General features: G+C 29.5%; 1 protein-coding gene and 1 non-coding gene across 3 annotated transcripts; one reads left to right on the top strand and one right to left on the bottom strand.

Annotated features, from left to right (window-relative positions):
- The first annotated feature begins 12,081 nt into the window (after positions 1–12,081).
- Trnaa-cgc (transfer RNA alanine (anticodon CGC)) lies at positions 12,082–12,153 on the top strand. The gene has a single exon. It is a non-coding gene; the product is annotated as a tRNA-Ala (tRNA).
- Positions 12,154–20,259: 8,106 nt separating this feature from the next.
- LOC133330598 (ras GTPase-activating protein 1-like) lies at positions 20,260–66,239 on the bottom strand. Of its 2 annotated transcripts, none has more exons than XM_061539037.1 (8): positions 65,970–66,239; positions 28,464–28,577; positions 26,146–26,218; positions 25,660–26,069; positions 24,745–25,594; positions 23,776–24,682; positions 20,489–20,639; positions 20,260–20,417 (listed from the first exon to the last, which is right to left on the bottom strand). In XM_061539037.1, the coding sequence occupies exons 1-8, from the start codon at positions 66,211–66,213 to the stop codon at positions 20,269–20,271; spliced, it is 2,898 nt and encodes a 965-aa protein (XP_061395021.1). In that variant the 5' UTR covers positions 66,214–66,239; the 3' UTR covers positions 20,260–20,268. The 2 variants fall into 2 exon arrangements, with proteins under 2 accessions (XP_061395021.1, XP_061395022.1); XM_061539038.1 differs by lacking the exon at positions 65,970–66,239 and adding an exon at positions 34,468–34,560.
- Positions 66,240–72,089: the final 5,850 nt, after the last annotated feature.

The following is a 72,089-nucleotide window of genomic DNA, read 5'->3' as shown; positions in this document are numbered from 1 at the left end:
TTAAAAAAAAAATGGTTTGCAAATTTTTATAAAAAAAATATTTTTTTTTTTAAATTTTTCATATTTTTTTTAATTTTTTTTTAATAAAAAATTTTTTGTTAATTTTTTTTTTTGGTCACCCATAAAAAAAAAAATTGGCTTAAAAAATTTTATAAAAAAATTATTTTTTATGTTTTTTTTAATAAAAAATTTATTGTTATTTTTTTTAAATAATTTATTTTAATAAATTTTTTTTTGTTCACCCATAGAAAAATGGCTTAACAATTTTTATAAGATAAATTATTTTTTTTTTTAATTTTTTATATTTTTTTAATTTTTTTTTTTTTTTTTTTTTGGAAATTTTTGTTAATTCTTTTTTTAATAAACAACTTTTTTGTTAACATTTTTTTTGGCCAGCCATAAAAAAGTACTAAAAATTGGTTCGAAATTTTTTTTAAAAGAATATTTAAAAAAAATTTTTGAATATATTTTTTATAAAAAAAAAATTATTAAAAAAATTCAAAAAAAATATAAAAAATTAAAAAAAAATTAATTTATTTTATAAACATTTTTAAGCCAATTTTTTATTTGTGTATTTTTTTGTTCAGCCATAAAAAAGTACAAAAAATTGGTTCGATAATTTTAATAAAAGAATATTTAAAATTTTTTTTTTTTTTTTTTTTTTTGATATATTTTTATAAAAAAAAAATCAAAAAAAAAGTTTTATTAAAAAAATAATTCAAAAAAATGTATGAAAAATTAAAAACAATTAATTTATTTTATAAAAATTTTTAAGCCAATTTTTTGTTTTTCTATGGGTGACCAAAAAATTTTTTTTATTAAAATAAAATATTAAAAAAAAAAAATTAAATTAAAAAAATTGTGAAATTTGAAAAAAAAATCGTATCCTCTTGTGTAGAAAATAAAATCTGCTTTCACAAAAAACATGTTCATACCAAAGGTATTTAAATGTTATATACTGATATTTTTTATTTAAATACGGGTATATTTTTAGAAATTATAAATTAAATTAAAAAAAACTTTTAAATTTTTTTCAAATTTTAATTTATAAAAAAAAAAATTAATTTAATTTTTTTCAATTAGTGAAATGGAAATATGTATGGTTTCTTTCGAAGCTTTACAATAGATGGCGTCAGCTGTTCAATATGAGGCACACTAGTGAAGGGTCCTATATTTTTTTTTAATTAATAAATATATTAAAAAATATATATTAATAAATTCCACATTTTATTATTTTAAATATGTTTTTTTCTGAATTTTTTAATGCATTTGTACATTTAAAATTTTTAAAAAAATTTTGCATTTTTTTTTTTTAATTGTGTATAATAAAAAAAATTACGAATTTTTCTGTTTTCTGTAAGGAAATATGTGATATAATATAAATATTATATATAATATTAAAGAAATAAAAATATAATATTATAGAAGAAAATAAAATAAAAATAAATAAATATTAATTATAATATATTATTACATATATTTTATATATGTTTTATTTTTTATTTTAATTAAAATACTATTTGTGACCTTTCAAATAGTGGTACAAAAAATAATAAAAATTATTTTAATGAATTTTTAATATTTTTATTTGTTTTTTTTTTCTTTATAAAAATAAAAATAATTTTTCAAAAAAAAGGAAATTTATTTTACCTTCTTAATTATTTTTTTATAAAAAATATAATTGTTTTAAACTTGCCCAAAAAAATTATTTGAAAATATTAACTGGAATATTTTCTTGAAATTAAAAAAAAAAATTGAAAAGATTTTTAAAAATTTTTTGAATCTGTGTAATTTTTTATACAGTTTAACAGAATTTTTCTTATAAAATATTTTGGAAATTTTCGAAAATTCAAAATTATTTCGCATTACAAAAAAAAAATTATACCAGAATTTTTATGACATTTTATTTTTTTAAAAATGTGAAGAAACAAATTTAAGTGGATTTTTTTTATAAAATATTAAGAATTTTCAAAAAAAAAAAAATTTAAAAAATTTACTTTTCTAATTTTTTTCAATTCAATACTATTTGCTAAATTTTTTTATAAAATATTTAAAAAAAAATTATTCAAAATTATTATTCTGAAAAATATATGATAATTTATTAAATATTTTAAGAAATGTCTATAGAAAATTTAAATAGATTTTCTAAAAAAATTAATTCTAATTTTTTTTTTCAATTTAAAAAAAATCTATTCTATATAATATTTTATAAAGTTAAATACAAAATTCTATATAAATTTTTTGAAAATGAAAAATATTTTTCTGAAGGAAAAAATATATGAAGTCTTTAGATATTTTAATAAAATTTCAAGAAAAAATTTTAATAGATCTTTTTACAAAAAATTTTTTAAAAAAATATTAAAAATTTAAAAAAATAATTATTTGAAATATTGAAATGAATTTCAATAGATTTTTTTTTTTGTAAAATTTTAAGAATTTTCAAAAAAAAAGAATTATTTAATTTTTTCAGTTTTTTTTTCAATTTAATTAATTATGGAATTTTCAATTCCATTTTTTATTTTTACACAATTTAATAAAAAAATTCTTAAAAAATACTTTAGAAATCTTCTAAAATTCTTTAGATATTTCAATACAATTAAAAAAAATTAAATAGATTTTTCGGAAAAAATTTTATAACTTTTCAAAAAAAAAAAATTATTATTCTGATTTTTTATTTAATTTTCTAATTATACCCTTCACCACACGGTGGTACAGGGTATTATGTCTTTGTGAATATGTTTGTAACAGGCAAAAGGAAACGAGATAGGCACATAGTTCCTTTTGAGAATATGCATCGAATCACTTTCTGAGTCGATTTATGCATGTCCGTCAGTCCGCCCGCCCGTCTGTAGATATTAAATTGTAAACAAAGTATAGGTCGCATTTATGATCCGATTTGGATGAAATTTGGAATTTGGATTTGGAAAGCTCCCATACATAGCTCCCATATATATTTTCGTCCGATTTAAGGTAAACGGGGCACCAAAGTCCCTATATATCTTTCGATTTGCACGAAATTTGGCATAGCCTACTGAATTAAGTCTAGAATGACTTGTGCCAAGTTTCGTGAAAATCGGTTCATTTTTAGATATAGCTCCCATATATATTTCCATCCGATCTAAGGTAAATGGTGCAGCAAAATCCTTATATGTCCTTCGATTTGCACGAAATTTGGCATAGCCTACTGAATTAGGTCCAGAATGACGTGTGCCAAGTTTCGAGAAAATCGGTTCAGATTTAGATATAGCTGCCATATATAGTTTCGTCCGATCTAAGGTATCCCTATATATCTTTCGAAATTTATCATATGGTACTGATTTAGTTCCAGAATTTTTTATATCAGCATTTTATATTTGATTATTTCAAATTTTTATTAAAAAAAATTGAGAATTTTATTAATATTTTTTATATTTGAAATGACCTGACTTTTCTTATAAGGATAACTAAAAACTCTTAACTCGTAATTCCATTTCACCACATTTTTTTTTTTTAAATTGTCTTTTTTTAAAAAAATTCTCCCTATTCTAAATTTGGTACGAACTGAAAATATGAAGCATTTTATTCACACAATTTTGAAATGAAAAAAATTTAATTTAAAAAATTTTTTTTTTCCAAAATTTTTTTTTTTTTTTTTTGTCCAAAAAATATTTTTTTTTCCAAAAAATATTTTCTTTTTCCAAAAAATATTTTCTTTTTCCAAAAAATATTTTTTTTTCCAAAAAATATTTTTTTTCCAAAAAATATTTTTTTTTTTAATTGAAAAAAAAAGATTGGATGTGTGTGCCAAATTTTAAGTAAGGAAAAAAACTTAGATTGGCAAATGTTTTGGATTCGATTATGAAAAGCAAAAAAAAAAAAATAAAACAACAACAAAAAGCCAGAGAGATGACAAACAACCCATAAACGTAATAATAAATGTTTTTTGAAAGTAGCGAAAAAAAGTAAACATTTCAGAATGTTAGAATTTTAAGCGGCATGAAAAAACCAAAAACCTTAAAAAATTATAGCGAATTTTTTTTACACACACACACAAGTAAAGCTGGGACTTGGTGCAATATTAAATGAGATTTCTTTTTAGAGAAAAACTGAAAATAAAATTTTTGAGATTTACACACATACATACAAACATAGAAATAAATGTACGTTGCTAATAATAAAAGAAAAAAAAAAAACAACAATGTACAAGAGGCTATAACTTGACCAGATATTTAAAAATAATGAAATTAAATAAAAAAAAATGAAATGAATTAAAAAAATGAATGAAAAAAACGATTTAAATAAAATTTACGAACTAAAATTTTTTTTCGAAAATTTTTACGAAATAAAAATTTTACAAAATGAAAAAAAAAATAAAATAAAAATGAAAGAGATACCTCTTGTTAAGAGATAAATAAAAATAATATTCATCAAAGAGCGAAGAAAATAAAAAAAAATTGTCGACATTTGTAGAAATAGTTTTTAATTATTCCATAAATAAAAAAAATATGAAAATAATATAAAAAAAATAAAAATAAAAACAAGCTTTTTTAGATAAAATGAATTATTATATATGTAATTAATAAAAGATAAATGAAAACCCATTAAAAAAATTAAAAATAAATTTATATGTATATAAACGCCCACAAGAATTTATAAAAAAAATATATATATATATTAAAATTTATTTTTAATTAACAAAATTACTTTCTTTGCTTTTTTAGCAACAAAACCCACAAAAAATTTATAAAAAAATTTTTTTTTTTTTTTTTTGCTTTTTTAGCATCAAAACCCAAAAAATTAAAAAAAAAAAAATATTTAAATAATTTTTTATTACAAAAAAATATTTTTTGTTGCTTTTTTAGCATCCATTATTTTTTTCTAAACTTTTTCCTTTGCGAAAATGTTTTTAAAGAGAGAAAAAATAATCAAATAAATTTAAATCCTCTAAAATAAATATTTACGAAATTAAAAAAAAAAAAACATAATTTTTTTGTTTTTTTTTTTATATAAAATACAACCCTGTGATATATATTTCATTTAATTTCGTTTCGTTTAAAAAAATTATTACAGAATTACTGAAAATTAAATAATAATAATTACTTTTATATAAAAATTGGAATTTATGTAAACATTTTTTTATTTCTTAATTATTATTATATTTTAACAAATTAATTTTTTATGTGTAAAAAACTAGTATAATTAATCATAATTATTGTATGCTAAGCCTTAATAAAATAAAACTATTTTTTTTTTCAGTGCGAAAATAATTACAATAAATAAAAAAAAATAATTAACAAATAAAATTGACTTATATAAATTTTTTGTTTTTTTTTTAATAAAAAGTATTAATATTTTTTTGAAATATTCATTTTTTTAATGTAGTAATTTTTATTGTATTTAGATTTTTAAAAAATTCCCCACTATTTTTTTTTCTTTAAAAAATCCCAATATTCTGAAAAAAATTTTGATAAAACAATAAAAACTTTCAAAAAATATCCCATTATTTTTGTCTTTCAAAAAAATCCCAGTTTTTTAAATTTGTTTAAGGAAACAATATAAAAACATCTTTTAAAAAAATTTCACTATTTTTTTCAAAAAAAAAAAATATTTTTTTTTTCAGAATTTTTCTAAAAACATAATATATTTTGGAAATTTTAAATTTTTTTTCTGCACTTTGAATTTAAAAAATTTCCCATTATTTTTTTCATTTTATAAAATTTCCAGAATTTTATAATTTTTGGAAAAAGAAATTAATATTAATTAATAATTAATATTAATTATTATTAATTAATATTAATAATAGAAACAATTAAAATGAAAAAACATAATTGTTTTTTAAATTTTTTTAATTAAAAATACTTAAAAAAATATTTTTTTTTTAATATTTGCTTATAAAAAAAATCTATTAGTATTCTTATAAATTATATATAAGTTTGAAATTTAATCATTTTCATTGCAAACAAAAAATCCATTATTTTTTCACTTTGGAAAATTTCCCAGTATTTTTACCAAGAATAAAATTAGGATTTTTTAAAGAAAAAAATTTGATATATTCATTTTTTTAATTTTAATAAAAAAGCATATAGGGAATATTTTTTTTAAACTTCCCACTATTTTTTTATTAAACTTTGAAAAAATTCGCCAGTATTTTTACTATGACTAACATTTGGGGATTTTTTCAAAAATATTTTTAAATCACAGTTTTATAATTTATATAGTTTTTTAATGTAATTAATATATTTAATAAATTTTTATAATTTTTGAAAAGGTTTTAATTTTATTCACAAATTTTTTGAATTTTTTTTTTTGAATTTTTTCTAATTAATTACAAAAATTAATTAAAATTCATGATTTTTAATTTTATTCTTATTTGTCTTATTATTTGTAGTAAGTATCCCAGTATTTTTTTTTAAATTTAAACATTTTCCCAGTATTTTTACTAAAAATAAAATTGGGTTTTCAAAAAAAAAATATTAATAAAAAAATTGCTGTGTTAAAATATTGTAAATCTGTAGAAAATTTCCCAGTATTTTTTTTTAATTTGAACATTTTTCCCAGTATTTTTACTAAGAATAAAATTGGGTTTTCAAAAAAAAAATATTAATAAAAAAAATTGGTATGTTAAAATATTGTAAATCTGTAGAAAATTTCCCAGTATTTTTTTTTTTAATTTGAACATTTTCCCAGTATTTTTACTAAGAATAAAATTGGGATTTTCTTAAAATACTTTTAAATTAGAAAATATAGTTTTTAATATTATTTTTATATTTTTTTGAAAATTTTCAAAATTATTAAATTTCAATTTCAATTCATTCAATTCCAAAAATTTTAAATATGCAAAAATTTGTATTTTATTAAAAAAATATATGAAAATGTTCCGTTTTGTTCTAATTAAAAAAAAAATCCCATTATTTTTTTTTTATTTTTTAAAAATGTCCCAGTATTTTGTTAAAGAATAAAAATTAAATTTTTTTATTTTTTTTTTTTAATATTTCCATTATTTAAAAACTATTTTGATTTTGTGTTTCAGTTTTTTTTCCATCCTTCCACTACTGAAAAATCTTTATCGTAATAAAGCTTGTCGTCATTAAAAAACCTATTTCTATATATCCAAAACCTATGTATGTAATCATAAAAAAACCCCTAAAATACAAACTGCTTCAATTATCTTCACAAAAAAAGTCCCCAAGTGAAATAAAAAAAAAATTGCATACCCACAAAATAAACTATAAAAAATAATATAAAAAAAATATTAAGTATATATGCAAGGACATGCATGCTGCATACATACATATTTCATATATAAGCCTTTAGTATAAAAACAAAAGTAATGAAAAGATAAACATAACCTCAATATCCAGTAGTCTGTAGTGTAAAAGAAGAATTACAAAAAAAAAATAAACAATAAATAAAAAAAGGTAAACATTAAAATCCTTCAGAGTATAGAGAGAAAAAAAATATATATTTCAAACATAAATCCATTAAAAAATTCCCAGTAAAAAAATACATACCTACAAACATACATATATGCAATATGAAAAAAAAAAAACAGATCAAGAAGAAGAAGAAGTACTGCTAGAAATTGAATTAAATGACAAAGAAACAAAAGGTAAAACAAAGATAATAAAAATAATAAAAACAAAAATTATGGAGACAAAAAAGTATTTGCAATAAAAAATAATGAAAATAAACCGGCAAGTGGTTTTATTTAGGGGGGATGGGTATTAGGAAGAGGCATGGGGTTGGGATGGGAGATTTGGGGATTTATAACCATTAGCTGTCATACCAAGCACTCTATTTCGCTAGTTTTAAATATTTGCTATAATTTTTATTTGCTTATTTATTATTTATTTACTTAAATTTACATTTTTTTCAAAACCGACCAAAATATTTTTTTTGGTAGAAAAAAAATATACCAAAAAATTATTTTTTTTAAATTCTTGAAATTTTTCTTTCGAAAAAATCATTTTAAAATAAAAAAAAATATTTTTTTGGTCGGAAAAAATACCCAAAAAATTTTGGTCGGAAAAAATTCCCCATTTTAGTCCAAAAATGTACCAAAAAATATTTCTTTTTTAAATTTTCGCAAATTTCCCTTCGTTAAAATCATTTTAAAAGAAAAAAAAAATATTTTTTTTTGGTCGGAAAAATACCCAAAAAAATTTTTTGGTCGGAAAAAATTCCCCATTTGAGTCTAAAAAAAAACTTTTTTTGGCTAAATGCATTTTTGGTTGCTAGGGTAAAATCGATAAAATCATTGTAATATAAAATCATTTCATTTGACCAATCTTTTCAAAACCGACAAAAAAAATTTTTTTTGGTAGAAAAAAAAATATACCAAAAAATAATTTTTTTTTTCAATTCTCAAAATTTTTGTTTGGATAAAATCATTTTAAAATAAAATAAAATAAAAATATTTTTTTGGTCGGAAAAAATACCCTATTTTAGTTCAAAAACTAATTTTTGGGCTAAATGCATTTTAAAACAAAAAAAATTTTTGGTCCAAAAAAAAAATACCCAAAAAAATTTGGTCGGAAATTTTTTATTCAATTTTAGTAATAAAAATATTTTATCTAAATTGCACTTGATTGTTAGTAAACCTCTAAGAATTCGCTAAAAACAACAACAAAAATTACCAACTTTTTCAAAATAGACCAAAAATTTTCTTTCTTGGAACAAAAAAAAAAATCTACCACATACATACCAAAAAAATTATTATTATTATTTTTTTTAAATTCTCGAAATTTTTCTTTCGATAAAATCATTTTAAAATAAAAAAAATTTTTTTTTTGTCGGAAAAAATACCCCAAAAAATTTTTGGTCTGAAAAAATTCCCAAATTTTAGTCCAAAAAACCTTTTTTTGCTAAATGCATTTTTGGTTGCTAGGGCAAAATCATTTTAAAATAAAAACAATTTCATTTGACCAATCTTTTCAGAACCGACCAAAAATTTTTTTGGTAGAAAAAATGTAGCAAAAAAATATTTCTTTTTTAAATTCTCGAAATTTTTCTTTCGATAAAATCATTTAAAAATAAAAAAATAATTTTTTTTTGGTCGGAAAAAAATACCCAAAAAATTTTTTTGGTCGGAAAAAATTCCCCATTTTAGTCCAAAAAAAAAACTTTTTTTGCTAAATGCATTATTGGTTGCTATAAAATCATTTTAAAATAAAAAAAATTTTCATTTGACCAATCTTTTCCAAACCGACCAAAAAATTTTGTTTGGTAGAAAAAATCTACAAAAAAATTAGAAATTTTTTAAAATTTTCGTAATTTTTCCCTCGTCAAAATCAATTTAAAATAAAAAAAAGGATTTTTTGGTCGGAAACAAAATACCCTAAAAATTTTTTTGGTCGAAAAAAATTCCCAATTTTAATAAAAAATTTCTTTATTTATACTGCACTTGATTGCTAGTAAACCTCTAAAAATTCACTAAAAAAACAACAAGAAACAATTACCAACTTTTTCAAAACCGACCAAAAATTTCCTTTTTTGGTAGAAAAATTTTCTACCACAAAAATTAAACATTTTTTATAAATCTCAAAATGTTTCTTTGCATAAAATCATTTTAAAATAAAACCATAAAAATTTGCAATACAAATTTTTGGTCCAAAAAAAAAAAATAACCAAAAATATTTTTTGGTCGAACAAAAAAAAATAACCAAAAATTCTCAATTTTGGCTAAATGCATTTTTGGTTGCTAGGATAAAATCGATAAAATAATTTTAAATTAAAAAAATTTCATTGACCAATCTTTTCAGAACCGACCAAAAAAATTGTTTGGTAAAAAAAAATAAGTCTACCAAAAATATTTTAAAATATTCCTAATTTTTCCCTCGACAGAATCAATTTAAAATAAAAAAGTTAGTTTTTTGGACGAAAAAAAATACCCAAAAAAATTTTTGGTCGGAAAAAATTCCTCATTTTGTTTTTGGGTAAATGCGTTCGATAAAATCATTTCAAAAACAAAAAATTTTCATTTGATCAATACCCAAAATTTTTTTGTCGGAAAAATACCCAAAAAATTCTCAATTTTTTTTTTTTTTTTTTTTTTTGTAAAAAAATCCACCAAAAAAAAAAGTTATTAAAAAATCTAAAAATGTTCAACAAAAAATAATTTGTCCAAAAAATAAATACCCAAAAATATTTTTTGTCGAAAAAGAAATCACAAATCAAAAAATTTGGTCGTAAAAATTCCAAATTTTAGTCAAATATTTCTTGGGTTTAAAGTCCATTTGATTGCTAATAAGCTTACAAATAAAACAACAAAAATGTAATTGACCAATTTTTTTTCGAAACTGACCAAAATAATTTTTTGGTAGAAAAATCAACTCTAAAAATTAGCATTTTTTAAAAATCGCAAATTTTTTTCTTTTCATAAAACCATTTTAAAATAAAAATTAAAAACCCAAAAATATTTTTTGGTCGAAAAAAATACCCAAAAAAATTTTTTGGTCGAAAAAAATACACACAAAATATGGAAATAATCTCAATTTTAGTCCAAGAAAATGTCTAAACTCCATTCGATTGTTACGAAACTTCTAACAATCCACTAAAAACCAAAAAAAATACGTATTTTCAAAACCGACCAAAAAATGTTTTTTTTTTTTTTTTTTTTTTTTTTTGTGTAGAAAAAAAACTGCATTTGATTGCTAGTAAGCTTATATCAATCCAATTAAAACAATAAAAACAAATAATTGACCATCCCTTTTTCAAAACCGATCAAAATAAATTTTTGGTAGAAAAAATCAACTCTAAAAATTAGAATTTTTTTAAAAATCTTAAATTTTTTCTTTCATTAAATCATTTTAAAATAAAAACAAAAAATACCCAAAAAATTTTGGTCCAAAACAAATACCCAAAAATATTTTTTGGTCGAAAACCTCTAACAATTCATTAAAAACGTGACTTTTTTTTTTAGAAAAAAATTCTTCAAAAAATAGAAGTTTGTTAAAAAATCTAAAAAAAAATTCTTTAGAAACTAAATTGGTCCAAAAAATAAATACCCAAAAAATTTTTGTTACGAAAAATTCCCAATTTTAGACAAATATTTTTTGGGTTTAAAATGCAGTTCATTGCTAGTAAGCTTATATCAATCCAATTAAATCAATAAATACAAATAATTAACCATTTTTTTTTCAAAACCGACCAAAAAAAAAATTATTTGGTAGAAAAAATCAACTCTAAACATTATAATTTTTAAATAATCGCAATTTTGTTCTTTTCATAAAACCATTTAAAAAAAAAAAATTACCAAAAAATATTTTTTGGTTTGATTGCTAGGAAACCTCTAAAAACAACAAAATTTAAATTTTTTTCAAAACCAACCATTTTTTTTATTTTGAAGAAAAAAATCTTCCAGAAAACGTAGAAATTTTTTAAAAAATTTAAAATTTTCATTCCAATGAAAAAAGTTGATCAGAAAAAAATTCCCCAAAAAAATTTGTTCAGAAAAATTTTGCTCAAAATTTTCTTTTGGTTTAAACTCCATTTGATTCCTAATTCAATCCAATTACAACAAAAAAAATTTACCAATTGTTCTTCCACAAACGACAAATTTTTTGGATTTTTTTCAAAACCTTAAAAATTGTCTGGTGATAAAATTATTTAAAAATAAAAAATATTTTTTTCGTCGGAAAAAAATACCCAATATTTTTTTTAATATCTCTCTGAACTTTCACATAATTGTAATTTTCCCTCATATAACCTAAATTTTAATTTCTTTTTTCAATATGGAATAAAACTTGGAAATTTCCTTGAACCTTGGGTGCAAAATTTACGAAAATCGGTTAACTAGTCGCTGAGTTATTTGCATTTGAATTCAGGGATGTAATTCTACTGTTCTACCAAATTCCCTTCTCTCAACCCTGTTATTTCATGCTGTTGCAAACATGCCATTACCAGTCCATTCTGTTAACATTTTTGCCAAATGTTACACAAAGAACATAAACACACGAACACACACACACTCGCCAACAAATGGTTGGCAACTCGTATGGGTTGGGCACAAAAAGTTCTGTACTCTGTATGTGTTTGTTTACTTGTTGGGGCTTTACTACCACACAAACACCAAAACACACATTTGACACCAGTTGTCAACAAGGGGATGTAGCTCAGTGGTAGAGCGCTCGCTTCGCATGTGAGAAGTCCCGGGTTCAAACCCCGGCATCTCCAGTGGTGTTAACAAGGATTAATTTGAAATTGATCTTTTTTAAAAGGATTTTTTTTAATATTAAAAAAAATATTTTTTAGGGGGTGGATTTAAAAAAACATGTTTTCAGGTCTTATCAAAGATGTGTATTTTTAAACGATGTTTATTGAGGATTTAATATAGGCAAGGATTTTTAAACAATATTTTTTCGATGTATGATCAAGGTATGATCAAAAAAAAAATATTTTTTTAAACTACCAACCAAATTTTTAACTACCAATATTTTTATGAAATCTCTACAGAGGTGAGGATTTATTTAAAGAAAAATTTATTCTATCGACTTACCTTGCGATAATTATTCCTTGATTTTTTTGAAATAAAAATACAAAAATTGGGTTGTTAGAGAAATTGATGGCTAGCGGAATAAATTCTTCATCAAATTTTTTCTATAAAAGATTCCGTTAGTTATCAGCTTCTCCAAACCAAATCCGGGCAATATTTTTTTTTTTTTGATTTTTTTTATTGTTTTGACTAGGATGCAAAATGTATTTCTTTTCATATATGTATATATAAAAAATTGTTATTTGTTTTTTTTTTTTATTTTATATTATTATTTATTTCAACACTACGATTTGTTTTTTTTAATATGGGGGGAGAGAGAGTATATTTTTTTCTTGATAAAAAATAAATAAATTTTAAATAAACATATTTTAAATTAAATTTAAAAATATATAAAAAAGAAAAAAATAATAATTAAAAAAAATATTAAAAAATAAATTATTAAAAGAAAAACAAAAAATAAAATTATTAAAAAAATTAAAAATTAAATAACCAAATTAAAAATTTATTTAAAAAATATAAAAAAAAATTATTTAAAAAAATATAATTAAAAAAATTAAAATTAAGACCAAATTTCTTTAAATAAAATTTAAAAAAAAAATAAAATATTTTTTTAACAAAATTTAATTAATTTAAGTATTTGTTAAAATTAAAATACAATATATTTTATTTTTTAGGAATTTTTTTTTTAAAAATTAAAAAAAAACAAAAAAATTATAATTGAATAAAATAAAATATTAAAAAAATAAATTATGAAAAAAAAAATAAAATGATTAGGAAAATTAAAAATTTAAAAACCAAATTAATTTTTTTTAAATATAAAAAAAATTATAATTAAAAAAAATAAAATTAAAACCAAATTTCTTTAAATAAAATTGAAAAAATATATTTTTTTAATAAAATTTAAATTTTTTTTTAATATGGGGTGAGAGAGTATATTTTATTTCTAGATAAAAAATATATATTAAATAAAAAAATTTAAAATTATATTTAAAAAATATAAAAAAATAAAAAAAAGTAATTATTAAAAAAAAATATTAAAAAAATAAATTATTAAAAAAAAACAAAAAAATAAAATGATTAGGAAAATTAAAAATTTAAAAACCAAATTAATTTTTTTAAATATAAAAAAATTATAATTAAAAAAATTAAAATTAAAACCAATTTTTTTTTTAAATAAAATTAAAAAAAAAAATATTTTTTTAATAAAATTTAAATTTTTTTTAATATATAAAGAGAGTATATTTTTTTCTTGATAAAAAAATAAATATTAAATAAAAAAATTTAAAATTAAATATATAAAAATATAAGAAAATAAATTAATAATTAAAAAAAAAAAATATTAAAAAAATAAATTATTAAAAAAAAAATTTTAAAATGATTAGGAAAATTAAAAATTTAAAAACAAAATTAATTTTTTTATAAATATAAAAAAATTATAACTAAAAAAATTAAAATTAAAACCAAATTTCTTTAAATAAAATTGAAAAAATATATTTTTTTAATAAAATTTAATTTTTTTTAATATGGGGTGAGAGTATATTTTTTTCTTGATAAAAAATAAATATTAAATAAAAAAATTTAAAATTAAATATAAAAAAATAAAAAAATTAATAATTAAAAAAAAAATAAAATATTAAAAAAAAACAAAGAAAAAATAAAATGATTAAGAAAATTAAAAAACCAAATTAAAAATTTATGTAAAATATATAAAAAAAAAAAAAAAATTAAAAAAAAAATATAATTAAAAAAATAAAAATTAAAACCAATTTTCTTTAAATAAAATTAAAAAAAAATATTTTTTTAACAAAATTTAATTTTTTTAAGTAATTGTTAAAATTGGAAATTTTTTTTGGAAATTTTTTTTAAAAATTAAAAAAAAACAAAAAAAAAGATTTATGAAAAAAAATTATAATTGAATAAAATAAAATATTAAAGAAATAAATTATTCAAAAAAATAAAATGATTAAAAGAATTAAAAATTTAAAAACCAAATTAAAATTAAAAAAAATTATTATTAAAAAAAATTAAAATTAAAACCAATTTTCTTTAAATAAAATTAAAAAAAAATATTTTTTTAATAAAATTTAATTTTTTTAAAGTAATTGCTTCATATAAAAATTAAAAAAAAAAAAAAAAATTTTGAAAAATTTTTTCTTGAAAATTTTTTATAAATTAAAAAAAAAAACAAAAAAATATTTATGAAAAAAATAAAGTGGAGTACCAAATATTGTTTTCTTGCAACCAAGTTTCTGTTTTTGTTTTTTTAATTAAGAATAATAGGTGAAATGCTTAAAAAATAAATATATATGTATAAATGTATATGCATGTAATATAATTATAGTATTATAGGGAATCAATATTATTATTATTTTTTATTCATATATATATAACTTAACTTACAACTTAACAAAAAATATATATATTTGTGTGTGTGTTGTGTGCAAAGGTTTTTGAGTTCAAAAATATAAATAAAAAAAAAACTTGGTGGTGATTTTAAATCCTTCTTTGATGATATAGAGCAGGGGAGCAGAAACTTATATAGTCTTTTTTTAATGGCATATATAGGAATATATGAAAAAAAAATAAAAATTATTTAAGCAAGGATATAAAAATAGCTTTTTTCTCACTGAAATATTTTTTTTTAAATATTTTTTAAATAAAAAAAAAAGATCTTTAATACTGATCCGCAAAAGAAAATTTTAAATTCTTGCATTTTGCTGATAGGTTAGGTTATTATTGTAATCTTAATTATTGATTTTTTTGTTGATAGGATTTGTTGCTGTTACTGTTTATTTATTAAATAGATTTGGTTTTTATTGTTATTGTTTTATTTGTTGTTATCGATATGCCAGAAAACTTAATATATTTTTTATTTATTTTATCTCTTGGTTCATATATATTCAAATATTTATGTTATTGTTATATAGTTGTTGCTGTTGTTGTAAAGAAAAACTATTTGTATTGTGATTATTTAACATTGTAACTATTTTATTATTCATATGTATTATTTTATTTCATTGGGGGTTAGTGGTATGGTATATTGGGTGGTGGGGGAACAGAATGGAAATGAAACAAAAATTAAAAAATATTAATTATTTTAATACAAATCGATGAAAATAATCGACCATTTTTTATCCATAAGAAAAAAAATCGATAAACATATTTTTTTAAAATAATCGATAAAAATATTTTTTTAATAATCGATAAAGTTTTTTTTTTTTAAATAATCGATAAAAATATTTGTAAACTTTATAGATAACGAAGTTGTGATGAAGAAATTATATCGAAAACTTGTCTTTTCTAACGAAAAAAATATCGATAACATGTCTTTTCTAATGGAAAAATATCGATAACAGGGCTTTTGTAAAGAAAAATTATCGATAACAAGGCTTTTGCAAGGAAAAACTATTGATAACTACTTTTTTGTAATCGATAATTTTTTTTTCTAAATAATCGATAAAAATATTTTAAAATTTTTATCGATAACGAAGTTGTGGGGAAGTAATTATATCGATTACATGTCTTTTCTAATGAAATATCATCGATAACAAGCCATTTGTAATGAAAAATTGTCGCTAACAAGGTTTTTGTAAAGAAAAATGATCGATAAAAAGGTTTTTGTAAAGAAAAATTATGGATAACAAGGCTTTTGTAAAGGAAAATTATCGATAACAAGGTTTTTGTAAAGAAAAATTATCGATAACCAGGTTTTTGTAAAGAAAAATTGTCGCTAACAAGGTTTTTGTAAAGGAAAATTATCGATAACAAGGTTTTTGTAAAGAAAAATGGTCGATAACAAGGCTTTTGTAAAGAAAAATTATCGATAAAAAGGTTTTTGTAATGAAAAATTGTCGATAACAAGGCTTTTGTAAAGGAAAATTATCGATAACAAGGTTTTTGTAGAGAAAAATTAACGAAAACAAGGCTTTTCCAATGAAAAATTATCGATAACAAGAATTTTGTAAAGAAAAATTATCGATAACAAGGCTTTTGTAAAGTAAAAATTAAAGATAATAAAGCTTTTGTAAAAAAAATTATCGATAACAAGGTTTTTGTAAAGAAATATGATCGATAACCAGGTATTTGTAAAGAAAAATATGTCGATTATAAGGGTTTCCTTAAGAAAAGTTATCGATCTTTCCTAAGAAAAGTAGTTGTTAAAAATGTTATCCATAACAAGATGTGCTTTAGTAACTGTTATTGATAACAATAGTTTCTCTAAGAAAAGTTATCGATAACTACGTTTTTGTAAAGAAAATTATGTCAATTGTAAGGGGTTTACTTAAAAAAGCTTATCGATAATAGAAATTTTCTTAAGAAAAGCTATCGATAACAGTATTTTCCCCCAGAAAAGTTGCCGATAACAATATCTTTTCTAAGAAAAATGATCGTTAACAATATATTCCCTACCAACCGTTACCGATAACAATATGTTATTTAGTTAAAGTTATTGATAACAATAGTTTCTCTCAGAAAAGTTATCGATTACTAGGTTTTTGTAAAGAACATTTTTCATTAACTGATAACTTTCAAACAAATACTAAACATAATAAATTTTAATTGAGAAAACTTATCGATAACAATTATATCCTTTAGAAAATGTGTGGATTACAAGATGTTTGTAAACAAAAATTCTCTAAGTTATCGATAACTAGGTTGTTGTAAAGAAATTTTTTCGATAATAGATAATTTTCAAAGAAAAACTATCCATAACAATTTTTTTTATATAGAAAACATATCGATAACAAGTATATTCTATAGAAAATGTATTGATAACAAGATTTTTGCCAACAAAAATGATCGATAACAAGATTTTTGCAAAAAAAAAGTTATCGATAACAAAATTTCTCCAACAAAAATGTATCGATAACAATGATTTTCTAAAAAATCGACAGTTTTCAAAGTAAATTTAACGATAACAAAATTGTTATACAGAAATATGATCGATAACAACTTTTTTGTGAAGTACAGTTATCGATAACATGTATATTCTAAATAAAAGATATCGACGGCAATAATTTTCTCAAGGAACTTTATCGATAACATAGTTTTTCTAAAGAAAAGTTATCAATGATAAAAGTTTTAGAAAGAAAATTTTCGATAACAAGTTTTATCGCAAGAAAATGAATTGATAATATTGGTTTTATAAAAGAATGTTATCGAAAGAAATGACATTCGGAAAGAAAAGTTATCGATAACAGCTTTTCTGTATAAATTAAAAAAAACACTTTTTTGTGAAGTAAAGTTATCGATAACATGTATATTTTAAATTAACATTATCGATGAAAATAATTTTCTCAATGAACGTTAACGATAACATAGTTTTTCTTAAGAAATGTTATCAATGGTAAAGGTTTTAGCAAGAAAAATTATCGATAACAAGTTTTATTTCAAGAAAATTTATGGATAACAATGATTTTATAAAGGAATGTTATCGATAGCAATGGCATACTGAGGGGAAAACGATCGATAATAGCTTTTCAGCATAGAAAAGTTACCGATAGTAGCTTTTCCGTATAGAAAAGTTATCGATAAAAAAATTTTCTGTATAGAAAAGTTATCGATTATAACCCTTTTTGTATAGAAATATTATCGATAATTGTTTTTCGTTACAAAAAAGTTATCGATAATATATTTTTCTGTACAGAATATATTTTTCTGTACAGAATATATTTTTCTGTATAGAAAAGTTATCGATAATAGCTTTTTTTATATAGAAAAGTTATCGATAATAACTTTTCTGCATAGAAACATTTCGATAATAACTATTCTGCATGGAAACGTTATCGATAATAGCTATTCTGTATACTTAAGTTGTCGGTAATAGTATTTTTGTTAGAAAAGTTATCGATAATTGTATTTCTTTACAAAAAAAAAAAAGTTATCGATATTATATTTTCTGCATAGAAAAGTTATCGATAATAGATATTCTGCATGGAAAAGTTATCGATAATAGCTATTATGCATGGAAAAGTTATCGATAATAGATATTCAGTATAGAAAAGTTATCGATAATAGATATTCTCTATAGAAAAGTTATCGATAATAATTTTTTTGTATAGAAAAGTTATCGATAATAATTTTTTTGCATAGAAAAGCTATCGATAATAATTTTTTGTATAGAAAAGCTATCGATAATAGCTTTTCTATATAGAAAAGTTATCGATAATAACTTTTCTGTATAGAAAAGTTATCGATAATAACCTTTCTGCATAGAAAAGTTACCGATAATAGCTTTTTTGTATAGAAAAGTTATCGATAAAGTTTCTTTTTTTATAGAAAAGTTATCCATAATATAGATTTTCTGTATGGAAAAGTTATCGATAAGAGCTAGTCTCTATAAAAAAATTATCGATAATAGATATTCTCTACAAAAAAGTTATCGATAATAGATTTTCTGTATAGAAAACTTATCGATAATAGCTTTTTTGCATAGAAAAGTTATCGATAATAACTTTTGAGTATAGAATAGATATCGATAATAGCTAATCTGTATAGAAAAGTTATCGAAAATAGCTTTTCAGCTTTGAAAAGTTATCGATAATATATTTTCTGTGTAGAAAAGTTATCGATAATTGTTTTTTTACATAGAAAATTTATCGATAATAGCCATTTCCGAGTGAAAATAGAAATAATTTTTCTTAGAGAAAAATTATCGATTATAACTGCATAGAAAATGTATTGATAATAAATTGTCTGTATAGAAAAGTTATCGATAACATCTTTTCGGTATAGAAAAGATATCGATAGCAACTTTTCTGTATAGAAGGATTATTTTCTTTCTTAATTTTTTTCTTTTAACTGTTTTTGTTCCATTTCCATTGTATTCCCCGCACCTCAAAATTATGTTACGGCAAATATAGATGGGTATAGGATGAGGAAGAAGAAGAATTTAAAAAAGAAGCGTTATTGTTTGTTTATTTTTATATATCGTTTTTGTATATATAATTCCGTATTATTATAGCGTCGTGATATTCGGCCACTGGGTAGAGATGGGGGTGATGAGTGGGAGAAGTATAAAAAATCTCGAGTTTTCTTTACGATTTTCCGTTTGTAAAAAAATCGTTGTAAATTGGTGTTAAGATTTTGTGGTGACCGTTGATTTGTCATCTCTCTCTCTTTTTCTTTCTCTCTCTATATATATATAAATATATGTATGTACGTATATAAAGAAGTATTTTGCGGTTTTTTAGTTTATAATTTAGTTTTCAGTTTTCTTTGTTTTTTATTTTATTTTATTTTTTTTTTGTATTTTATTAATATTAGAAATATTTGCTTGTATTATATAAATATGTTGTTGTTTTTTATTATTTGTTTCATTTATATGTATAAAAAAAGAGATTATTATTTGGTAATGTTGTTGTTGTTTCTTTCCTTTTTTCAATGAGATTGGCCTTTCTTATGCGCGTTAGTTTCCCAGGTTCGGCAATTTGTGTTTTTTCTTGAAATTAAATAGTTGAGTAAATTTTTGAGTAAGAGCAGCGAGCAGGAGGAAACTAAGAATGAGTTGGAGAGCTTAGGATTAGTTCCATTTTATTTCAATTGTATATAGCAACCATATTATCATCTATGTTCAGATCAATACTAGGGGGTAGGTTGGGATAGATAGAGAGTAAAAATGTCTTTGTTTTTTTTTTTCATTATTATGATTCAAATCTATCTTTTGTGTTGTTGTGGATTTTCATATCTTTTTTTGTAGTGTTGTTGTCTTTACGTTTTCGAGTTGAGTTGCATGTTGGGTGTGTGTTGTTGTTGTTCGCTGGTGTTTGTTGTTGTTGTTGTTGTTCGTTAACTTCTTAACTAATCATTTCACGATATTTGATTTTATGTTTCGTTAGCATATCGGTAACAGTAACTAATTTCTTAATTGAGAGTATATTCGATAATTCTTGCAATTCCGGTAAATATGAAACACATATGTGATGTAGGGTAGCTAGTTCACGACCTGAAAGGAAGAGAAAAAAAGAAAAAGTTATTGATTTGTAATTTAAACAAAAATATATTTCAAAAACTTACCCGTATCCTGTGGAGATTGATTAGAGCTTTGTTCGGAATTCCAGCCGGGCGGTGGATTAGGATCTGTCACCATAGATAATTGATCGAGAAAGACAATCATGCGTTCTTTGTTTTTGAGTATAAACGGATTGACAACCTCCATGTATTGTTCCTGGAAAGGGAAAGAATGAAAAAAAATTAAAAAAAATCGATATTTTTTCGATAACAGATTTTCTAGTCATCGATAATAGGTGTTCTGTATAGAAAAGTTGTCGATAACAAGTTTTCTAGTGAGAAATTTTATCGATAATACATTTTTCATTAAGAAACGTTACCGATAATCGGGTTTCTACACAGAAATGTTATCGATAATAAAATTTCCATATAGGAAAGATATCGATAATTGGTTTCCTACATAGAAAATTTGTCAATAATAGATTTTCTGTATAGACAAGTTTATCGATAATAGGTTTTCTATAAAGGAAATTTATCGATAATAGGTTTTCAATAGAGAAAAGCTATCGATAATAAATATTTTACAAAAAAAAAGTTATCGATAATAGCTTTTCTATATTGTAAGGTTATCGATAATAGATTTTCTAATCAGAAAAGTTATCGATAACAAGTTTTCTAGTGTGAAAAGTTGTCGATAATCGGTTTTATAAACAGAAAAGTTATCGATAATACATTTTCCATAAAGAAATTTTACCGATAATCCTACACAGAAATGTTATCGATAATAATTTTTCCGTATAGGAAAGTTATCGATAATTTGTTCTCTATATCGAAAATGTATCGATAATAGGTTTTCTACATATAAAATATATCGATAATAAATTTTATACAAAAGAATATTATCGATAATAGGTTTTCGATACAGAAAAGATAACGATAATAGGTTTTCTACATAGACAAGTTATCGATAATAGTTTTTCTATATAGACAAGTTATCGATAATAGTTTTTCTATATATAAAAGTTATCGATAATAGCCTTTTTATATAGAAAAGTTATTTATAATAGCTTTTCTATATAGAAAAGTTATCGATAGAAAGTTTTCTATAGAGAAAAGTTGAAGGAAATTGATTTTCTATTTTTAAAATTTATTGATAATAGGTTTTCTATATCGAAGTAATATGGGTAACAGATTTTCTATATAGAAAAGTTATCGATAATAAATTTTATACAAAGAAAAGTTATCAATAATAGCCTTTCTATATCGTAAAGTTATCGACAATAGATTTTCTATATAGAAAAGATATCGAAAATAGGTCTTCCGCGTAGAAGAATTATCGATAATTGTTTTTCTATATAGAAGAGTTATCGATAATAAGTTTTCTTTACACAAAAGTTATCGATAATACGTTTTCTTAAGAGAACTGTTATCGATAACAGGTTTTCTATAAAGGAAAGATAACGATAGTAAATTTTCATATAGAAAAGTTATCGATAACTACCTTTCCCTATAGAAAATTTATCGTTAATAGAAGTTCATATATAAAAGATATTGATAAAAGATTTTCTATAAAGAAAAATTATCGATAATAGGTTTTCTATACAAAAAAGTTATCGATAATAAGCTTTCTTTATAGAAAAGTTTTCGATTACAGATTTTCTTTATCTAAAATTTATCGATAATAGATTTTCCATGAAAAACATTAATCGATAATTGGTTTTCTATACAAAAGAGTTATCGATAATAAGTTTCCTATATAGAACATTTATCGATAATAGGTTTTCAAAATAGAAAAGTTATTGATAATGGGTTTTCTATACACAAGAGTTATCGATAATTGGTTTTCTATATAGAAATGTTATCAATAATAGGTTTTCTGTAAAGAAAAATTATAGATAATAGGGTTTCGATATAGAAAATATATCGATAATAGATTTCTCATATAGAAAAGTTATCGATAATAAATTTTCTGCACTAAAATGTTATCGATAAAGGATTTTCTATATAGATAAGTTATCAATAATTTTTTGTATAAAAAATTATCGATAAAAAATTTTCTGTATAAAAAATTATCGATAAAAAATTTTCTGTATAGTAAACATGTCGATATAAAATTTGTGTATAACAATTTATCGATAATAGCATTTCCGTATAAAAAAATCGATAGTAAAAAGAAAACTTATCGGTAATTTATTTTTCGTATAGAAATGTTATCGATAATAACGTTTCCATATAGAAATGTTGTCGACAGTAACATTTTTATCGATAATTACTATTTTAAACGAAAAATTGATCGATAACAGCTTTTCCGTTTAGAAATGTTATCGATAATAACACTTCCATATAGAAATGTTATATATAGTAACTTTCCGTATAGAAAAGTTATGGATAATCACTTTTTTCATATGGATAATTGATCGATAATAGCTTTTCCGTTTAGAAAAGCTGTCGAAAATAACATTTTCTGTATAGAAAAGCTATCGATAATACATTTTTTGCAAAAAAAGTTATCGATAATAAAGTTTGCGGAAAGAAAAGTTATCGATAATAAGAATTCTACATAGAAAACTAATCGATAACAACTTGACCGTACAGAAAAATTCTCGATAATAACTTTTTCTGTATAGAAAAGTTATCGATAAAAGCTTTTCCATAAAGAAAGTTATCGAAAATAAGATTTCTGCATAGAAAAGTAATCGATAACATCTATTCCGTATAGAAAATTGTCGATAATAACTTTTTCCGTATAGAAAAGCTATCGATAAAAGCTTTTCCATAAAGAAACTTTATCGATAAAAAATGTTCGTAAAGAAAAAATATCGATAATAATATTTATAATTATAATATTTTTGTATACAAAAGTTATCGATAATAACATTTCCATACAGAAATGTTATCGATAATAGCATTTCTTTAGAGAAAATGTATCGATAATAACTTTTCCGTAGAGAAAATGTACAGATAATAAATTTTCCATACAAAATATTATCGATAATAACTTCTGCGTATAGAAAGTTTATCGAAAATACCTTTTTTATATAGAGAAAAGTTATAGATAATTACTTTTCCGTACAGAAAAGATATCGATTATAACGTTTCCGTATAGAAAAGTTATCGATAAGTTCCTTTCATTAGAGAAAAACTATCGATAACGACCTTTTGGAAATAAAAAATATATCGATAATAACTTTTCCATATAGAAATGTTATCGATAATATGTTTTCCGTACAGAATACTTATCGATAATGAATGTTTGGGTTGGGAAAATTATCGATAATAACTTTTCCATAGAAAAGTTATCGATAGGCCTTTCGATGTTCAAAATCATATCCCAGTGGTGTCGCACAACTCACCTTCCCTCCAAATTCAATTAAATTCGCCAAATTCTGCAAACACTTCGCCACCATGACCAGGGAACGTGTGGCCGCTGTCGGCGGGGTCTCACTAACCAAACCAAATTGACGTGGATTCAGCAAGGATGGGCAGAGCAGACGCAGGAATATAAATCCCGATACGACACGTGTTCGCACCAAACGTTCCGTTGGCCATTTGGCCACAACGGCCTTTTGCAAACAATTACAAATGTAGCGCACCGAACGTGGGCAGGCCTCGGGCGAGGTAAATATCGAATGGGTGACCAAATCGAGAATTTGCAAAAGGAACTCAGCATTGGAGCAGGCATCATCGTTCACGTCCATTTTGGTGGGATTCAATTCGGCCGATTGTTTGCTGTCCAAAATGCGTTGAATCGTCTCGGAGACGGCGGCCTGCAAGAATCCGGTGCACTCGGTGCGCATATACAAATCCATGAGAGTGGTGGCCAAACTGGCACCCCTAAAGAGGGTGGTCGTCTCATTTTCACGGGCAATTTCGGCTTGGCAGAGGACTCGTATCAGTTCGGTTTCACGTTTTTCATGGCGGAATACACGCAGAAGGGCAGTGGCCAGGGGGACACGATCATTGTGACAGAGTTCGGCCAAGGCTTTGACGGAATAGAGTTCGGGTTCGAGCAACAGCTGCTGTAGGGGGCTGTATTCTTCACATGGCATAATGAGATCATCGAGATAACGCATGCGGAGGCGCAGAGAGCCCCATTCACCCATGGGTGTCATGCCGGTTAGCTGATACCATTCTTCGGTCTCCTGGCCGTTTTTGAGGCTGGCCAGATCGATGGTGAGTTCGGCCACTTCGCTGTCCTTGCCACGTTTGCCGCGTGAGACCAGGGTGATGGTGAGTGAGACTACATCTGGGGGTACGTCACTGAAAAAGAGAGAAGAGAGATTAGTTAGGGTTCTAAAAGGGGTTTAGATGTTTAGACTTACTCCAAAACAAACTCCTCCTCCCAAACTGGATCGGGGGCAATCTTGACCTTGGTCTTGCCCACCTTGACCTGATTCAGGGAAATACTACAATAGGGATGTGGCACTAGCTTAAATGGCAGTCTATGAGCTTCGAGTATGTGCAGATTGAGGCAGCGCAGCTCCCTTAGACGTGGCACCTTCTTCTGGGCCTTGCTCAGCTGTGAGGCACACTGGGCCTTCAGGGCATTTATCCACTCGGTGTAGCTTTCTTGACTAGGGGCACACAAGTATGTCACCGTGGCCAGACAGGGCAGAGCCCTCTCGACAATTTGAAAGCAATAGGGACGCTCCCACAATGAATCGTGGCACTGATAGAGATAGGCGCAGGACAAATCGATAAGTCCCTTGGGTTTAGTCTTTTTCGGATTGTCATAGAAGCACAGATGGGTTTCGCTGCATTCGCTGATCAGGGCAAAGTAGAGCTGTTTCCACTTCGCCGTCTTGTCCGACTTCTTGTTCAAGTGGCCGTGATGTTTGATGCCCTTGATTTTCTTGAGGCCGATTTGATCACGACACTCCCTTAACGTGGCATAGATCTTCTCGGCAGCCTTCTCCACCACATACTGTTGGCTATATTCCGGCTGGGTACCATTCACCACCGGATGACTGAGGCAATGGCCCTCCACAATTTGTTCCTTGCGATAGCGATTGATCACGGCATCCAAGCACTCGAAGGTCCGGCCGCCCATCAAATAGCGGACACCCTTCTTTTCAATGCGGAACCGCTGGATCTGATTGTTGATATGGAAGAACAGAGAATAGTCACCCGGTGAATTGTCACTGGGACGGACTAGGAAACTACCAGGACCAGCTGGAAAGAAAAAGAAACAACATTATTTCCATTCTCCCTTATCCTCCTCTCCTCCACCCACTCACCCTTAACTAACATATCAACCGCTTCGTTTTTCGTACAATTCGGATGAAACCATGGAAATACTGTATTTGGATCTATGGCCGGATCTAAATCCTCCACCAGTTCGCGGAAAATCATACCCTGCTCACCGGTCCGATGAGCCGTGACCCACAACCAACCATCACCCATATCATTGTGCACAAAGAAAATATCGCCCTTTTGGAAACTTAATTCATCCGTGTCGGGCATTTTCGTGTAGGGCAATATCGCCACGACTCGTTTCTTATCGTTAACCGGTTCGGGTGGTGGCACCGGTATCACGAGTCGTTCACGTTTCAACAAATCACTGCACGAGGTATAGTAACCGACTAAATCACTCAGGGAGATGAATTGACGACCGCCAATGTAGAAGTCACCACAAACGGCTGTGATACTGGAAAAGAAGAGGGGGGAAATATCGATAAATATCAGAGAAATCGATAAATGAAAAATTGAGGTTTTAAACTTACCGAAAATGATTAATGCCAGTGCGGCCCAAATAGCTGAGCACATAGGAGCCTGGTTTGCGATCACTTTCACGAACTAGAGGGGGGAGAGAGAAAGAAACGTTAAATATGAAAAATATCGAAAATTAATTATCGATAACTTTTCTCTACAGAAAAGTTATTATCGATAACTTTTCCTTATAGGAAAATCATTATTGATAACTTTTCTCTTTTGAAAATTTATTATCGATAGCATTTCTATTTTGAAAATTTATTATCGATAACTTTTCTCTTTTGAAAATTTATTATCGACAACTTTTCACTACAGAAAAATTATTATCGATAACTTTTTTCTATAGAAATGTTATTATCGATAACTTTTCTGTAGAGAAAAGTTATTATAGATAACTTTTCTCTTCAGAAAAGTTATTATCGATAACTTTTCTCCATAGAAAAGTTATTATCGATAACTTTTCGTAAAAGAAAATTTATTATCGATATCTTTTCTATATGAAAATATATTATTGATACATATTTTATACAAAAAAATCTGTTATCGATAACACGTCTGTGCAAAAATATTAATATCGATAACCTTTTATTACGAACAACTTATTATCGATAACATTTTTATACCGAAAACATATTATCGATAACATTTCTGTACCAAAAACTTGTTATCGGTAATTTTTCTAATCGGAAAACTTATTATCGATATGTTTTCTATACAGGAAATCTTATCGATAATTTTTCTTTATGAAAAAACAATTATCGACAACGTTTTAATACGGAAAACTTATTTTCGATAACTTTTCTATACCGAAAACTTATTATCGATAATATTTCCATACGGAAAACTTATTATCGATGACACTTTCATACGCAAAACTTATCGATAATTTTTCCAATCTGAAAACATATTATATCGATATATTTTCTATACAGAAATATATAACTTTTCATTCTTGAGAAACTATTAACAAGAACTTTTCCATACAGAAAACTTATTATCGATAACTTTTCTATGCGGAAATGCTATTATCGATAATTTTCCTTATAGAAAAGTTATTATCGATAACGCTTCTCTATAGAAAATTTTTTTATCGATAACGTTCTGTATAGAAAATATATTATCGATAGCTTTTCTGTACAAAAAAAAATGTTATCGATAACTATTCTGTACAAAAAAGTTATTATCGACAAATTTTTTGGCCCGAATAATTATTATCGAAAACTTTTGGTTTCAAAAAAGTTGTTATCGGTAGTTTTTCTCTTTAAAAATATTGTTATCGATTTTGCGAAAACATGTTATCGATAAAATATCTTTTTAAAAACCTCATTATTGATAATTTTTCTTTATAAAAAACCATGTTATCGATAATTTTACACTACAGAAAATTTGTTATCGAATAGGTTTCTCTTTAAAAATTTGGTTATCGACAAATGTTCTGTACATGAAAGTTACTATCGATAACTTTATTTTTTAAAAAAGTTGTTATCGATAACTTTTAGCTTCTAAAAATTTGTTATCGGTAGCTTTTCTCTTTAAAAATGTTGTTATCGATAAGTTATCTCTTTAAAAACATTGTTATCGATGAATTTTCTCTACAAAAAAATTGTTATCGGTTCAATTTTTCTTTACAAAGCTTGTTAGCGATAAGTTTTCTCTTTAGAAAAGTGGTTATCGATAAATTTTTTCTTTACAAAAGTGGTTATCGGTAACTTTTTTCTTTAGAAAAGTTGGTTATCGATAAATTTTCTGTACATGAAAGCTATTATCGATAACTTTAAGTTTCTAAAAAGTTATTATCCTTAATTTTTCTCTTTAAAAACGTTGTTATCGATAAGTTATCTTTTTAAAAAACTTGTTATCGATTACTTTTCTATATTAAAACATTGTTATCGATAATATTTTTCTTTAGAAACCGTGTTATCGATAGTTTTAATCTTTAGAAAATGATTTATCGATAATTATATTTTATGAAAATTTATCATCGATAAATATTTTCTTTAAAAATTATGTTATCGATATTTTTTGACGTTGGAAACCTTATTAATGTTAAGTTTACAATGAGAAAAATTTATTTCAAATATGGTCTGTTCCCGTACTGCAAGAATCTACTCGATTTTACTATTTTCTTCGATATCATAAAGGAAAAAAGTGTTATCGGAGTAAAAAATAGTAGATTCTTGCAGTACGGGAACATAACAATAGTTTACTTGGAATTTTTATACTATTTTTATTTCGAAGTTTTTTTTTTTTTGCTTTCTCAAGAATTTCAAAACTCATTTTCAACCTCCACAACTTCATTTTTTTTCTTCATCTTCATTTCAACACTTACCCAAATAGCTGCCCAGCTTGCTGCTTCCACGTAAACGTGATTCAGCCGAATAGCGATCCAAGCGTCCATGATACCATTCACTTTCGGGTGGCGCTATAATGGCAGGTCGTTCGCCTACCAATTGCCAAGCGATTCCAGGAAACCAAATGAAAATTTTCACAGCGCACAGCCAACGGAGCGAGGGATAGCGAAGAAGACACCAGTCGAAGAAGTTGTGAAATTTTTGGGAAAATCGTTGGGTGTTGATGAGATGATGGTGCCAAAGTGACGACCAAGACGACGACCGCGACAACAACATCAGCAGCACAAACAGCACAAGGGAGAGAAGGGAAGCAATTAGAATCGTGGTAAATGACAATGTATTAAAAACTATAAATTAAATTAATTAAGGGGAAAAATTAATAAAAAAATAATTAAGGAAAAAAATTATAAAAAATATAGAAATAGAAAAAAATCGATTGGAAAGATATTGCAATATTTTTTGAAAAAAAATGTGATTCATTTTTTTCCATATTTTTTGAATATTTTAGCATTACTCAGAATTGCCAAAATTGTCGGAAGAAAGAAATAAAAATTATGTCTTCCTCCAAAAGAAAAAAATGTTGGTTAGCAAGAATTATGTCTGGGCCAGTTTGGGCCCCACCAAGTTTCTGCTTACACCATTTTTTATGCGGGTATGAAAGACTGGCTGCCTGACCGTCTATCTCCCCTCTATCCCCCTAAAATTCCCTTTTTTGTGTTGGTTTGCCGAAAATGGCCATATGAGAAATTTTGCCAACCACCACTACAGGCTATTTGCAGCAAAATGTGGCTTCACCACCACCACGTCATCGTCATCTCCACCACTTACTCACACTTATGGCCACAATAGTTTTAAGAAACAAAAACAACAACAACAAAAAGGCAACATGCCATAATTTATGGTAACCTAAACAGAAAAAAACACAACAACAACAAAAGTGGCAGCAGGTGTTTCACGTTCTTTCTTTTTGAAGAAAAAAATACAAAAAAATTGAGGAACCAAAAACGATCCGACAAAAAGACAAAGGAGAGGAAACGGGAAACCAATTTATCGGACTTAATAATTAGCCTAAAAGGGGTGGGGAAATGACTACCAAAAATGGGAAATAAACGAAAGGCGATTTAGAACGTTGTAGAGACTGATATACCAAAAAATTAATAAAAAATCGATAAATCCGAATATCGAAAAATTTTTTGAAATGAAAATAAAATTATCGATAAAAAATTTTTATCGATAAAACATTTTTTTCAAAAAAACTTATAGTCGATAATTATCGATAACACATTGTTTCAAAAAAAAAACGTATTATCGAAAAATTTTTAATGGTAATTTTAAATAATCAATAATTTGTCTACAGAAAAAATGTTATCGATAGCACATTTTTTCAAAAAAAGTAAAATCTATAAATATCGATAACACATTGTTTCAAAAAACGTACAATCAATATTAACGATAACACATTTGTTTCAAAAAACATATAATCGATAATTTTCGACAATTTTTTTAATTGTAATTTTAAATAATTGATAATTTCTCTACAGATAATTTGTTATCGACAACATATTTTTTTTCAAAAAACGTGTAATCGATAATTATCGATAACACATTATTTCAAAAAAAAACTTATAATCAATAACATAGTGTATCAAAAAACGTATAATCGATGATTATGGATTTTTTTTTGAATTTTAAATAATCGATAATTATCGACCATATTTTCCATAAATAAAATTATTATCTATCATCCCCAAATAAAAATACTATCCCTATATCGATAATTTTTTTATTAAAATATGAATATCGATAACTTTTCTCTAAAAATATTTTTTATCTATAACATATCTTAAAGAAACGTATAATCGATAATTATAGATAACACATTGTTTCAAAGAAAACGTATTATCGATAATTATCGACAATATTTTTATTGGTAATTTTTAATAATCGATCATGACTCTACAGAAAATTTGTTATCGATAACACACATTTTTTCAAAAAACGTATAATCGATAATTATTGATATCACATTTTTTTCAAAAAACCTATAATCGATAATTATAGATAACACATTGTTTCAAAAAACGTATAATCGATATTTATCGACAAGTTTTTTTAATTGTAATTTTTAATAATCGATAATTTCTCTACAGAAAATTTTTTATCGATAACACATTGTTTCAAAAAATGTATAATCGATAATTATCGATAAGAATTTTTATCAAAAAAACGTATAATCGATAATTATTGATAACACATTGTTTCAAAAAACGTATAATCAATAATTATCGATCACACAAACGTATAATCGATAATTATCGGCAATTTTAAATAATCGATAATTTCTCTACAGAAAATTTGTTATCGATAAAACATTTATTCAAAAAACCTATAATCGATAATTATCTATAACAATTTTTTTTCAAAAAACGTAATCGATAATTATCGTTAACACATTTTTTTCAAAAAAGAACCTAAAATCGATAATTATCGATAACAAATTGTTTCAAAAACCGTATAATCGATAATTATCGACATTTTTTTAATTGTAATTTTACAGAAAATTTGTTACGATAACATATCATTTCAAAAAGCGTATAATCGATAATTATCGACAACTTTTTTTATTTTAATTTTAAATAATCGATAATTATCGACCATATTTTCCATAAATAGAATTAATATCCATCATCTCCAAATAAAAATATTATCCATATATCGATAAATTTGTGTATAAAAAAAATTAATATCGATAAATTTTTTCTACAGAAAATTTGTTATCGATAACATATCATTTAAAAAAACGTATAATCGATAATTATCGAAAACTTTTTTATTATTTTTTTATTTTTCTTGCAATGAATATCCCATTTCATCTAATTCCGACTACTAACCGGCTGCTGCATGATATTCAATATTTTTCTGAATACATTTTTGCTGATTAAACTGTCAAGCATTTGAAAATTGCAAATGCCACCAAAAAAAAACGTCATAAATTATCACCATCAAAACCGGAATCTGCCAAAATCGAAAAAAAAATATTCGCATAAATTTTGAACCCATTTTTGGCAAATATATTCACGTTTTTTTCAGACGAAACGCTATATAACAAATTAACCAAAATCTATTCAATTTATTCAAATGAAGTTATTGTCTATATTTGAATTTGAAATGAATCACACCGATGAAAAGGGAGATGGTTTCTCAGCAGAAATTCCGGTTAATTTTTTTATTTATTTTTTTTTTTTGTTATTTTTTTGACTAATAAAAATAAAACCGTTGCACATATTTTTGAATTTCAAAATAATTTGAAATCTAGTGTTCTAGATTAGAATAGAAAACGCTTTGAATTTTTTTAATTATTTTTTGAAAATTTTTTATTTTTTAATTTAAAGATAATATTTCTTTGAATTTTTCATTAATTTTAAAGTATGCGAAAAGTACTAAATTTGGTACAGTTTCGTAGCATGTGAATGGATAGAGCTAAAAACTTGAAATTTGGTCGATATATGAAGATGGCTTTGAAAGCGTGTACTCATGTGTACGAAAAGTACTACCTGGTCCTATATTTGGTACAAATTTAAATTGGAGATACAAATCGAACTGAAATTCTGAAATTTGAAATAAAAAAACGTAGTTTAGAAAAAATTTGGAGTCGGGATTACTGTAGGGGGGAGTAGGATTGGAGTCAGGATTCAGTTTAAGAATTTAGGATTCATTTTAAGAAATTAATACTTATGGGGTACTAAATGGTACTATAATTGGTACAATTTGAATTACGGGTGAACCGATAGAGTTAGAGTCATGAAATTTGGAGTCAGAATCATTGTTGAGGTGTAAGATTGAGACATGTGGGAAGTTTTAGAAATTTATACTAATGTGTACTAAATTTGGTACAATTTGAATTGTGGGTGAACCGATAGCGTTGGAATCCTGAAACTTGGATTTAGGAAAGATCACTGTGGGTTTGGGTTAAGTAGAAAGTTTTGGAAATTCGTACTACTGTGTACTATATTTAGTACAATTTGAATTGTGAATGAACCAATAGAGTTGAAATTTGAATTTGGAATCATTCTGTCTGTACGTCTGTCCGTCCGTCCGTTGTAATCAAGCTATCTTCTGAAGGAATTGAGATAAATGTCCAAAATTTAGCATAGAGTCGTCTTTTGTCTGCAGGCAGATCAAGTTCAAAAATGGGCTATATCGGTGGTACACGTTTAGGCATAGCTCTTTTATAACGGTACCGCCCAATTTTCGGTATTTTGGGGTTCTTGAGCGTGTTTTTCAACCGAATTCGCTGAAATTCGGTACATTTTGTTCTTATTGGGTAGCAAATCGCTCCACTAAAAATTATAAATATGGGTTAATTTTTTCGGATAGCCCCCATATAAGGGTACCTCCAATTTTCGGTATTTTGAGGTTCTTGAGTGCGTTTTTCAATTGAATTCGCTGAAATTTGGTAAAATGAGTTCTTATTGAGTACAAAATTTCTACACTAAAAATTATAAATATAGGATCATTTTTTTCGGTTAGCCCCCATATAAGGGCACTCCTAATTTTCGATATTTTGCGGTGTTTGAGCGCGTTTTTCAACTGGATTCACTGAAATTTGGTACTTTGAGTTCTTTTTGGGTATCAAATCTCCCTACTGAAAAGTATAAATATATGCCCATTTTTTCGGATAACCCCCATATAAGGGTACCCCCAATTTTCGGTATTTTGGGGTTCTTGGACGCGTTTTTTAATTGAATTCGCTGAAATTTTGCACATTAGGTTCTTATTGGGTACCAAATTACTCCACTAAAAATTATAAATATAGGCTCATTTTTTCGGGTAGCCCCATATTAGACACCCTCTATTTTCGGTATTTTGGGGTTCTTGAGCGCTTTTTCAAACGAATTCGATGAAATTTGGTACATTGGGTTCTTTTTTTGTGTACCAAATGCCTCCAATACAAATTATAAATATCGATCCACTTTCTGTGATTTTAATTAGAGAAAAAAATTTAAATTTTTTGGATATTTTGGATTGCTCTTTTGAAAATAGTACAGTTTTTGGGGCCTATTTTTTTGTTTGGTTTGACAAGTTTTTCATTTTTATTAAATTTAATTTTTTATAATTTTTTTTTTATAAAATTCAAAAATTTTAATTTTTTTTGATAGATGATTTTTAATTTTTTTTTTTTTTTGAAAGTAAAAAAAAATATTTTTTGGATATTTTTAAGTAGTTTTTATTTTTTTTTTTTTGCAGACAAAAATTTCTTTAGGAAAATTATTATTTCTTGGTAGTTTTTAAATATTTTGTGATTTTTTTTTAATTTCAAGGAAGTTGAATTTTGAAAATTAATTTTTTTTCTAATTTTTTTATGATTTTTTTTTCATATTTTTTTATTTTTAAATATTTTTTTTATTTTTAAATATTTTTTTTTATTTTTAAATATATTTTTTGTTTCTTTTTTATAAATTGAAAAAAAAAATTTTAATAATATTTTTCATAAAAATTGTAAAATAAATATTTTTTTTTCAACTTCACTTTTCCTTTCCTATTTCCTAAATTTTGTTTACGACTGTTTATTGTTGTTTGTTGTTGTTGGGATAATTTCAAATTCAATTTCAATGAATTTGTCGTTTTGTAGAAGAAGAAGACAACTACAACAAAAAGCCATGTTAATTAACATTGTTTGTTGTTGTTTTGAAAATAATTTTGTTAATTGTTGTTGTTGTGGCAGTTGTAAAAAAAATTGTGATGATGATGACTACCCTGGTGGTGGCGATGAATGGTAGCCAAACCATTCACGAAAAAACAAAACAAAAAACCATCCATGCAACAGGAAATGTTTTAATTGAATGGAATTGAAAAAAAAAACTACAACAACAACAATGGTAATAATAGTAGTAAATAATAATAAAAAAGTTTGTAATTTCTTTTGATGGTTGTTGTTGTTTTTTTTTTAATTTTTTTTTTATTTTTGTTGTTTTTACTTACTACACCGATATTGCATTTTAATCACATAATTAATAATGGCATCCACATTATCCAAATCCACCAACAAATGATTATCATCATCATCAACCACTTCATCAAGATGATCATGATCGTGATCATTATGATCAGTCAGGCAATTGACATCGGTGGTGGCAGGTTGCAGCAATTTTGGAGTGGGCAGTGGTGGCAAAAGTCTGTTGCTGTTGATCGTGCCCAGAACCCGTTTACTTTGACGATCGACACTGACCACACCGCCACCATTGTGATTGTGATGATAACGTATCAATTGGTGGTCAAGTGTGGAGGCGTCATCGCCACCACTCGACGACGCAGAAGAGGAGGAAGTCGTTAGGGCTGTAATGTTGTTGGTATCCATAAATAATGATGTGCCCGATGATAATGAGGAAGATGATGCCGTGGAAAATGTGGACTTATAGCTATGTAATGACATTTTGTTGTTGTTTGATTTTTTTTTTTTTTTTTTTTTTTTTTGGAACGGAAGAAAATTTCGTTTCTTTGGTTTGGGTTTTATGGAAGACAGGAAATTCCAATTGGAATTTTTTTTATTTTTTTAAATAATTTTTTTTTTGTTGGTGGGGGCTTAATTAGCGGGAACACATGTTTGCTCTTTGGTAATAAATGATTTCAATACTATTTTTTTCTTTTTTTGTTTTGAGTATTATTTTTGTTGTGAATTTTTCTTAGGCACTTGTTTTTGTTGTTGTATAATTTTTTAAGAATATTTTTTCTTTTCTTCTTTTTGGTTAATGATTTTTTAATTTAATTATTGAAAATTCCATAGAATTCACAACGGCCAAAGGCCTTTCATTTCACCACACACAAGCACGCACACGCATGAATAAAAGGAAACACTCCACACAACAACAAAACGAAAGAAAAATGACTAAAATGACAAATGTGACAGTTTTTCAAACAAATGGGAACTAAAACTTTAACACTATTGGACAAAAACGGACACGCCAAAGAATCATAACGACGAACGAGCCCAGTCACGCACAATATTGTTTTTTCTTTGATTTTATTTTTTATTAATATTCCCTTTTAAAAAAACGTTTGTTTTTTAGCCCACCGTAAGGCGAACGCGCGCGCTCTGGTTCCGTTCCGCGTAATATATGTGGCGATGTGCGCGCAATCACAACAATATTATTAATAAAATAGAAATTGTTTAAAATGCAACAAATAACAGCATAAACAGACAGGCAGCAGGCAAGCAAGCACACACAGGCAGTCAGTCACTGTATTGCTTGCTTGCTTTGGCTGGCCCATTGCGCCACACACACACACTCACACATATGGGGGAGAAAATAATATTATGCTCTGTTGTGTTATGATGTGTCTCTCATTTGTTATTGTTATGCTCGGCATTTAATCAACAGCAACAACAATTACAACAACAAAACACACTGGGCCAAACAAAACAGCCACACACAATGAATCAACCGGGTAAACTACGACGACGAACAACAACAAAAACACACACAGCCAGTAGCACGAGTGGAGAAACAATAACATAACACACTCATGTTTCACTCATCCCCCTATGCAGCACGAGTGGAGAAACAATAACAATACTCTCATGTTTCGGCTCTCCACCTATGCACACACAGCCAGTAGCACGAGTGGAGCAACAATAACATACGATGACTCTCGCCTATTATCCCCCACAATGCACTGTTATGGCTGGCCGACCAAAAACACAAAACTATTCGGCTATGAGTCTAAACGCAACCATAGAGTCTAGAGCCAGCGACAGTCGTTTGCCGTGTGTTTCTTATAGGCAACGGGAAATCGCGACGGCTGACGTTCGCGTCTAGCGGCATGACGCTAGAATAGATTTTATTCATTTTTGCTCAGCGTCATACTCAAAATTTCTCACTTGCTCTTAATTGAGTTGCCATATTTTAGGTAAAAATCAACAGTGCTGCCAAATTTTAATGATAATTGATATCAAAACATATGGCAGTACTGTTAAAAAAACAAATATTTTCAAAGATTGTGGATGTTTTTTAATGAATTATTAATAAAATGGAAGAAAAATATTTTTTTCAATAATTTTATCCAAATTCCTTGACATTATTGTTTATTAAATAATAAATTGATTTTGGTTTGCACAACGTAAAATTTTCTGTCAGAAAATGAAAACAAATAATTGACCTTTTGTGCCGCTAACGCTAACTCTTTCGTTTGGTTTTCACGCCGGCGAAAAAGTATGACGCTGACTCGTGACTCTCTGGTTGCGTTTAGACTCTATCACTCTCTCCCCCAATGCACTGCTACAGTGGCGGCGGCCTCCACACAGCATTAATACATGAATACTGGCTGGGCAAACACATAACAGAGTCATGATAACACTCGTGTTCGTTTGCTGTTATAGCGACGGCGGCGGCCACACATCACTGCTGTGTGTGTATGTAGGTATGTTGGCTAGGCAAACACATAACAGTGTTATGATAACATTCATGTTCGTTTGCTGTTATAACGACGGCGGCAGCCACACAACACTGCTGTGTGTGTGGGTGGCAGGCAGACACGCAAGCTAGGCAAACAAAAACAAAATATAACAGAGAAAACAACTAACAGAGTCAGTGGGAAAGTGGAGAAACAATAACAATACTCTCTCCCAATATGCATTGTTATTACATCCACTAGCACGAGTGGAGAAACGATAACATACGACGACTCTCGCCTGTTCTCCCCCACAATGCACTGTGATGGTTGGTTAGGCAAACACATAACAGTGTCATGATAACACTCGTGTTCATTCGCTGTTAAAGCGACGACGGCGGCCATACAGCACTCCTGTATGTGTGGGCGGCAGGCAGGCAGGCAAAGCCTGGAAAACAAAAACAAATATAACAGAGAAAACAATTAACAGAGTCTGTGGGAGAGATCGCACAATGCACAGAGACTGTAACGGAGTGTAAGCAGAGAAAGTACATAACATAACTGAAATGGAAAAGATAGCAAAGCAAAACAATGCAAGCAACCCACACACACACACATTTAAAATAATCATCACTTAACAGTGCAAAACACAACACGAGAGAGAGAGAGTGAGAGAATGATAATTTCATATAAGCAATGCAAATGCATTTGGTGGGGGGAATGGGGAGTGCCAGAGTAGAAGTTAGAGAATTGAAGTGGGTGCATAAAAATTGAAGAAGAATATGTGTCTGCAGAGAGCGCATATTTTAAAGAGTGTAAGAGGTCAAATGTGTTACAACAAACAGCAGATAACAAACAAATCAACAAGCAACAACAACGACACTGAAGAAAATCATCAAAACAATAAATAAATGCAGCCCCCGCCCGCGCCATTCTCCACCCTTCAACTTAAAAATAAACAAAACAAAAATATGACAAAAAAAGGGCAGCCAACACACATCATAATCACACCAGAAGTGACAGCTGTAGATCACAGAGTCTTTGTTTGTGGAAAAAAGAAACGGCGTTGAAAGCCGTATTTGGAGGAAGAAAAAAAGTATGGGGAATATTATCTATAAAAGAACAAAAAAAAAACAATTTTAAAGTATTTTTTTTAATTTTATTTGAAGGCCTAGCAGCTATTAAATAGAACAACAAAATAGAAATTTTATATGTAGGGAAATGTTTGGAAAAAATTATAGAAAAAAGTGTCAAGGTAGAATTATTCGAAGATTTTTAACGGGTATTAAAAATTATTCTGAGAGGCCCATCGGTTAGATTTTTATAAAAACCTTCTTTCTATGAAGACCCATTGCCGCAAATTTTTTAAAGCACATTTTTGAAGAGTCATATTAGGCTTGGATTTTTTAAAGGCTATTTTTGAAAAAAAAATCCTTTGATCCGGAGAATTTCAACAGTTAAAAGACCTTCCAAACGGTCTTCACTAGGTTTAAGATCTTCCAAGAGATATCCAATGAGTAGGAGCCCCCCAAAAGGAATTCTATAGACAGGAGACATTCCAAACATTATTTTTTAACTGAAAGACCTTTCGAGTAGTTCTCTATAGGTAGAACTATTAATATAGGAGACCTTCCATAGAGGTTAAGAACATCTAAGAGGTCTTCTATACATAGAAGATCCTCGAAGAGGTCCTCCAATATATCTCCTACACAAAAAACACCCTCCACCAGATCTTCTATAGACAGGTGATCTTCGTTTTTTATCAAATTGTTACGAATTCCAAGACAGAAGACACCCAAAAGGCCTGTCATAAGGATTAAAATCTTAAAATTAAATCTTAGAGGATTTCTATACAAAGAAGATCTTCGAAGAGACCTTCCGAGACCTTTTCCGATCTTCGATTTTTCCAAAGGTAACATTCCTTCTAAACATAGAAAACATTTCCCGAATCCGTTTTCAATATTATTAGCATATTCACTTGAAATCTGGTAATTTTTTTAACCAAAAACAAAAATTCCCAAAATTTAAGAAGAATCATCCAACTTTAAATTTTTCTCTACATTTCCCGGATTTGTTCAGTTATCAAAAAACACCTTGAGAAGAATTTAAAAATTGGATATTCTTCTTTCAAAATAAATTTATTTCATTAAAATACACACAATATCGCATAAGTTATGACCTTCGAAACAATGACACCACACAATTTTCAATCTTGCAAAATGTTGGTCAACTTTATATTTTTTCCTATAACTTCGATATTTTAAAATCTGCAAACACATAATCTAAAGAGAATTTAAAGTCGATAAGTTCCTCTTTAATAATCGTTTTATTTACAAAAATATCTCGACAACTATGACCTTATGACCTCCGGAATATGTTAACCAAAAATCTGTCCAAAGCTGAAAAAATAGGTTAACTTGACATTTTTCCGCATAACTCCGATATTTGAAGAGTTAAAAGCACACATCTTGAAGATAATTTGAAGAGCAGCTATTAAACTTTCACAATAAAGTTTTTTTTTACTGAAATCCACCACATATATCAAAAGTTATGACCTCCGGAAGATGATAGCAAAAATGTTTTCAAAGTGCGGAAATTGGGTATTTTGTTGAAAATACCGATATCTCAGGTATTTTCAACAGCTACAACTATACAACTTGCAGAGCATATTAAGAGAAGATGTTCATCTTTCATAATAAAGTTATTTTACTAAGATCCACCAAATATTTTCAAAGTTATGGCCACTGGAATATGATAACCAAACATTTTTTTTACAAACTGGTAAAATTTGGGTATATTTTATTTTTGGGTGGTAACTCTGGTATTTCACAAGATTTACTATTACACCCGAAATATAATTTCAATATTTGTTGTTCTTCTTTCAAAATCAAGTTATTTCATCAAAATATTCCGATCAGTTCAAAAGTTATGGCCTTTGGATGTCGTTACGCAAAAAATTCCAAACTTGGGAAAAATTGGTCATGTTTTAATTTTTAACGATAACTCAAAAATTCCACCGGCTACAGGGCGGAAATTTGGCACCAATTTAAAGCTGAGATGTTTTTCTTACAAAATAAAGCCACTTTGTAAAAAATATTTCACTTAGTTCACAAGTTATGACCTCCAGAAGTCGATACACAAAAAATCCCCAACACTGAAAAAATTGGAAATAATTTTATTTTTTCCGATAACTCAGATATTTGTTTGGGTACATGCGTACATTTGGTATCAATTTAAAGCTCAGATGTTTGACTAACAAAATAAAGCTACTTTATAAAAAATATTCCACTTGTTTCACAAGTTATGGCCTCTAGAAGTCATTACGCAAAAAATTCCAAACTCAGAAAAAATTGGTCATGTTTTAATTTTTCCCTATAACTCAGATATTTGTGTAGTCACATGGGGGGAATTTGGCATCGATTTGAAGCTGAGATGTTTGACTAACAAAATAAAGATTCTTTATAAAAAATATTCCACTTGGAACACAAGTTATGGCCTCTAGAAGTCGATACACAAAAAATCCCCAACACTGAACAAATTGGTCATGTTTCAATTTTTGCCGATAACTCAGATATTTGGTAAGTTACAACGGGAAAAATGGTATCAATTGAAAGCTCAGATGTTTTTCTTATAAAATAAAGCCAATTTGTAAAAATTATTCCGTTTGGATAACGAGTTATGGCCTCTAGAATTCATTGCGCAAAAAATTCCCAACATTGAAAAAATTGGTCATGTTTCAATTTTTGCCGATAACTCAGATATTTGTTTGGGTACAGGGGAAAATTTGGCATCGATTTGAAGCTGAGATGTTTGATTAACAAAATAAAGCTACTTTATAAAAAGTATTCCACTTAGTTCACAAGTTATGGCCTCTAAAAATCATTACGCAAAAAATTCCAAACTCGGAAAAAATTGGTCATGTTTTAATTTTTACCGATAACTCAGATATTTGGTAAGTTACATCGGAAACAATTGTATCATTTGAAACCTCAGATGTTTTTCTTATAAAATAAAGCCAGTTTGTAAAAAATATTCCACTTGGTTTCAAAGTTATGGCCTCTAGAAGTCATTGCGCAAAAAATTCGCAACATTGAAAAAATTGGTCATGTTTCAATTTTTGCCGATAACTCAGATATTTGTTTGGGTACATGGGAAAATCTGACATCGATTTGAAGCTAAGATGTTTGACTAACAAAATAAAGCTACTTTATACAAAATATTTCGCTTGGTTCACAAATTATGGCCCCTGGAAGTCGTTACGCAAAAAATTTCAACTTCAGAAAAAAATTGGTCAGGTTTTAATTTTGTCGGATAACTCATAAATTTGGTAAGTTACAACGCAAATCAATTGATATCAATTGAAAGCTCAGATGCTTCTCTTACCAAATAAAGCCATTTTATAAAAAATATTCCACTTAGTTCACAAGTTATGGCCCCAAGAAGTCATTACACAAAAAATCTCAAAAACTGAAAAAATTGGTCATATATATATTTTCTCTCATAACTCGGGTATTTGTTAAGCTACTTCGGAAAATGTGGCATCAATTTAAAGCTAATATGTTTTCCTTACAAAATAAATCCACTTCTGAAAATATAATCCACTTAGTTCGGAAGTTATGGCTTCTGGAATATCATAACCTAAAATTTTCCCCAAATGGGAAAATTTGGTCGATTTTGTATTTTCGCCATAACTTTGAAATTTGATAAGCTACTTTATTATAACTCGAAGGAAATTTGGAAATAAGCTGTAAAGCTATAATAATCCATTTATTTCATCGAAATCAGGCGATTATTTCAAAAGTTATGGCCTCTCGAAGTTAGTTACTTAAAAATCTCCTGAAAATTCCCCAAATTGGGTAATTTTATAAACTTCCCCATAACTCTGGTATTTGAGAAGCTACATTTACATTTTTCACCTTAATTAAAAGCTCAAATTCTATTGAATCTAATTTTGCTTTGCATTTTTAAACTTTGTAATGCATAGAAGTCGTCACAATGGCTGGAATACAAGGCCACTTCTGTGTATCTCTATTAAATGGCGCCCAACGTTGCTAAGAGGAAATAAAACATCAACCGAAAGCATTACTGTGGAATACTGAATACCGAACGGAGGGAAAAACAAATACTGAGGTAGGTAGATTTTTGCTGTAGTCATCATGTCTGCGCGGAATGCATAATTTTTTTAGTAAAACGAAAAATTCCGACATCAATGTTTCAGTGGAAGAATTTTATTGTTTTCAAATGAAAAGATTCCCCCCAACCTCGGTTACAACAAAAAGGCACAGTGTTTTGAATCAGGGGAGTTTGGGGGATTTTTTATATAAGGAACACAAAATCTGCTTCGCTTGGGTCTCGAACCACTGTCCCCCCATTCGGATAGCGGTAATAAATGACGATGTGACAAAGCATCATTTGATGATGATGATGATGTCGATGCTGACATTTGATAATGGCCTGACGGCAATGTTCGATTTTATTCGTGTTGTGCCGCTCCGCCCGGGGGAGGGGGAGGGGCAAGGTGATGCTTTAATAAAATTAGTAATCAGGTGGCAACTAATGAAACTTAATTGACATCTGTGTCATATCATTGTGTCACTCACTTGCCTGGCATTAAATTGAACAGTGTGAGGCCTTCATGACAAAGAAAAGGAGGAGGGGTGTGAGAGGGATGGGGGCACAAAATACCATTACAAAGTTCCTATAATTGCAGCAACAACAACAATTAATCATGACATGGCCAATTATTGTAGAGAAAATTGAAATGTTAATTTTTTTGTTATTAACAAGAAAAGCACATTTCAATTCCAGCGAAGAGTAAAAAAACAACAACAAAATTTTCCACGATTATTTTTTAAGTGACAGATATGTTAAATTTTTTAATGGGAAAATGAATCGGCATCGTTGCTCCCTCATTGTCTCAACAATCTACCTTTCTTTCTCTCCCTAAAGTATGCAACATATTTAAATTACAAGAATAAGTCATGATTTATTTTTGATGGTCCTTCGAGCAACTTTTTCAATTTTATAAGTGATCTGCAGGTCCCAAATTTTATTGGATCATCTTGAAAATTAACACAATTATTCCTGATACACTCTTCTTTCAAAATAAATTCACTTTGTAAAAAATATTTCCGATAACTCACATGTTATGGGCCCTAGTAGTCATTACGCAAAAAATTCCCAACATTGAAAAAAATGCTCAAGTTTTTATTTTTACCCATAACTCAGATATTTGTTTAGGTACATGGCAAAAAATGGACATCCATTTAAAGCTGAGATGTGTTTCTTACAAAATAAATCCAATTTGTAAAAAATATTCCACTTGGTTCATAAGTTATTGCCTCCAGAAGTCATTACGCAAAAATACCCAAACACTGAAAAAATTGGTCATGTTTATATTTTTGGCGATAACTCAAATATTTCACAAGCTATATCGGGCATGTTTGTGCTCAATTTAAAGCTGAGATGTTTTTCTTGCAAAATAAATCCATTTTGTAAAAAATATTCTACTTGGTTCACAAGTTATGCCCTCTAGAAGTCATTACGCAAAAAATTCCAAACATTGCAAAAATTGGTAATATTTTAATTTTTCCCTATAACTCAAATATTTCACCAGCTACATGAGCAAATTTGGCATCAATTTAAAGCTGAGAGGGTTTTCTTACAATATAAAACCATTTTGTAAAAAAAAATCCACTTGGTTCACAAGTTATGGCCTCTAGAAATCATTGCGCAAAAACACCCCAACACTGAAAAAATTGGTCATGTCAATATTTTTGGCGATAACTCGGATATTCGTTTGGGTACATGGGAAAATTTGGCATCGATTTGAAGCTGAGGTGGTTGGCTAACAACATAAAGTCACTTTGTATAAAATATTCCTCGTAGTTCACAAGTTATGGCCTCTAGAAATCATTACCCAAAAAATCCCCAACACTGAAAAAATTGGTCATGTTTATATTTTTGGCGATAACTCAGATATTTGTTTAGGTACATGGCAAAAAATGGGCATCCACTTAAAGCTCAGATATTTTTCGTACAAAATAAATCCGATTTGTGAAAAATATTCCACTTGGTTCACAAGTTATGGCCTCTAGAAGTCATTACGCAAAAAAATCCCCAACACTGAAAAAATTTGTCATGTTTATATTTTTGGCGATAACTCAAATATTTCACCAGCTACATGGAGAAAATTTGGCACCAATTTAAAGCTGAGATGTTTTGCTTACAAAATAAATCCAATTTGTAAAAAATATTCCACTGAATTCCCATGTTATGGCCTCTGGAATATCATAACCTAAAAATTTCCCCAAAATTTGACACATTTTCCAATTATCTCCACTAAGCGGATTTATTAAAACTATCATTACTTTAATTGTCTCGGAAATCTTCTCCGAATTTCTTATTGAAAATCCCATAATTTTTCCTGCTAGATTTCTTAGAAAATAAAAATATTGCCATGAAATTATTGCTGATAAGATCGATCGGTCATTGCTTATGAGTGACAACACTACTCATAAATTTTATGATCTGTCTTTGGGTCATATGAATTTCTTGGTAGTTTAGAAAGAAATTTATTAGAATTCAGATTTCTTTAATTTTTAAAATAAATAATTTTTGGAATAGTATTCAAATAATTTATTAAACAGAAATTTATTAAAGCTTAAAAGAAATAAACAATAATTCAAATCCAATTTTAAACGAAACTGACCTTGGGTTCAGAGGCCTAAATGTGCAATGTTATTTCTCGGGCCATAACTTTTGAAATATTCCGAATATTTTAATAAAATAAATTGAATATAGAGGAGGGATATCTCCACTTCAGATTCAGTTCGAATTATGTACACGTAGCTAAGCAAATATGCGAGTTATCGGGAAAATACCAAAGTGCCCAAATTTTTCCCATTGTTGGCATATTTTGGATATGGTTTTTCTTTGGCTATAACTATTGAACTATTCCGGATATTTTATTAAAACCAATTGAATATAGAAGAGGAACATCTCCTAATGATATTCAGTACGAATTATGACCACGTAGCTAAGCAAATGTTCGAGTCATCGGCTAAATACCAATGTGCGCAAAATTTCCCCATGGTAGGCATATTTTGGGTAATGTTATTTCTCGGGCCATAACTTTTGAAATATTGCGAATATTTTACTGAATTAAATTGATAATGGAAGCGGTACATCGCCTCTTTAAATTCTGTTCGATTTGTGTTCATGTAGTTAAGCAAATATTCGAGTTATCGGGAAAATATCAACGTGCGCAATTTTCCCCTATGTTAAGAATTTTTCAGTAATGATATTCTTCGAGCCATAACTTTTGAACTATTCCGAATATTTTACTGAAATAAATTGATAATGGAAGCGGTACATCCCCTCTTTAGATTCTGTTCGAATCATATTTATATAGCTAAGCAAATATTCGAGTTATCGGAAAAGTATCAATGTGCGCAAATTTTCCTCATATTTGGCATATTTTGGGTATGGTTTTTCTATGGCCCCTAACTTTGGAAATATTCCGAATATTTTACTGAAATAAATTGATAATAGAAGCGGGACATCCTCTCTTTAGATTCTCTTCGAGTCCTATTTATTTAGCTAAGCAAATATCCGAGTTATCGGAAAAATATCAATGAGCGCAAAATTTTCCCATGGTAGGCATATTTCGGGTAATGTTATTCCTCAGGCCATAACTTTTGAAATATTCCGAATATTTTAGTAAAACCTATTGAATATAGAAGAGGAACATCTCCTCTTCAGATTTTGTTCTATTTACTTTCATGTAGCTAAGAAAATAACCGAGTTATCGGAAAAATATCAATGTGCGCAATTTTTCCCTATGTTAAGAATTTTTCGGTAATGATATTCTTCGAGCCATAAATTTTAAAATATTCTGAATATTTTACTGAAATAAATTGATAATAGAAGCGGGACATCCCCTCGTTAGACTCTGTTCGAGTCATATTTATATAGCTAAGTAAATATTCGAGTTATCGGGAAAATATCAATGTGCGCAAAATTTCCCCATGGTAGTCATTTTTTGGGTAATGTTATTTCTCGGGCCATAACTTTTGAAATATTCCGAATATTTTAGTAAAACCAATGGAATATAGAAGAGGAACATCTCTTTACATTCTGTTCGATATGTGTTCATGTAGCTAAGAAAATAACCGAGTTATCTGAAAAATATCAATGAGCGCAAAATTTTCCCATGGTAGGCATTTTTGGGTAATGTTATATCTCGGGCCATAACTTTTGAAATATTCCGAATATTTTAGTAAAACCAATTGAATATAGAAGAGGAACATCTCCTCTTTAAATTCTGTTCGATTTGTGTTCATGTAGCTAAGCAAATATTCGAGTTATCGGGAAAATACCAAAATGCGCAATTTTCCCCTATGATAAGAATTTTTGGGTAATGATATTCTTCGAGCCATAACTTTTGAAATATTCCGAATATTTTACTGAAATAAATTGATAATGGAAGAGGGACATCCCCTCTTTAGATTCTGTTCGAGTAATATTTATTTAGCTAAGCAAATATCCGAGTTATCGGAAAAATATCAAAGTGCGCAAATTTTCCTCATATTTGGCATATTTTGGGTATGGTTTTTCGATGGCTCATAACTTTTGAAATATTCCGAATATTTTACTGAAATAAATTGATAATAGAAGCGGGACATCCCCTTTTTAGATTCTGTTCGAGTCCTATTTATTTAGCTAAGCAAATATCCGAGTTATCGGAAAAATATCAATGAGCGCAAAATTTTCCCATGGTAGGCATTTTTTGGGTAATATTATTTCTCGGGCCATAGCTTTTGCAATATTCCGAATATTTTAGTAAAACCTATTGAATATAGAAGAGGCATATCTCCTCTTTTGGCTCTCTTCGAATTACGTTCATGTAGCTATGCAAATATTTGAGTTATCGGAATAATACCAAAGTGCGCAAAATATTCCCAAGGTAGGCATATTTTGGATATGGTTTTTCTTTGGTCCATAACTTTTGAAATACTCCGAATATTTTAGTGAAATAAATTGATAATGAAAGCGGGACATCTCCTCTTTAGATTCTGTTCGAGTCATATTTATATAGCTAAGGAAATATGGGAGTTATCGGAAAAATATCAATGTGCGCAATTTTTCCCTATGTTAGGAATTTTTCGGTAATACTATTCTTCGAGCCATAACTTTTGAAATATTCCGAATATTTTACTGAAATAAATTGGCAATGGAAGCGGGTCATCCCCTCATTAGATTCTGTTCGAGTCATATTTATATAGCTAAGCAAATATTCGAGTGATTGGGGAAAATATCTATGAGCGCAAAATTTTCTCATGGTAGGCATATTTTGGGTAATGTTATTTCTCGGCCCGTAACTTTTGAAATATTCTGAATATTTAGTGAAATAAATTGATAACGGAAGCGGGACATTCCCTCTTTAGATTCTGTTCGAGTCATATTTATATAGCTAAGCAAATATCCGAGTTATCGGAAAAATATCAATGTGCGCAAATTTTCCTCATATTTGGCATATTTTGGGTATGGTTTTTCGATGGCTCCTATCTTTGGAAATATCAGAGTTATTTTAGTCAAATAAATTGATAATGGAAGCGGGACATCTTCTCTTCAGATCCTGTTCTATTTACTTTCATGTAGCTCAGCAAATATCCGAGTTATCGTTTAAATACCAAAGTACGAAATTTTTCCCTACTTTTGGCATATTTTGGGTAATCATATTATTCGGGTCATAACTTCTGAAATATTCGTGTTATTTTTGTAAAACAAATGATCAATGGTAGAGGAACATCTCTTCTTCAAATTCAGTTCAAATAATACCCACATAGCTAACCATATACCTGAGTTATCGGTAAAATACCAATGTTCGAAAATTTCTCCCAGGGTTGGTATATTTTGGCTAATGTTAATCCTCGGCTCATAACTTCGATAATGTTCGGGTTATTTTTGCGAAACAAATTGTTTTGGAAAGAGGAATACCTTGGCTTTAAATTATGCTTGAGTCGCATTACTGTACCTCCTCAAGTATTTGAGATATGGGTCATGGAACTAATGTACCTGATTTTTTCATATTTGGAAATTTTTAAGTTACCATGTTCGGAAGTCTATAACTTTGAAAGTTGAGGTCATATTTTCACAAATTAAATGGATTTTGAAAAAATAAACTTCAAACTTTCCAGTCATATAGGGATCGGATGTTATTCCTTCGAAATTAAACCTTCAATTTTCAAAAGATAAATCGAACAATAGACATATTTTATTTGATTTCATGTTCCGCTCCCCTTACGGAAAAAAATGTTTGCTCTCTAGTTTGACTCTAGTGACCCAATGCTCTTATCTTTGTGGAAGTGTCATGGTCGCATGCCTTCCAAGCGTTTTTTGTTTGTTTTAACTTTTATCGCCTGGCATACAATCGCCAACTGTAAACATATGGCTGGCGGAATGGCTGTCCACATTCCCTACTCTTGGTGGCCGTAATCTTCCTTTGGTGGAAATGCTGCTTTATTTGTTCTCGCCATACATTATTGACATTATCAGCTATGCTTGCACAAATAGAGGAAAGGCGAACAACAACTACAACAAAAAACTAGTAACTATAACCCAACAACCATCATCATTTTTCTGGTGCATACAACCCAACAACGTTTGCTCGGCTGTTCGATTCTTTGTTTTGTTTTTAGTGACTCTCTGACAGACAACTACTGTGCGGGTTGATTGGCCACTTTATAGCCTAGAGAGCTGGCTGGGCTACTGGAAATTGTTTATTTACTTTCGACTGGCTGCCTGGTCTGCCCGGGTGTTTGTTGTTGTTGTTGTATTATCATCGCACTTTCATGTGCGCTATTGTTTTTATGTTCGGTTCGAACACATTTTTTCTTTTCCTTTTTCTCGTATTTCAATCAAAGATAACAAAGTCAAGAGGAATTTCTCTCTAAGGTTGTGTGTTTTCGCAGAGGGGTTTTGGTCAGGGTTTCGATAATTTGTGTTTTGTTTTTTTTTCAGTTCTTCCGTATTGAATGAAGTGTGATAATCGGTAGGGGAAATATTATATTATTTGTTTTTTATTTTAGTATGGAATGGAACTGACCTAACCCAAGAGATAACGAAAAAGATCGAATGAAATAATTTTTGGAGTTCAGAAATAAACGATTTTTTTATAAATTTTTCAAGGAACCTCGGGACATATTTTTATTCTTAAAATCTATTATCCTTCTCAACTTCCAAAATCATTTTATTTCATCCCAATATCTCCAATACTTCCAAAGGTTTGGCCCTTTGAAATGATTCCCGCAAAAAAAATCCCAAGTCCCCTATAAACAAGTCACTTATTAATTTTTCCGATATCTCCAAAATTTCAAAGGATACCTTACTAAAACCTTACACACATTGAACACTAAGGTATCCTTCTTCCATTTCCAATTTATTTCATAAAAATATACCTATTACTTTAGAAGTTATGACCTCCGGAACATCATAGCTAAAAATTCAATAATGGCGATTTTTCAAAGTCCTTCTGTAATTTTTCCGATATCTCCAATATTTCAAAGGATACATTAATAAATCCTTCTATCCATTGAAAGCTCAGGTCTCCTTCTTCCATTTCCAATTTATTTCATAAAAATATACCAACTACTTTTGAAGTTATGGCCTCCGGAACATCATACACCAACAATTCTACAACAGCGAATTTTCAAGACCCTTCTGTAATTTTTTCGATATCTCCGATATTTCAAAGGATATCTTAATAAATCCTTATACCCATTGAAAGCTCACTTATCCTTCTTCCATTATCAACTTATTTCTTAAAAATATACTAATTATTTTAGAAGTTATGACCTCCGGAACATCATACCCAAACAATTCTACAACAGCGAATTTTCAATACCCTTCTGTAATTTTTCCGATATCTCCGATATTTCCAAAGATACCTTAATAAATCCTTTTATCCATTTAAGGCTCAAGTATCCTTCTTCCATTTCCAATTTATTTCATACAAATATACCAATTACTTTAGAAGTTATGACCTCCGGAACATCATAACCAAAAAAATCAACAATAGGGAATTTTCAAGACCCTTCTTAAATTTTTCCGATATCTCTGGCGTTACTTCAGCAACCCCAAGCTACGCATTATTTTCAAGCTACGACTTCTCCCCTTTTAAAATAACTTTATTTCACAAAGATAGCCCGAAAACTGAACAAGTTATGACCTCTCGAAAGTGAGTGCCAAAAAAAATTCAGACCTTGGAAAATTCAAACACTTTAATATTTTTCCCAATAACTCAGCTATTCGAACAGGTAAAATCGGGAAATAGGCCAATAATTACAGATCACATCCTCTACTATTCAAATCAATTAATTTCATAGCCCTAGGTTGATTATCTTCGAAGTTATGGCCTCTGGAATACGATTACGCAAAAAATTCCATACATTGAAAAATTCAAGTACATCAATATTTTTTTCCGATAACTCGGATATTTGAAAATATACGTATACGAAATTTTGTAAATATTTTAAGGACAGGAACTCCTCTTTGTATACCTATTTATTTCATAAAATTATCCCGACTAGTTCCAATGTTATGGCCCACAGAAAGTGATTGCGCAAAAAAATCTAGAACCCAGAAAAATTGAAGAACATACAATTTTTTCCGAAATCTCGAATATTTGACAAGCTAGAGTAAAATATTTCGAGAATAATTTAGAACTGAGGTCTTCAGCTTCGAATACCACGTTATTTCATCAAAATTAACCGATTACTTCAAACGTTATGGCCTTCAGAATATGGCTACTCAAAAAAAAGTAATGTGAATATTTTTGGGGGATTTTATAATTTTTCCGATATCTCGAATATTTGACAAGCTAGAGTAATATATTTCGAGAATAATTTATAGCTGAGATAATTAGCTTCGAATACCATGTTATTTCATCAAAATTAACCGATTACTTTAAAAGTTATGGCCTTCAGAATGTTGTTACTCAAGAAATACCTAATGTAGATAATTTTGGGGATTTTATATTTTTTCCGATATCTCAAATAGTTGAAAAGCTAGAGTAAAATATTTCGAGAATAATTTGAAGCCGAGCTCCTCAGCTTCGAATACCAAGTTATTTCATCAAAATTAACCGATTACTTTAAAAGTTATGGCCTTCAGAATGCGGTTACTCAAAAAATACCTAATGTGGATAATTTTGAGGATTTTATAATTTTTCCGATATCTCGAATATTTGACAAGCTAGAGTAAAATATTTCGAGAATAATTTAGAACTGAGGTCCTTAGCTTTGAATACCAAGTTATTTCATCAAAATTAATCGATTGCTTTAAAAGTTATGGCCTTCAGAATGTGGTTACTCAAAAAATACCTCATGTGGATATTTTTTGGGGGATTTTATATTTTTTCCTATATCTCGAATATTTGACAAGTTCGAGTAAAATATTTCGAGAATAATTTATAGCTGATATCTTTAGCTTCGAATACAATGTTATTTCATCAAAATTAACCGATTATTTTAAAAGTTATGGCCTTCAGAATGCGGTTACTCAAAAAAACCTAATGTGTATAATTTTGGAGATTTTATAATTTTTCCAATATCTCTTTGGGGATTTTTGTAATTTTTTCGATAATTCTGATGTTTGTCCAGATAAAGAAAAATATTTGTAGAATAAATTACAGCCGAAATGATTTACTGTAAATGCCAAGTGGTTTCAATAAGATCTACCGATTACTTTAAGAGTTATGTCCCCCCAGAAAGAGATTACTCAAAAAATACCTAAAGTGGGATTTTTTGGGGGATTTTGGCATTTTTCGGATACCGTTGGTATTTAACCAGCTTGGGAATAATATTTCGAGGATAATTTAGAGCTGAAATGTTCTTCGTTCAATATCTTTTAGTTTCAATAAGATTAAACGATTACTTCAAAAGTTATGGCCTATAGAACTCGATTACTCAAAAATTTTCTAAGTTGGGGAAATTTTGTGAATTTTTTTAAAATGTTTCCGATAACTCGATTATTCGATGAGCTACATAGAAATAACTGGAGGACACATTAATGATAAGATGTTCTACTTTCCAAATCAATTTATTTCATCGATATTAATCGTTTAGTTTAAAAGTTATGGCCTATAGAACACGATTACTCAAAAAATTTTGGAAGTGGGGAAATTTGGAAATTTTGTTATTTTTCCGATAACTCGGGCAGTTGATGAGCTAAATTAAAATAACATGAGGATAATATGAAGGTGAGGTGTTCCTCTTTCCAAATAAATGTATTTTATCGATATTAATCGTTTAGTTTAAATGTTAGGGCCCATAGAACTCGATTACTCAAAAAATTTCGGAGGTGAGTAAATTTGGGAATTTTGTAATTTTTCCGATAACTTGGTTATTTGATGAGCTACATGAAAATAACTGGAGGATAATATGAAGGTGAGGTGTTCCTCTTTTCAAATCAATTAATTTCATCGATATTAATCGATTAGTTTAAAAGTTATGACCTATAGAACACGATAACTTAAAAAAGTTTCTAAAGTGGAGAAATTTGGGAATTTTGTAATTTTTCCGATAACTCGGACAGTTGGTGAGCTACATGGAAATAACTTGAGGATAGTATGAAGGTGAGGTGTTTCTCTTTCCTAACCAATTTATTTCATCGATATTAATCGTTTAGTTTAAAAGTTATGGCCAATAGAGCTCGATTACTCAAAAAATATCGGAAGTTAGAAAATTTGGGAATATTGTTATTTTTCCGATAACTCGGGCAGTTGATGAGCTACATGAAAATAACTTGTGGATAATATGAAGGTGAGGTGTTCCTCTTTCCAAATCAATTTATTTCATCAATATTATTCGATTAGTTTAAAAGTTATGGCCTATAGACCACGATTACTCAAAAAATTTCAAAAGTGAGAAAATTTGGGAATTTTGCATTTTTTCCGATAACTCGGGCAGTTGGTAAGCTAAATTAAAATAACTTGAGGATAATATAAAGGTGAGGTGTTCCTCTTTCCAAATCAATTTATTTCATCGATATTAATCGTTTAGTTAAAAAGTTATGGCCTATAGACCACGATTACTAAAAAAATTCGGAAGTGAGAGAATTTGGGAATTTTGTAATTTTTCCCATAACTCGAGCAGTTGGTGAGCTACATGAAAATAACTTGAGGGTAATATGAAGGTGAGATGTTCCTCTTTCCAAATCCATCCAAAGGTTATAAAAATTAAGCAATTATCATCGAAGTAAGGGGCTCTGGAATGTGATAACACAAAAAAATTTGTAAAATGGGGAAATTTGGGAGATTTTTGATTTTTTTTAATAACTTGGGTATTTGATGGGCTGCATCAAAATATCTCGAGGGTCGTTTGAAGATAAGATATTCCTCTTTCCAAATCGACCATATTTAATAATATGAGACAATTACCGCACCTGGAAATGCATTCTGCTCATCGAAATCTATTGTTAATTTGTTTGTCCATTGCACCATTCCAATTTTGGTTGCATGCTTACACATGTTTTTCGGCTACATTACAAATAGGATTTCCTCTGCTAATCAGCCTTAACTGTGGCACTACTGACTCACTAACCAAACAAACCATTTAATGGTCCGACAATGGCCAAAAAATGTTACCTTTTTGGTAACCAAAAATCTATGGCCAAACGAAATGACAAAACAACAAAAGTTTGGGTTATTGTTTTATGGAGTTTCCAGAAAACAATAACAACAACAACACAATTATTGTAAACTTTTTGAAGCCAAATATAGCACGTGCCTCTGGCTTGGAGGGCTAACTGACCCCACTTGGTAGGGAGGAATGCGCCTCGGCGGCTTTGTAACCAAAGTGGGAGGGTATGACGTGTAAACTCCCAACTAATACCCTGGGTAATAATGGCCCATATAATTTTTTTCTTGTGCTAGGGCAAACCACAACAACAAAAAGTCGATTTTTTTCTGGCCAACAACTTCTTAGCGTATCGTATGATGCGGTTTTTTTTCTTGGTCTTGGCTTTTTTTCTCTTTGGGGCTACCTTTATTTTTTTGTTGACCATTTCTGGTCATTGCTTCCTTCTTTTTGGCCATAAAGATCGATTATGGAGCGTCGGTAAAAAACATGCCCATTGTAACGTAATTTTTTTTTTATTGGTATTCGTGTTGTGTTTTGTTTTGTTTTACCTCTTGAGGTTTGTTATGAATTTTAATGGCACTTTTATGAGTTTTTGTTAATAATCGTCAATAAAATATATGTAAACCATTTTAAAAAAAAATTGTGTCTTTTAATTTAAATTTACAATTACAACAACCACAAAAAACAATCAATTTGTAATAAACAATACAATACTTTTTGTTTATAAAAAAAATATTTTTATTACAAATTTTCTCAACACAAATCATTCACAAAAGACATGGATTTTTTATGGGCAAAATTATGATATGTCTGATATTTAACCCATTGTAGAAAATATAAAAGTAAGACATATTCAAATGAGGAGCCTTTTTCCAGAATGAAGATTGTCTCACCTTTAAATTGATACCAAATATAGCAATATAGCCCATCAAATTCCAGAGTTATCGGCAAAATTGTAAAATCCGCAAATTTTTTCACTTCCGAAATTTTTTTGAGTAAGCGAGTTCTATAGACCATAACTTTTAAACTAAACGATTAATATCGATGAAATAAATTGATTTGGAATGTGGAACACCTCATCTTCATATTACTCTCAAGTTGTTTTCATGTAGCTCATCAACTGCCCGAGTTATCGGAAAAATTACAAAATTCCCAATTTTCCCCACTTCCGACATTTTTTGAGTAACCGATTTCTAAAGATCATAATTTTTAAACTAATCGATTAATATCGATGAAATAAATTGATTAGGAAAGTAGAACATCTCATCTTTAATTTGTCCTCCATCTATTTTAATATAGCTCTTTAAATAACAGAGTTATCGGAAAAAATAATTACAAAATTCTCAAATTTCCTCACTTCTGAAATTTTTTGAGTAATCAAGTTCTATAGATCATAACTTTTAAACTAAGCGATTGATATCGATGAAATAAATTGATTTGGAAAGAGGAACACCTCATCTTCAATTCATGCTTCAGTTATTTTCATGTAGCTCATCAAATACCCAAGTTATCGGAAAAATTACAAAATTCTCAAATTTCCCACCTACCGAATTTTTTTGAGTAATCGAGTTCTATACGCCATAACTTTTAAACTAATCGATTAATATGGATGAAATAACTGGATTAAGAATTTGGAATATCTCATCTTCAAGTTTACCTCGAGCTATTTTCATATAGTTCTTCAAATAACAGAGTTATCGGGAATATAATTAGAAAATTCACAAATTTCCCTACTTTCAATTTTTTTTTGAGTAATCGAGTTCTATAGGCCATAACTTTTAAACTATTCGATTAATATCGATGAAATAAATTGATTTGGAATGTGGAACACTTCATCTTCATATTACTCTCAAGTTCTTTTCATGTAGCTCATCAACTTCCCGAGTTATCGGAAAAATTACGAAATTCCCAATTTTCCCCACTTTAGAAATTGTTTGAGTAATCAATTTCTAAAAACCATAACTTTTAAACTAATCGATTAATATCGATAAAATAAATTGATTTGAAAAGAGGAACATCTCATCTTCATATTATCATCAAGTTACTTTGAAGTAACTCATCAAACATCTGAGTTATCGGAAAAAATAATTACAAAATCCTCAAATTTCCTCACTTCTGAAATTTTTGAGTAATCGAGTTCTATAGGCCATAACTTTTAAACTATTCGATTAATATCGATGAAATAAATTGATTTGGAAAGAGGAACACCTCACCTTCATATTATCATCAAGTTATTTTCATGTAGCTCATCAACTGCCCGAATTATGGAAAAAATTACAAAATCCCCAAATTTCCCCACTTTAGAAATTTTTTTAGTAATCGAGTTCTATAGGCCATAACTTTTAAACTAATCGATTAATATCGATGAAGTAAATTGATTTGGCAAATAGAACATCTCACCTTCAATTTGTGCTCGAGTTATTTTCTTATAGTTCATCAAATATCCAAATTATCGGAAAAATTACAAAATTCCCAAATTTCCCCACTTCTGACATTTTTTGACTAATCGCTTTCTAGAGGCTATAAGTTTTGAAATATTCAGCTAATCGAGGTGAAACCAATTGATTTGTGAAGCAGAATATCTAATCTTTAAATCCTTCCCAATAAATTTAGATGGAGCTCATCAAATACCAAAGTTATCAGAAAAAATAGAAAACCACCAAAAATACCAAATTATGGACTTTGTTTTGAGTTAATTTTTATAAATCACATTCTGGAGGCCATAACTTTTGAAGTAACCGGTTAATTTGCTTAAAAATATTTGATATTGAAAGAAGAACAAATCAGCTCTAAATTATCCTCACAATATTTTTCTCTAGCTGGTCAAATGCCCATGTTATGCGAAAAATGCCAAAATCCCCCCAAAAAATCCCGTTTTAGGTATTTTTTTGAGTAATCACTTTCTGGTGACCATAACATTTGAAGTAATCGGTAGATTTGATTGAAACCACTTGGCATTTACAGTATAACATCTCAGCTGTAATTTATTCTATAAATATTGTACTCTAGCTTGCCAAATATCGGAGTTATAAGAAAAATTACAAAATCTTCTTAATATTTTTACTTTAGGAATTTTTTGAGTAACCATATTCCGGAGGCCATAACTTTTGAAGTAATCGGTTAATCTCGTTCGAAGTACCTGATTTGTAAAGAAGAATAGTTCAACTCTAACTAATTCTCCGAATGTTTGGTTCGAACTGGTGAAATAAACAAAAAATTTGGGCAAAGTACAAAACCCCAAAAAAGTTATTACCTTAGGTCATTTTTGAGTAATCACATTCTGGAAGTCATAACTCTTGAAGTAACCGTTTAATTTTATTGAAACTACTTGGTAATTAAGGCAGAACATCTAAGCTCTAAATTATTATAGTGGTACTTTACATTATCTTGACAAAAATCAGAGTTATATGAAAAATTATAAAGTCCGTCAAATATTTCCACTTATGCATTTTTTGAGTAACCACATTCCGAAGGCCATAACTTTTAAAGTAATCGGTCAATTTTACTCAAACTTCTTGATTTGTAAAGAGGAACATTTCAGCTCTGACTAATTCTCGGAATATTTGGTTCTAACTGGTCAATTATCAAAATTGTTGGGCAAAGTACAAAATCCCTAACAAATTCTTACCCTAGGTATTTTTTGAGTAATCACCTTCTGGAAGCCATAACTCATGAAGTAACCGGTTAATCTGTTAAAACTACTTGGTATTCAAAGCAGAACATCTAAGCTCGAAATTATTCTCGTGATATTTGAAACTATCTTGACAAATATCGGATTTATAAGAAAAATTATAAAGTCCATCAAATATTTCCACTTTATGCATTTTTTAAGTAACCACATTCCGTAGGCCATAATTTTTGAAGTAATCGGTCAATCTCGCTCAAAGTAATTGATTTGTAAAGAGGAACATTTCAGCTCTAACTAAGCCTTTGTATGTTTTGTTCTAACTGGCCAAATAACAAAATTATCGGGCGAAGTACCAAATCCCTAAAAAATGCTTACCTTAGGTAATTTTTGAGTAATCACCTTCTGGAAGCCATAACTCATGAAGTAACCGGTTAATCTTGTTGAAACTATATGGCATTTAAAGCCGAACATCTACGCTCTAAGTGATTCTCGTGGTATTTTACACAATCTTAACAAAAAATCAGAGTTATACGAAAAATTGTAAAGTCCGCAAATATGTTCACTTTAAGAATTTTTTGAGTAACCACATTCCGAAGGCCATAACTTTTGAAGTAATCGGCCAATCTCGCTCAAAGTACTTGATTTGTAAAGAGGAACATTTCAGCTCTAATTAATCCTCTGAATGTTTGGTTCTAACTGGTCAAATATCAAATTATAGGTCGAAATACAAAATCCCTAAATAATTCTTACCTTCGGTAATTTTTGAGTAATCACCTTCTGGAAGCCATAATTTTTAAAGTAACCGGTTAATCTTGTTGAAACCACTTGGTATTTAAAGCCGAACATCTAAGCTCAAAATTATTCTAGTAATATTTTACTCTAGCGTGACAAAAAGTCAAAGTTATAAGAAAAATTATAAAATCCGTCAAATATTTTCACTTTAAGAATTTTTTGAGTAACCACATTCCGGAGGCCATAACTTTTGAAGCAATCGGTCTACCTGACTCAAAGTTCTTGATTTGTAAAGAGGAACATTCAGCTCTAACTTATTCTCTGAATGTTTGTTCTAACTGGTCAAATACCAAAATTACAGGCCGAAGTTCAAAATCCTCAAAAAATCCCACTTGGCGTATTTTTTGAGTAATCACTTTTTGGTGGCCATAAAATTTGAAGTAATCGGTAGATCTTTTTGAAATCACTTTCTATTTACAGTAGAACATCTCAGCTTTAATTTATTCTCCAAATATTTTAACCTAGCTCGCCAAATATCGAAGTTATAAGAAAAATTACAAAATCTTCCCATTATTTTTACTTTAAGAATTTGTTAAGTAACCACATTTCGGAGGCCATAACTTTTGAAGTAATCGGTTAATCTTGTTGGAACTACTTGGTATTCAAAGCTGATGATCTTAGCTGCAAATTATTCTCCAAATACCTTTGTCTAACTTGTAAAATATTTGAGATATTGGAAAAAATCGAAAGTACGAAAGAATTTTTCAGTGTAGGACATTTTTTGCGCTATCACATTCTGTGGGCCAGAACTTTGCAACTAATCGAGATAAATTCATGAAATAAAATGATTTTGAAGGATAAGCATCTATTCTCGTGTAAAAATCCACGCATAGAGTAGTCATTGACATTTTTTATTTAAAATCTTCCAACAAATATTTTAGCTTTACAACTGAGACATCTCGTTTTTTTGGCGATTTTAATTATTCCCATTTTGTTATTGTATTCGAATATGCAAATAAATAAATAAATATCTCAGAACTTCATTGAATATTCTGTGCCAATAGGTCAACAACAAAAAAATTGTATTCCCGACCCCCGGTCGGTCTCTCTCTTTCTTATGATTTCGCTTTCATAAGAACTCCACAATGTGCTGGTTCGAGATTCGAATGCTGCTGATGATTGTCAGTGATTCCGTCAAGCAAAAAAAAAAGCAACCATTAAATGGTGATAATAATAAAAAACGAATACTAACAATGAATGGACTGTGACCAAATGTGAACACACAAAAGAAATCAACAAAAAAACAAAACTGATTGTATTCGGAAAAAAATACTGCAGAAGATGTGAAGAAGCAGAAGACGAAGAAAGAACACTTCTAGACAAAGTGGTGTTGCTTTGTATAGTGTGATGGGGTGAGCCAACTTGGTGGCAATTTGAGGTAGATGCACTCATAATATGAATGTGTGCACCAGCCAGTCAGCCAATATCCCGGTCCGTCTCTTCCAATTTGATTGTGACCATTCTACACAGTCAGTCAGACCGATATGTGAGTCAGATAACAAAAGTTTTGAAATGGAGTGTTGAATAGTCTGCAGATTATAGAGGAGGCCATGATGATGAGCAATAATGATTTCAGTTAAATAAAAAAAAATTTTCTACCTAAAATATCAAATTAAATCCATTTTGGTTCAAAAAAATCCAGAAATTCCGAAATTTAGTAGGTAACGTTATATGGGACCTACTCCGAAACTTAAGTCAATCTTGATAACTTTAGATAAGAAGATATGTTACCCAATGAGAACCCATAATACCACATTACATTTAAATCGATTGAAAAATGTGCCGAAAATCGGAAATTTTGAAGTTACTTTTGTATGGGAGCTAACATAAAAAATGGACCAATATTAATAATTTTTGGTAGGGAGATTTACTACCCATTGAGAATCCAAAATATCAAATTACATCCAAATCGGTTGAAAAACGTGCCCAAAATCCTCAAAATCGGAAATTTGAGAGGTACTTTTATATGGGAGCTATCCTAAAAACTGGACCAATATTAATAATTTTTGGTAGGTAGATTTGCTACCCATGGAGAACGCCAAATACCAATTTACAGCCCAATCGGTTAGAAAACGTACTCAAAATCCCCAAAAATCGGAAATTTGGGATGTACTTTTGTACGGGAGCTACCCTGAAAACTGGACCAATATTGATAATTTTTGGTAGGGAGTTTTGCTACCCAATGAGAAACCAAAATACCAATTTGCAGCCAATTCGCTTTAAAAGCGCACCTAAAATCAACAAAATCGGAAATTTGAGACGTACTTTCATGTGGGAACTACCCTACAAACTGGACCAATATCAATGATTTTTGGTACAAATATTTGCTACCCAATGAGAACCCAAAATGCAAATTTACAGCCATTTCGGTTGAAAAACGTGCCCAAAATCGCCAAAATCGGAAATTTGAGAGGTACTTTTATATGGGAGCTAGCCTAAAAACTGGACCTATTTAAAAAAATTTTGGTGAGAAGATTTACTACCCAATTAGAATCCAAAATATGAAATTACAGCCAATTCGGTTGAAAAACATACTTAAAAGCCCCAAAATCGGAAAATTGGGAGGTATTGTTACATGGGAGCTACCTTAAAAACTGCACCAATATTAATAATTTTTGGTAGGGAGATTTTCTACCACATGAGAAACCAGAAAACCAGTTTACATCCAATTCGGTTGAAAAATATGCCGAAAATCTCCAAAATCGGAAATTTGGGAGTTACTTTTGTATGGGGGCTACTTTAAAAAATTGACCAATTTTAATAATTTTTGGTAGGGTGGTACATTACTCAAGGAGAACCCAAAATACCAAAGTACAGCCAATTCGCGTAAAAAACTTGCCTTAAATTTACAAAATCGGAATTTTGGGAGGTACTTTTATATGGGGGCTACCCTAAAAACTGAACCAATATTAATAATTTTTGGTAGGGAGATTTGCTACCCAATGAGAACCCAGAATACCAATTTGCAGCCAATTCGCTTGAAAAGCGCGCCTAAAATCCTCAAAATCGAAATTTTTGGAGGTACTTTTATATGGGAGCTACGCTAAAAAGTGAACCAATATTAATAATTTTTGGTGTGGAGATTTTCTACCCTATGAGAAACCAAAATACCAAATTACAGCCAATTCGCTTGAAAAACGTGCCCAAAATCCCCTAAATCGAAAAAATGGGAATTACTTTTGTATGGGAGCTAACTTAAAAACTGGACCAATATTGATAATTTTTGGTAGGGAGATTTGCTACCCAATGAGAACCCAAAATACCAAATTACAGCCAAATTCATTGAAAAGGTTGCCAAAAAAACCCATAATCGGAAATTTGGGAGGTACTGTTACATGGGATCTACCCTAAAAACTGGACCAATATAGATAATTTTTGGTAGGGTGACATATTATCCAATGAGAACCCAAAATACCAAATTACAGCCAATTCGCTTGAAAAACGTGTCCAAAATCCCCAAAATCGGAAATTTGGGAAATACTTTTGTATGGGAACTAACCTAAAAACTGAACCAATTTTAATAATTTATGGTAGGGAGATTTCCTGCCCAATGAGAAACCAAAATACCAATTTGTGGCCAATTCCGCTGAAAACCGTGACAAAAAGCCCCCAAAATCGGAAATTTGGGAGTTACTTTTGTATGGGGACTATCCTAAAAAAATGATCAAAGTGGATCATTTTTGGTGTGAAGATTTCCTACTCATTGAGAACCCAAAATACAAAATTACAGCTAATTCGATTGAAAATTGTAACCAAAATCCGCAAAATCGGAAATTTGGCAGGTACTTTTATATGGGAGCTAACCTTAAAACTGGACCAATGTTAATAATTTTTGGTAGGAAGATGTGCTACCCGAAGACAACCCAAAATACCAAATTACAGCCAATTCGATTAAAAGAATTTTGTTTTGACATGGCCCTGCTAATGAATACCTTAGCGGAATGCACCTAGGTATTAATTGTTGTATACTTTTTTTGTCCATGTGTGCCTTAATACTCTTTCCCCTATATCCGATGTTGTTGTTGTTGTCTTGTGTGTATTTTTAGAATTTCGTCCAATTGTCAGTCGGACTTAGCCGGCTGACTGACTACTTCATGTCTGGTCTTGGGTTTGTGTGTTAAGTGTTTTTCTTTTTTTTTTTTTTTTGTTCGGGGATTTGTAGTCCTCAGTTTGTTGTTGTAGTGTTTGCCTTCTTCCTTCATCGTTGCGCCGGGGCCTATTGTGTGTTTGTTTTCGTATTTTTTTAGCATTTAAACACACACCCTCGACGCCATGCAACAAAGAGTTTTACCTTCCTCTATATGCACCCATCCCGACTGGGGCTCTTCATCACACATCGCATTTGAGGGTGCAAGGAAGTGGATGAAGCAGGTTGGGGGTAGGTTAGGCTTTGGTTTATTTTATGTGGCATTATTTGCATATAAATACAAACGGGTCTCCATTCCTGGGTCTTAGTTTACAAAAACTGGAACATTATGCAAAATTGTAGACAAGCACACACGAACACACAGACATAGAGAGGGGACAGATAGACAGACAACCATACAGCAGAGTAGGGCCAGTCAGCCAGACAAGCAAGCAGCCAGTCCAACATACGTACATGAAAATAGTTTCATTTGGAAGTCGTCGTTATCATAATCGCCATCCAGCAGGCCATCCAACCCAAAGGGGGTAGCTTTGGCTGTCCGCCCGCCTTGTCTTCCATAGAATTTTTGAGTGAAATTTAATTGTTGGCAAACTATTTAAAAACCCGGCATGCTCAACTTGCTTAGAAATTCTCAATAATATTCTTACACGTTTGTCTTCTTCTTCTTGGCATTATTCTTCTTCTTCCACCCTGCTGCCCAGCTTTTGAAGTGATAATTATTATGACAGAAAATCCCACCTGAAAGAGTTGAGAGCGGAATGAATGAATAATACATTTGTTTCAAAAAAAAAAAAAAACATCTTTCATGCGCGATATGTGAAGCGCTGGTATTCCCAAATGCTAGAAGAAGACGATGGACAAAAATAGTTGCAATTTTCCGTTTCCTACTTCCGTTTTTGGCTCTTTTTGTGGTACATTATCTCATCGTCATCCTCCATCATCATTGCCATCCATCTAAGGTTAGTGGCTTTTATTTCAATATAGCAAAGTTTCTTGTTGCTGTTGTTTTAGTTCCGCTCTGGAACACACAGAGCAAATCGTAATCCTTGAGAGCATTGACTTTGGATATCATAATAGACAATAGAGGTTGGAAGGACTTAAAAAGAAAATAAATTAAATTAAAAAAAAAATATTTAAAAATGAAAAAGTGCCCAAAATCGGAAATTTGGTAGATAACGTTATATGGGAGCTACTGGACCAATATTAATAATTTTTGGTATAAAGACTTTCTACCCTACGAGAACCCAAAATATCAAATTGCAGCCAAATCGATTGAAAAACGAGCCGAAAATCCCCAAAATCGGAAATTTAGGAGGTAACGTTATATGGGAGCTAACCTAAAAACTAGATCAATATTAATAAATATTGGTAGGGAGATTTCCAACCCAATGAGAAACCAAAATATCAAATTACAACCAATTCGGTTCAAAAACGTACCCCAAAATTCCCAAAATCGGAAATTTGGGAGGTAACGTTGTATGGGATCTACCATTAAAACTGGACCAATATAGATAATTTTTGGTATGAAGACTTTCCACCCTAAGAGAATCCAAAATACCAATTTACAGCCAAATCGGTTGAAAAACGTGCCCCGAAATTCCCAAAATCGGAAATTTGGGAGGTACTTTAATATGGGAGCTACCCTAAAAACAGGACCAATATAGATAATTTTTGGTATGAAGACTTTCCACCCTAAAAGAACCCAAAATACCAATTTACAGCCAAATCGGTCGAAAATACCTGCCCAAAATCCCCGAAATCGGAAATTTGGGGGGTAACGTTATATGGGAGCTACCCTAAAAACTGCACCAATATTAATAATTTTTTGCAGGGAGATTTGTTTCTCAATGAGAACCCAAAATATCAAATTACAGCAAAATCGGTTGAAAAACGTAGCCAAAATCTACAAAATCGGAAATTTGGGAGGTAACGGGGCTGTCCTATAAAGTAGACCAAAATTAATCATTTTTGAAAACATATTAAAAAAAAACATCATGGATTTTTTAAACCACAACCTGAAGGAAGACTATAGACCACCCGATGGTAGTATTTTGAAAGATCTAAAGGGAGTCTTTTCTGGGTAAAATGAAGAGGGTCTTGATATACACCTGAAGGTTGTCTTTATAGACGTTCCAAGAGAGTTTCTGAAGTTACTCTTCATAGATGACCTGCTGTAAGGCTTTATGGATCTTTATGGGCAAGCTTAAACGAGCATTTATAGGCAAACTGATGGAGTCATTATAGACCCCATGGAAAGAGTTATTATGGCCGCCCTGAAAGTTTTGATTAAACAAACCTGGAGAGTGTCGTGATTGACAAGCTCTCACTTGATATTTTTTGGTGACCTGTAGTATTTATAAACGGTCTTGAAGCTTGGTATTTTGACCAACCTGAAGAGATTATTTATAGTCGCTTTGAAGGGTGTCATTATAAACGACCTGAGGGAAATAGAGGCTTTATAAGGGTGCTGAAGGGAGCCTTTATAGGCCAGCTGAACGGAGCTCTTTATAGACGAGCTGAATGCGTATTTAAAGACACTCGAAGGAAATCTGGACAACCTGAGGAAAGTATTTATAAAAGACCTGAATGAAGTCTCTATAAAAATCTAAAAGGATGTAGTCTTCATAGACCGGCTGCAGAAGTCTTTATGAACAATCTAAAGGGACCATTTAAAGACGTCCAGAAGGTAGTCTTTATAGACCACCTTAAGAAGTCTTTGTAGACGATCTCTAGGAATTCTTTATTGACACCCTGAAGGGAATATCTATGGACAACCTGATGGGAATCTTTATGAAAGATATGAAGGGACTTGAAATGGGTCTTTGTAGGCCACTAAATGCAGTCTTTATCGACGACCTAAAGGAGTTTTTTTTATCAACGACCAGAAGGAAATCTTTAAAGTCTGACTTAAGGATGTCTTTAAAGACAAAGTTGTAGGAATTTTTATTGACCTCCTGAAGAGAGTCCATATAGAGGCGATGATGGTAGTCTTTATGTACAGCCATTATGGTTCTGATGGACGTTTTTATAGACCAGCTGAAGCAGTCTTTGTGAATCTTTTTTGGCAACTAGAAAGGAGGCCTTGTGGCTGCTCTTTAAAGGCGACCGGAAACGACATGAAGGCTCTGACAAAAGCTTTTAAAGTCGGAATGAAGGGATATTTATTGGCAGTCTTTATAGACGACCAGAAGAGTATTCTTATAGTCTGTCAGATGGGTATTTTTAATGACAAGGTTTACGGATTCCTTGTTGGCATCCTGAGGGGAATCCATATAGAAGCGATGATGGGTGTCTATGGGTTCTGATGGGAGTCTATATAAACACCATCTGATGACAAACTTTATTGATGTGACCTGAAGGAAATCTTTATGACACCCTGAAAAGATTCTTTGTGGCCGCTTTGAAAAACGTCTTTAAAGGCGAGGTGTAGAGATTCCGTATTGCCTATCTAAGGGGAGATCTTATAGAAGCGATGATGGGTGTCTTTATGGAAAACTTAAAGGATTCTGATGGGAGTCAATATAGACAAGCTGATGGCAGACTTTATGAATGACTTGAGACTCTTTATTGACGTCCTGAAGAGAGTGGGAGTCCAGCTAAAGGCAGTCTTTTTGAATGACCTGCAGAAAATTTTTATGGCAGCTGGAGATAAGGCTTTGAGACGAGTTGAAAGGGAATTTCTATAGACGATCTGAAGTGAGTATTTACAGATGAGCTGTCTTGAAGCAACATCACATTTTTTTTTTCTTCGATCTGTTATTTGTTTCAAAATTCAAATGTATGCAATATCTTTCCAATTATATTCAAAAAATTCTAAATAAATAAGAAAAATTATAAAATTAATAAAAATAAAACAAAATAAAAAAATTTCCAAAAACAGACTTACCATTTATCAAATTCATGCCATCGAATTCATCCTGATCCAATTCCTGTTGTAAATCACCCATATCGAAGCCGACACCACCTCCAACGCCTACTCCGCCTCCTCCACCACCACCGCTACCCGGAAAATTATTAATGCCAGCACCAAAGGCGGCTAAATTACCATCATCCGAACCGCCAATCGGTGAGCCAAGTTTGTCCTTTTGTATGACAACATCCACGTTGCCTAGGCGCATTAAATCTGCCATTTTGGGAGGCAAGGGTAAAATATTGGGTAGAATTTTGAATGGTTTTTTTGATAAATAAATATGGGGAGGAAAGGTAGATAGATAGGGATGGATGGTTGGATGCTAAGCAAATGCAGTTGTAGCCGAAGTTATGTGGGGCGATGACGATGACCAGGTGATGACTATGTGACAAGATGAGATTTTTTTTGGGTTCTTTTTCGTCTTCTTCCTTTGAAGCCGATGATTATATGTTGGGTGATTAATGTTGGAGTCTCTGAGGATTTTTTGTTTTCAGATGATCTCCAAGTGGTTCCAATAAATTGTGGCTTATATTCCTGGAGCTGGAATGGAGGTTTGTTTCTTTCCTTTTGTTTTTTTTTTTTTTTTTGATTTTTGTTGTTGTTTTTTTTTCTTTCTTTTATTTTTTAAAATATGGCAGTATTAAAAGGTTACTCGATTTTTTTGGGTGCCTTCTGGCTTGGCACCGCTTTGGCTTTAAATTGAGGTTGACTTGTTTGTTTTTAAATGCTTTATTTTTTTATTGCTAATCCGCACAATAACTCCGTTTTAAATTTTTTTGTAATGACTTCGATGATGGCAGCACCTTTTTTTCTTGTGGCAAATTGCAACAACAGAGCATTCCCCTAACGACAAGTGGGGCATGTGAGATGGAAGATGGATGATGATGCTGATGATGACGAAGTTGCAGTTTCTTGTTCTTCTTAAGTCCTGCACAAAATATGCCTAAAGGCCGATGTGTTCCATTTCCATAATTCAACTACTATGCTATTGTTTTTTCTACCTCTTCAAGGAGCTGCTTCAGTTTTGTTTTCTTTTGCTTGTTTGCAAATTCAAAAAGCAGGACAAGTGCTGTCCAAAACACCTAGATGATGGCACTGGTTATGAAGAAGACTTTCTCTCTGGGTTTTACTCCTTGAGAAAAGAAATTCCTTTTTTTCTCCTCTTAACTCCTTTGGGAGAAGAAATGCAGATTTGTTTTTCTATTTGGAAATCCTTTTTTTTGTAAGGTATGAGGGGGGAGATACTTCTTCTATTTGACTTAAGGTGGCCCCATTTTAAAGCCGTTATGGTTTGTCTGCTCTGTGATATTTTTCTTTTCTAGATTTAATTGTTGTTGTAGATTTGTAATGATGAAGAAGTGCTGTGAGGTTATTTGTTAGCAGCAAGCGTTTAATGAGTAGCTAGAGCTTAAAGGCGTGAGCGTGTTAGTATTCGCTTCTTAGTGACAAAATGATGAAAGATGTGCGGATGAGCGGATGATGATGGACATTTAACTGTAATAATAAAAGGAGAAAAATTCGGAATTAGTACAATTTTTTTTAGTTCGATTCTCAAGAGGTAATGAATTTTTTTGGAGGACAGTGATATGAAAAGCCATGGGATGGATATGAAATTTAAAAAATAAATTAGTAATTAAAAAAATATTTTCCGGTCCAAAAGAGTACAAACAAGAAGAAGAGATAGTCCAAAGGCGAGCTGAAGGGAGCCTCTATAGACAAGGACTTAATGGACCTGGAGAATAAAAATTATTAAAATAAATCCACCAAAATTCTTAAAATAAATCCACGCCTAGGGACCTCAATAGACCTGCAGAACAAAAATTCTGTAAAAAATCCACGCCTATGGACCTCAATAGACCTGGAGAATAAAAATTCTTAAAATAAATCCACCCCTATGGACCTCAATAGACCTTGAGAATAAAAACTCTTTAAATAAATAAACGCCTATGGACCTCAATAGACCTGGAGAATAAAAATTCTTTAAATAATTTTACGTCTATGGACCTCCTTGGACCTTGAGAGTAAAAATTCTCAAAATAAATCCACGCAAATGGACCTCAATAGACCTTGAGAATAAAAATTCTATGAAAAATCAACGCCTATGGACGTCAATAGACCTTGAGAATAAAAATTCTTTAAATAAATCCACGCCTATGGACGTCAATAGACCTTGAGACTAAAAATTCTTAAAATAAATCAACGCCTATGGACCTCAATAGACCTTGAGAATACAAATTCTTTAAATAAATCCACTCCTATGGACCTCAATTGACCTGGAGAATACAAATTCTATGAAAAATCAACGCCTATAGACCTGAAGAATACAAATTCTATGACAAATCTATAAGCGTACTGATGGGAGCCTCTATAGGCGAGCTGAAGGAAGCCTCTATGTGCGAGCTGATAGGAGCCTCTATAGGCGAGCTGAAGGGAGCCTCTATAAACGAGCTGAAGGTAGCCTCTATAGGCGAGCTGATGGGAGCCTCTATAGGCGGGCTAATGGTAGTTTTTTAGCCATACTGAAGAAATTCTGAATGAAGTCTTATACAAGAACAGAAGGGAATCTTTGGAGAGGTCCTGAAGGTCGACTTTATGAGCACCCGAAGCAAACCTAAAAGAAGTCTTTATCTTCGACCTGAAAAGGGGATTTTTAAAGACGTTCAAAAGGGAATACCTTAAGGGAATTGAAAGCAGTTTAGTCTTTATATACGACCAGAAGTATATCCTTATAGCCTTATTGAGTTCCTAAAAAGAAAGCCGTTATAGACGCCATAATGTCAGACTTTATGTACAACCTGATGTAATACCCAAAAAGCATTTTTCATAAAGAAGACCCTTTGAAGGGGTATTCTTTTTTATAAGGAAGGCAATTCGATGAGGTATTCTTTATGAGGAAAATCCATTAATAAGGTATTATTTAGAGATAAGATCCGTCAACGAGGTCTTCTTTAAATAAAATGGCATACAAATAGAACTTTTTTAGACAGAAGACCCTTTCAGAGAGGTCTTCTTTGGACAGAAGATCCTTTCAGAGAGGTCTTCTTTGGGCAGAAGATCCATCGAAGAGGTATTTTTTAGACACAAGACACTCCGAAGTGGTCTTCTATTGTACAGAAAACCCTTTGACGAGAATTTTATACAATCAAGACACTTCGAAGAGGTATTCTTTATAAGGAAGACCCCTTAAACAATCGAAGAGGTATTCTTTATAAGGAAGACCCCTTAATAATGTCTCCTTCCCTTCAAGGAGGTCCTTTTTACAGAAGATCTTTCAGAGAGGTCTCCTTTATACGGAAAATCCATCGAGGAGGCAGGCGATGAGCACAGGACATTTCGAAGTGGTGTTCTTTATACAGAAGACCCTTTGAAGAGATAATTTTTATATGCAAGACCCTTGGAGAGGTCTCTTTTAGACATAAGATCCGTTAAAGAGGCCTTCTTTGGATAAAATGGCCTTCAAAGAGGTCTTCTTTTGTACGGAAAACCCATCGAAGAGGTCTTTTTTTAGGCACAAGACACTTAGAAGAAGCCTAATTTTTACCGAAGACACTTCGAAGTGATCTCTTAAATACAAAACGACCTTTCAAAGCGGTCTTCTTTAAGCAGGAGACCCTTCATAGAGGTATTTTTTATAAGGAAAACCCATTAATGAGGTCCTCTTTTTACATAAGATCCATCAAAGAGAACTTCTTTAAATAAAATGGCCTACAAAGACAGAAGTCCCTTCAGAGAAGTATTCTTTGGACAGATAATCATTTCAGAGAGGTCTTCTTTTTACGGAAAATATCGGAGAACCATTGAAGATCCGTCAGATTGCCTCTTTGGAGGTCCTCTTACTACGAAAATCCCTTCAAAGGGGTCTTTTTTGAGCACTAGAAGCCATATTTTTACAGGAGACACATCGAATTGATCTCTTAAATACAGAAGACCATTTAAAAAGGTCTTTTTTTTATAAAAAAAGACACATTAATGAGGTCTTCTTTAGACTTAAGATCCATCAAGAGGACTGTAAGGACTTCGAACAAATATTTTAAAAAATCTACGCCCCTGCAAGGACTTCGAAAAAATATTTAAAAAAAATCTACGCCTCTGTTAGGACTTTGAAAAAATATTTTAAAAAATCTACGCCTTTGTAGATTTTTCGCCAGAAAATAGATATTAAAAAATATATATTTAAAAAAAAACCCGAGACCAATTGGTCGGTATAGAGACCGTAGGACTTTATAAGAGACCAATACGTCTTTATAGAAACCAATGGTCTTTGCCTCCCAAATCCTTAACCTTCACGATGAAAACAAAACGATATTTGAAAATCATTTTCTATTTCTCCCCAAAGGGATTCTTCGGCAAGGAATAGATTTTTGTGGTGGGTCTAGGAAAAGTTTTGTTTAGGAATGAAAAACTCAAAGGAAAGGACGAAACGAAGGGAAAAAGAAGACTAACAAAAATACAAGCAGGCGCAGCAGGAAATATTAACAAAAAAGGAAGAGGAAACATAGAAAGACCAGACCAAACGACAGACAGGCCTACCAAGCGGCAGGCGGGATGGCTGACAGACAGGCCTTCTAAGCAGGCAGGCGGGCTGGCTGACTGATATTCCGGCCTGAAAATAACACCATACACCCAACCAAGAAACAGAAGGAGCCTGGCAAATGAGGGGCAACAACTAAAAATTGGAGTCAATTTTTTTTTTTTTTTTTTTTTTTGGCTGAACTGTGGACCACCACAAAATAGCAATAAAACCAACAACAAAGGAGAAAAGAAAACAATGAATGAAAAAACAACAACCATTCGATATTGTCTTTTGTTAACTGGAGGAATGACTAATAAAATTTCGAGATGTGGTGATGTTGACGATGGAGTGGGGCCAGGGGGTTTCTCACACTCGGTCAGCCAGTCAGCCAGCCACAACAAAGAAAAAGAAGAAGAAGAGATGAATGAATTAATAAAAGGTGTAGCAAAGAGGCCTACAAAAAAAATATTTTTCGAAAAAAAAATCAGCAACAAATTTTTACTATGGTTTGTGGTTGTTGTTGTCTCAAACACCCACAGTATTTTTGTAAATGCAGGGCAGGCTCTCATATTCAAAAAAAAAAAAAAAAAACACAAACTTAAAAACCCACACAAAAAATGTATGGGAAAGAATTGTTGGGTTTTGAGTTCGAATTTTTTGGGCAACAATAAAAAAATATTTGGAAATTAAAAAAAAAATAACAAAAATTTAAAAAAAAAATAATAATAAAAAAATAAATCCAAAAAATTCCCCAAAACTTCTTTCAAAAATAAAATATTTCCTTAAAAATTGAAAAAAAAAATTAAAAAAAAAATAGAAAAAAAAACAAAAATTATAAAAAAAAACGAAAATGAAATTAAAAAAAAAACGACAAAAATAAATCCCAAAAAATTCCCCAAAACTCCCATTCCAAAAAAATATTTCCTTAAAAAAGGAGGCTCGTCCCAAAGAGGACCTTCTCAAAAGCCGGAACTCCAAACAAACAGACTGCCTTACAAAAAAAAAATCGCCTGTTTTCTTTTCCTTTTTAGGAACTACTCTTCTTGTTTGTCGTCGTTGTCGGCGCTGTCGTCGTCGTTATTTTCACACACAAAAAAAAACACAAACTTTTTTCCTTATTTAATCTGGCTTACAGGACACAAGACATGTTTTATTTTGCACTAGCCAGCCAGCAAGTAATTTTTTCTTCTCGGTTTCACCCCTTCCTTTTTTTCTTTCTTTCTCGGTTTCAATTTCGTCAAGGGAGTAATTTTTCTTTTAATTTATCAACAATATTTTCAATAGCTGCTGGCAAAAAAAAAACCTTTTCTTTAATTTCACAATCCACGGTTTCTTCTTTCTTTCACTAATTTTTTGCAAAATTTTTGCGTTTTTCTTTCTTTCTTTATGTGTTGTACGAAAAAACTTTACTTTTCTCTATTAAATCACTTCACGACGGCGACACACACATAAAAACTAGGGATAAGTAAATCGACTTTCGGACTAATCGATTACTCGATTTGTGTGTCATCGGCGGCGGCAATTGGATTTAGTGGCGCCGGGGTAGAGTAACGGTAAAGGCGTTCATTTTTTTTCCAATTGGA

This window comes from Musca vetustissima, unplaced genomic scaffold, assembly GCF_032173495.1.
Source record: "Musca vetustissima isolate MV318-11 ecotype Yass unplaced genomic scaffold, APGP_CSIRO_Mvet_v1 utg12995, whole genome shotgun sequence".
Classification (NCBI taxonomy): Eukaryota; Metazoa; Arthropoda; class Insecta; order Diptera; family Muscidae; genus Musca; species Musca vetustissima.
This window is presented reverse-complemented; position numbering and strand designations above follow the sequence as displayed.

Bases quoted from the DNA above. Each gene is read 5' to 3' on its own strand.
- LOC133330598 (XM_061539037.1), bottom strand. From the start codon at position 66,213: ATGGCAGATTTAATGCGCCTAGGCAACGTGGATGTTGTCATACAAAAG. The intron at 26,219-28,463 runs GTAAGTGTTGAA...TCCCCCCTCTAG, and splicing joins CAAGCTGGGCAGCTATTTGG to TTCGTGAAAGTGATCGCAAA. The intron at 25,595-25,659 runs GTGAGTGGGTGG...TTTTCTTTCCAG, and splicing joins GGTTGATATGTTAGTTAAGG to CTGGTCCTGGTAGTTTCCTA.